At 34.4% G+C, this 72,089-nt stretch overlaps 3 protein-coding genes and 1 long non-coding RNA gene across 4 annotated transcripts in view; 2 read left to right on the top strand and 2 right to left on the bottom strand.

Moving 5' to 3' along the window:
• The first annotated feature begins 22,498 nt into the window (after window positions 1–22,498).
• LOC108463427 (coleoptile phototropism protein 1-like) lies at window positions 22,499–25,031 on the top strand. Its single transcript, XM_017763369.2, has 4 exons — window positions 22,499–22,846; window positions 22,950–23,019; window positions 23,430–24,536; window positions 24,622–25,031. The coding sequence occupies exons 1-4, from the start codon at window positions 22,704–22,706 to the stop codon at window positions 25,000–25,002; spliced, it is 1,701 nt and encodes a 566-aa protein (XP_017618858.1). The 5' UTR covers window positions 22,499–22,703; the 3' UTR covers window positions 25,003–25,031.
• Window positions 25,032–37,443: 12,412 nt separating this feature from the next.
• On the bottom strand, window positions 37,444–39,292 carry LOC108461576 (40S ribosomal protein S19-3). The gene is made up of 4 exons (XM_017761451.2): window positions 39,099–39,292; window positions 38,851–38,941; window positions 38,577–38,760; window positions 37,444–37,816 (listed from the first exon to the last, which is right to left on the bottom strand). The coding sequence occupies exons 1-4, from the start codon at window positions 39,180–39,182 to the stop codon at window positions 37,744–37,746; spliced, it is 432 nt and encodes a 143-aa protein (XP_017616940.1). The 5' UTR covers window positions 39,183–39,292; the 3' UTR covers window positions 37,444–37,743.
• Window positions 39,293–41,170: 1,878 nt separating this feature from the next.
• Window positions 41,171–42,554, top strand: LOC128290205 (uncharacterized). Its single transcript, XR_008279849.1, has 3 exons — window positions 41,171–41,236; window positions 41,332–41,374; window positions 42,359–42,554. It is a non-coding gene; the product is annotated as an uncharacterized LOC128290205 (long non-coding RNA).
• A 25,494-nt stretch (window positions 42,555–68,048) lies between these two features.
• Window positions 68,049–72,089, bottom strand: part of LOC108464029 (UPF0481 protein At3g47200-like) — an 8,752-nt gene continuing 4,711 nt past the window's right edge. Inside the window, exons 2-4 of the transcript XR_008284310.1 lie at window positions 71,796–72,089; window positions 71,202–71,257; window positions 68,049–68,351 (exon numbers count right to left, since the gene is read on the bottom strand). The exon at window positions 71,796–72,089 is cut by the window's right edge and continues 4,290 nt beyond it. The gene's annotated coding sequence lies outside the window, so the exon portion shown is untranslated. The remainder of the gene's footprint in view (window positions 68,352–71,201; window positions 71,258–71,795) is intronic.

Below are 72,089 nucleotides of genomic sequence, written 5' to 3'. Positions count from 1 at the left end.
GTAAGGTGAGAAAAATGAGAAAAAGATGCCCCAGATATCGCAGCACGAGTTTCACTATTCTAATTTCTTAGAGGTTCCTCTGAACCAAATGTGTATTCAAGAGATCCTGCGCATTTTGTTGATGCTCCAAGGTGTACTGTTCTTCTGTCTTGTTGATTTTGGAAGTACAAGACTACCATATGCCCCATATTCAAAATTTGAGTCGCCTGCTTGGGTTTTCAACTCAAAACCCTTTGGTTCCAAAGTGCCCTTTATGGGTTTTCACCTTGGCCTCTCCTTCTTCTCTCTTTTTTTTATTTTTTTTATTTTTTATTTTAGATTTCAGAGCGCCTTTATGGTTTTCACTCGCCTCTCTTTCTTCGTAAAACACTTTTGACCGAATCGAGTTTACAGGATTGGGCAAGTTTCGCAATCCATCTCCGCTTAGAATCAATGCTCCTCCGAGAAAGCTTTCTTCACCACGTAAGGCCCTTCCCAATTAGGCATCCATTTCCTCGAAAGTCCTTCTCAGATGGGAAGGATCTTTTCAAAACCAAGTCTCCTTCGTGGAATTCTCTAGGCGAACCTTTTGTCATAAGCCCGCATTATTCTCTTTTGGTACATCCGACCATGACGGATAGCTCTTAACCTCTTTTCCTCAATTAGGTTCAATTGATCATATCGAAACTGGATCCACTCGGCTTCTTCTAACTTTAACTCCGAAAACACTCGAAGAGACGGGATCTCGACTTCGATTGGCAACACTGCTTCCATTCCGTAGACCAGGGAGAAAGGGTTGCCCTGTTGAAGTTCGATCGACGCTCGATAAGCAAAGAGGGCAAATGGTAACTTCTCATGCCAGTCTCTGTAGGTTTCGGTCATCTTCCCCACAATCTTCTTAATGTTTCTATTGGCCGCTTCCACTGCCCCATTCATCTTCGGGCGATACGACGATGAGTTGTGATGTCTGATCTTCAATTGATTGCAGACTTTTGCTATCGTACTATTGTTCAAGTTCAATGCATTGTCAGATATAATCCTCTCCGGCATTCCATATCAACATATAATCTCCTTTTTCAGAAACTTGCTCACTACCGACTTGGTCACACTAGTATACGAAGTGGCTTCTACCCACTTGGTGAAGTAGTCGATAACCACGAAGATGAACCGATGCCCATTGGAAGCTTTCGGCGATATCGGTCCAATCACATCCATGCCCCACATAGAGAATGGCCATGGAGAAACCATGACATGCAGCGGTGAAGGAGGCACATGAATTTTGTCTCCGTAGATTTGGCACTTATGACATCTCTTAGCGTAATTGATACAGTCTCCTTCCATGATGGACCAATAGTACCCGAATCTCATAATTTGCCTAGCCATTGTAAAGCCGTTAGCATGTGTCTCACAGACACCTTCATGGACTTCTTCCAAGATTTTCTTAGCCTCTACAGCATCTACACATCTTAGTAGCACTTGATCCTTTCTTCTTTTGTATAATATATCCCCATCTAAGACATAGTCGATGGCCAGTCTTCTTAGTGTCCTTTTGTCATTCTCGCTCGCCTGGTCCGGGTATGCACGATTCTTCACGTATTGCAATATATCGTGATACCAAGGGTGATCATCTCTTTCTTCAACTTCTTCAATATTGTAACAGTGGGCCGGAATTTCATAAATGCTCATCCGGATGGGTTTGACATCTTCTTGTTTGTTTACCTTGATCATGGAGGCTAAAGTAGCCAAAGCATCAGCCATCTGATTTTCATCTCGTGGAAGGTAGTGGAAGGTGATGTCATCAAACTCTTTAATCAATTCAAGGACCAGTTTTCGATAGTCGATCAACTTGGGGTCTCTGGTTTCTCATTCTCCCTTGAGTTGATAAATCACTAGCGTGGAATCCCCATACACCTCTAGCACTCTAATCTTGCATTCTATGGCTGCGCGGATACCTATGATGCACGCTTCATATTCCGCCATATTGTTTGTACAATCAAAATCCAATTTACTAGTTAATGGATAATGATCTCCGTTTGGGGATACCAAGACGGCCCCAATTCTATTGTCCACAGCATTTGATGCCCCATCGAAGTTCAATTTCCAAGGAAGTTCTTCCAGAGCACCTTCTTCAGCTGTAGCAATACACATTAGGTCTTCATTTGGAAAGTCGAAGTTTAGCGGCTCGTAGTCTTCCAAAGCTCTACTGGCCAGAAAATCTGCTATTGCACTTCCTTTTACTTCTTTCTGGCTCACATAGACTATGTCGAATTCAGAAAGTAGAATCTGCCATCGGGCCATCCTTCCATTCAAGGCTGTTGACTCCATCATGTACTTTAAAGGGTCCAATTTTGATATGAGCCAAGTGGTGTGATACAACATATACTACCTCAGCCTTCGGGTTGTCCAAATTAGGGCACAACACAACTTCTCTATTGGCAGGTACCTTGTCTCACATTCTGTGAACTTTTTACTAAGATAGTAAATGGCTTTTTCTTTCCTTCCCGACTCGTCATACTGACCCAATATGCACCCCATGGAATTCTCAAATACTGCCAAGTACAGTATCAACGGCTTATCGGGATTAGGTGGCATCAGCACCGGGGCATTGGATAAGTACTGTTTGACCTTGTCGAAAGCCCTTTGGCATTCTTCATCCTATTCACCTGGGTTACGTTTCCTGAGAAGGCGGAAGACAGGGTCACATTTCTCAGTCAGTTGTGAAATGAACCAAGCAATGTAATTTAATCTTCCTAGAAAGCCTTGAACTTCTTTCTGAGTGCGCGATGGGGATAACTCTTGTATGGCTTTAACTTTGTCTGGATCGATCTCAATCCCTTTCTCACTAACCACGAATCCAAGCAACTTTCCAGGCTTAGCTCCGAAGGTACATTTGGCTGGGTTGAGTTTTAGCTGGAACTTCTTCAACCTCAAGAATAGTTTTCTCAGGACTTGTATGTGCTCCTTCTCTGTTCGGGACTTAGCTATCATGTCATCAACATATACCTCGATTTCTTTATGCATCATGTCGTGAAAAAGGGTTACCATGGCTCTTTGATAAGTTACCCCGCATTCTTCAGTCCAAATAGCATCACCTTGTAACAGAACGTGCCCCACATGGTTACAAACGTGGTTTTCTCCATATCTTCAAGATGCATCTTGATCTGGTTGTATCTCAAAAAATCGTTTATGAATGAAAACAGTGAATGTCCCGCCGTGTTGTCCACTAGGGTGTCGATATGAGATAGTGGGAAATTGTCTTTTGGGCTGGCTTTATTCAAATCTCTGTAGTCCACACACATTCGCACTTTTCCATCTTTCTTAGGGACAGGGACGATGTTGGCTACCCAATCTGAGTATTTTACCACCTTCAGAAATCCAACGTCAAACTGCTTTCGAACCTCTTCCTTTATTTTTAGCAAGACATCGAGCCTCATTCTTCGGAGTTTTTGCTGAACTGGCTTACACTCTTCTTTTATGAGAAGTCGATGCACCACGATGTCAGTGTCCAACCCGGACATATCTTGGTATGACCATGCGAAGACATCTTTGAATTCTTGAAGTAATTCAATGAGATCTCGCTTCATTTCCGCAGTGATACATGTTCCGATCTTCACCTCTTGTCCTTCTCCTAAGCTCGCAATTTCGATTGATTCTTTGTGAGGTAGGATTTGTTTCTCGTCTCGTTCTACCATCCTCAACAAATCAGTAGATAGGTTACAGCCTTGGTCATCTTCAAAATCCTGAGAATCATCCATACATACATCTTGTTCGAAAGGAAATTCTGAGTCGCTAGCAGTGTCACTCGTATCATTAATATCTGGGGACCTGTTATGAGGACTAAGGCAGATTTAAAGAATCAAAAGAATTCAAAACGTTTATTTGCATGATATGATTATGAATGACGAATGAAAGAGTATTTAAAAGAATGTTTCAAGAATAAAAGAATTTCAAAGTAATCATTTGTATGGTTATGTATGAAATTGAAAGGACGAGATAACATCTGCTCAAAAATGATAATAACCGTGCATTTTATTGAAATATCGTTTTTAAACATCAGTCTATTTCACAAAAGATTCTTATTACTCCTAGGCCTAGAGCAATAAGTGTGTTTTGGACATTACTCTGTATTCGTTCTAAAAACTACAAGGATCTCTTCCGCAGTCCAGTTGTCCAGAACACTTCCAGGTGTGTAAGAGCCAATGTCCGATAAACTTTCTCTTCCGGTCTTCTCTTCATACATGACGTTGATGTCCAAACTTTTCAGGCTTTTTTCTATAGCTCCCATCATTGATGTGTCTCTTTCAAGATAGATGATTCCCTCGGACACAAATGTTTTCGATATATGGGGGAATATCATTGGTTCCCATTTGATTTCCTTCTCCGTTAATCTAGCTCTCCTTCTTTCCTACTTCTTTTCCAGCTCCCTTCTCCTTTGTTTCGCATCCGGCTTAAATCCTAAGCCGAAGCGGTCTCTCTTGTCTTTCAGCATTGGAGTTTCAGTTTTTCCTTGTAGATGGCCCCTTTTCCAAATGTCAGCTGGAGGCTCGTCCTCGTGGTTTTGGACAATTTCGGCACCAGAATTTTGCTTCCCTCGGCGATGAACGTCGCGTTAACAAATTCCAAAGATCGAAATGAGCATTCGATTGCTTCGTCATCTGTCTCTAAATAGGGTGCATTATTGCTCACAGCTTGCAATAATATCTTCTTCAAATTTTAATCGTTATCAACCTTCCTCCGACACCACTTCAATTTTAATGCAACGAGGAAGGCATCGCCCAAATGAATGTATCCGTGGCCTCCCAATAAGCAATTATATGAGGGCTTGATGTCCATTACAAGGAAATCCACCTCATATGTGTTTGGCCCAATCTGAAGGGGTACCTCGATTCTGCCCATCACCTTTCTCTCTGTACCATCGAATGCCTTCACGATGTTCTGGCACTCCTTCATGTGAGAGCTGTCTATAGGTAATCTATTTAGCGTGGTCAATGGCAGGACGTTCAGGGTGGATCCATTGTCAATTAGTACGCCCGGTAGCGTATACCCTTTACAGCGTGTGGTGATATGTAGAGCTTTAGTCGACCCCATGCCCCCGGGTGGTATCTCATCGTCATTAAAGAAGATATAGTTATCGGCACTGATGTTGTTAACCAAGCGGTCAAACTTGTTAACAGAGATATCATTGGGAACATACGTTTCATTCAAGATCTTCATTAGCGCGCTGCGATGGACTTCCGAGCTTAGAAGCAAGGCCAGCACTGAAATGGGGGCTGGTTGTTTGCGTAGCTATTCCACCACACTGTATTTGCTATGCTTTAGGAATTTTAAAAACTCCTTGGCCTCTTCTTCGTTAACTGGCTCGTTAACAGGTTTGGTTGCTTTTCCTTTCATTTCCTCGACCATCTGGGCTTTTCCTTTTGTGGGTTCTACCTCCTCATTCGCCGTATCGTAACGTCTCCCGCTACGTATAGGATCCTTGTCCCGATCCCTCCTCGGCGCCAATCGGACTCTCCTTTCCCGGTGTCATCACACTGCAATCATAATTCCATGGGACCTTTTTACTGTCTTTGTAAGGGAAGACTGCAGGTCTTTGGATTATGAGCCCCGGTGGCATTTGTACTCCAGGTTTATTTTTTTTGGGTCTCGAAATGATCACTACAGAATAGTTAAATGTTTGGTTTTGTACCGTCGATTCTCCCTATCTCCCACTATGGGGTTTTTGGCTTCTTCATAAAATTCCATTTCTTTATTGTTCATCATGTTTTGTATTAGGGCCTTGAACTCCACGCAATCTTGGATTTCATGCCCCACTTCGTCGTGAAACTCACAGTAATTTCTCTCTTCTTCAGGTTCTTCCCTCGAATCCAACGCGATCAATCCTCTCTTGACCATCTCTATCCATACTCGCCTTAACGGAGTCCTGACTTCTGCAACCTCATACTTGGTCTTCTTATTCAAGCCTTCACATATCCCATTCACTCCTTGGTCGGTATGATCGGGGAGCGGGTTTCCCGCTATATTGGATGTGGCTGGGTCGTCAAATCTCACGATCCCCATCTTAATGAGTCTTTCAACTAATTTTTTAAATGCTGCGCAGTTTTCGATAGAGTGTCCAGCGATTCCTGCGTGGTACTCACATTGGGCGTTCGCGTCATACCATTTGGGATACGGGGGCTGCAGTAGCTTCAGGTAGAAAGGGGAGACCACATGAGCGTTGAACAGGTTCTGGTACAACTCCCTATACGTCATGGGTATAGGGGTGAATTGTGGTCTTTCTGTATTCTCCCTTGCATTGGATTCTTGTCTTACAGAGCTTTGCTGATTGGTGGTCACCGCCTTGGGTTGATTTATGGTGAATGACTTAGGCTAACCCTTGCTAGATGCGCTCGTGTTGTTCACTTCATTGTCTCTTTTCCTCGGGACCGACTTTCTGGTACTTTCTCTGGCTTCTATCTTGCTGTTCCTTACAGCATTTTCGATCATTTCTTCCGTCATTACTATATCATAGAAGCTCTTGGTGGCACTTCCCAGCTTATGAGTGATAAAAGGAGCCTTCAAGGTATTAATAAAGAGCATCGTTATCTCCTTTTCTAGAAGTGGTGGCTGAACTTGTATGGCCACCTCCCTCCATCTTTGTGCGTACTGCCTGAAGCTTTCATTCGATTTTTTTTCCATATTCTGGAGAGTGATTCTGTCAGGGGTCATGTCTGTCACGTGATTGTATTGCTGCATAAAGGCCTGGGCCAGGTCCTTCCACGAGTTAATCTTAGAGCGACTTAATTGGTTGTGCCACTTAGACGCCGCCCCGACCAGACTATCTTGAAAGCAATGGATTAATAACTAATCGTTGTTAACATATCCCGTCATTCGCCTGCAGAACATAGTGATGTGGGCTTCAGGGCAGCTCGTTCCATTGTATTTCTCAAATTCGGGCATTTTGAATTTGGGGGGAAGGACTAAATCTGGGACCAAGCTCAGGTCCTTGGCATCGATCCCTTGATGATGATCCGCGCTTTCCATGGCTTTGAATTTTTCCTCGAGCCATCTGCATCGTTCTTCCAATTGTTTTTGCAAATCCATCCTCGCATTTTCCTCTTCGGCAATTTCATCCAAGTTGGGAACGGGCGAATAGTTCGGGTTGTTGACAAAGTTAGAGCCAGAGCCGGTTTGGAAATTCATCGATCAAGCTCCACTTAAACTCTCTGGGCATGATCGTGATGATGGTTTCGATAATTAATCTCGGCTTCATCAAGACATGCGTCGGAGTGAAGCCGGGGTATTGAGGATCCTCGTTAGTTTCTTCAACTTTGTCCATAGGGCCCTTTCCTTATCCGCTCCTCCCAACAGCAGCTGGGATAACTGACTCATCATTTCCCTCTGGGACTCCATCATTTGCTCTTTCAACTCTCGCTGAATCTTGGCTAGTTGCTCTTGCATCTGAGACTGCATTTGTTCTTGTATTTCTTTTTGCATCTGCTCCAATTTCTTGAGTCTCTTATCCATTGATTTTTTTCTTGTACCGTAGGGGTGTGTAGTTGGTTGGTTTTCATTGGTTTCCAGGTTACTGAAATAATTTTTAATTAATTAATTAGAAAACTCTTATGGCCTTTAATGCATAATGATATGATGCAAAAGCAAATGCATGAATGCAAAGGAGGCATCAATTTTTTTTTATTCAATTGCCCTTAGAAAATTTTACTTGAAAATAAAATCTTTTACATAAAGTCGAGTTACAAATAGAATTTCGCTCTAACGCTCAAAGTCTTAATTTTTCTAAGCAATGAGGCCAGCTATTATCCGCGCTTCGACTCTAACTCATATTTCACGCTTAGTGTGTTCGCCTGAATAGCTAAAGTTTGCAAGTAGTCTGCTACTTCCCGAATCTGGGTTATGGCCTCCCCCATAAGGTAATCTCTGTTTCTAACTTGGTCTTGCGTATGGTGAAGCTGCTCCTTCCAACGATCCTCGTTTGCCTCGAAAAATTGGATCCTCATCTCACAGTTTTGCAGTGACGCTAACTCTTCTATTTTTCCTTTCATTTCTTCTATCTTGCTCAAGCTTGCCCTCAATTCCATCGCGGTGTTGCGTTTTCGGTATTGATGCAAAGACTTCTCAAGTTCTGACACTCTAGCCTTTAATTCCCCTCGCTCATTTCTGCTTTCCGACAGACTTTTCTCCAAATCTTCGTTTCGTGCCTGAGCTTCTCGGAATTTCCTTTCCCACCGGTCAGTATTAGCCTTTTCTTCTCGAATTTCATGGCACCATTGTTCGGAAGTCTTACCTAAGCCCGCAGTCCTTATAGATAGGCGTAACTTCTTGTAGTCGGTTTTCAAACTGTCTAGATCTTCTTCAGCCTTAGTTTTTCCTTTTCTCCACTTCTCAGCCTCTGACTTTTGGACATCAGCCTCTAACCTTAGGTGCATCTTCTCTTCCTCCAATTGTTCGATCTTCTTCTCAAGCTCTAAAATTTTCTTCTCGAAATCTTGTCTTATAATCTCTAATTCTGATGGGGCGATTTGTAATTGTTCCCCGACAGGTCGAGCACTCTCCAAGCTTGGCCTAGGAATATTATCATTAATTCTCTTCTTAAACCACTCGCTGTACTCAGGTGTTACCATAGAACCGATGGCTAACCTCTTCATCCAACAAGTTTGTTTCTAAGCATCTGATAATTCCTGAACTCTCTTCTTATAGTGAGCAGCTTTAAATGAGAATTCACTCTGAGCAAGTTCGTAGGTCGTGGGTACAAACTGCCTCGACTTGTATTGCCTCAAAGCTATCAACGGAGTATACCCGGTAGCTCCCCAAATTCCTAGCAATGGCACCCAATCGAAGTTACCACATTGGTACATGATCTCGTTGAGGACCATCCAATAAGCTCTCCACTCGATATCCCCCTCCTTGATGTTTTGAAGAATATTCATCCACTTCTCCTCCGAGATATCCTCTCTCCTCTGTAAAGCTCCCTCTTCTTTCAAAGGGGAATAACCTTCAGAAAAGACTCGATAGGAAACCTTGTATACCTTCCAAAAGTGCCCATGAAACCATACCATCAATAGTTGAGCACACCCAATAAATCGCCCCTCGCCTGTCTTTCGACATGAGCTCAAAGATCTGAACGTTTCTGCTAATATTGCCGGTACCGGTGTGATTCTCTTTTCAAGGCAATCAAACAAGTCAATGACCGCCTCGTCCACGTGCCTCAAAGCTTTAGGAAAGATCACTAATCTGTAGACGCTTAAGGCAAATATATCGACCCTCTTTCTTTCATCTGGATGCGTCAATATCAAATCTCGTAAAATTTCCCAAGCGATACATTTGCTATCTCTTTTTTGTTGGATCCGAGCGGTGACCCAAGGCTCGCTCATCCCAGAAATGCCCATCAGTTTCTTCACGAAAGCCTGATTACTAAAAACCCAGACATAAGTCTTCCGGACCTGAATCTTTGGACACCTAAGCAGCGTAGTGTATTCCTCCATAGTAGGTACCAAATCCACTTCTCCAAAAGTGAAACACTTGTATGCGGAATTCCAAAACTGCACCAAGGCTCGGAACAAATGCTTATCCACTCTAATGTCTAGCAGGTAGGATATGTCACCATAAATTTGGTAAAACAACTGCTTAATCCTTTCATCCCAACTAACCCAAATGTCTCTCAACTCTTGCAGCTCATTCTGTACTACATTGACGCGAGTGAAATCCTGTAGCTCCGATACATGCCCTTCTGCCAAGCTATCCCTTCTCTCTGATTGTAGACTCTCTGACCATACAAGAACGGCCGCATTATCCTCGACTTTACTAAGAAATTCATTCTCCATGTCAAATTTTCTAACTTAGTAATTGAATATGGATTAACGCCTCCTTTAGTATGCAATGTCATGCAAAAAAGACAATCAAAACAAAACACCGGTTAGTATCAAATAATAGCAATAGAATGCAAGCACATAAACGATAATTATAACGCATATACGGGTAAGTACTAAAGCTCGACGCAGCTTCACCCAATGACAGCTCCTAGGGTACACTATATGTGGTTTAGTTCTAGGAAAAGGGGTACCCGAACCAGCAGATTCCTCAATCCTCACCCATTATAGGCTCATATAGATCGAGTTCGGTTTGGGGGGATACATTTCCCTATGACCATGCGGAGATGAAAATCTCACGAAATCATAGGTACAGATGTACCCCGGAAGCAATCCACTAGCCCATGCAGAGGTGAAAACCTCACGAAAGCGTAGCTTCTTACTCCCACTTAGAAGGTGTGACCACAGTAGTCATGCAATGAAATACAGTGCTAATCTACAAAACCCGCACCAAAACAAACATACAATCAAATACAATCGAAAGATACATGATTTTTAAAATAAATTTTCGGTTTTTTAACAAAAGGACAGTAAATAATCGATTTTTATGGCTTGACTCTCAAGTTCCTTCCCCAGCGGAGTCGCCAAGCTGTCGAAACCACCCTTTTTATTCAAATATTTTAAATTTTAAAAAAAGAGGAAATCAACTATTTGGAAAATAGAAATATGGAGTCGCCACCGATCTTTTATTTTAGTGTGATCGGTTCACTTAAAAGATAAGGTTAGTTTAATAAAACATTTTTTTGGTTTATTCAAACGGGATTTTGGTCTTATGAAATGTGAGAAAATAGGTTCGGGAGTCGGTTACGCATGAGGAAGGATTAGCACCCTCATTACGCCCAAAATTGGTACCAAATCGATTAAATACTGTCCTTATGTCAAAGCTTAAATTTTCTTTTTTTGAAATATGGTTCTTATCAATAACGTTTAAATAACCCGAGTGGGTTACCAAAATCTTCTTGTTTCGACGTTCGAAAGTCTACAATTTGAAATTAACAAAAGGATGCCCAACTGTTTGGTCTAATGCAAAATCGAAACCCAGCACAGTAGGGCACGATTCCTCGAATTTCCAAACATTGTCCATTACCTTACCTTAGAAAATAAGGGTGAAATTCCGAAGGGATCCTTGATGGTTTTGAGCAAATGAAAAAGCGCAACCCAGCACGATAGGGCTCGATTCTCAAATTGCCAAACATCGAACATCACCTTCGTTTTGAAAGGTTTCTTTAATAATTATGAATAAAGACCTAAAGGAATACTCAATTGTTTTGAACAAACGAGAAATCACAACCCAGCACAATAAGGCATGATTCCTGAATTGTCAAACACCGAGTATTGCCCTCATTTTAAAGGATTTTTAGAAGAGCCGAGTGAAATTTTGAAGGGATATTTGATTATTTTAAACAATCGAGAAATTGCTACCCAACACGTTAGGGCACGATCCCATGAATTGTCAAATACCAGATATCGCCTTCGTTTTAGGGGCTTTAAAAGACACGAGCGAAATTTTAAAGTGATATTCGATTATTTCGAGCAAATGCAAAATTGCAACCCAACACGTTAGGGCACGACTCCGCGAATTGCCAAACATCAAATCTCATCTTCGTTTAAGGGATTTTAAAAGATATGAATGGAATTTCGAAGGGAAATTCGATTATTTTGAGCAAATGCGAAATTGCAACCCAACACGTTAGGGCACGATTCTGTGAATTGCCGAACATCAAATTTCGTCTTCGTTTTGAAGAATTTTTGGATGAATACTTAAAAACATATTAATTCGATTTGAAATAAGATGACATTAATCGTAAAAAATTGGGTTTTATAAAACCGCATTTCAAAAGTCAAGTAAAAAATGATGAAAGGGGTAATGGACATGTATGAGATACGATCAACTAACAAACTGATAATTAAATATAGCTAACCTAAAAAATGCAACCCGATTACAATAATGCATGGTGAGTAATTGATATAATAATACAATGATGAAAATGATAACAATCACACAAGCAAAACAATACATACAATAATATGCCACGATAATGTACATAGCATGATATAGAATAACAAATGCAAGATATAAAAACAACATAGTAATTAGAAGCCAATGTGCTATAAAACGGTTTTAAAATAACAACGAATAAATGGACCCATATATATAGGTTGACAAATTTGCATGAAAACTAGGGATAGCTATATGATTTTTAGAATAGATATTATTATAGAATAAAAATTTGAATCAAATTATGTAAAATGTTCTAGACACAAATGCATTTAAAATTGACAATGTACATATTAATATAAATAATGTATATAATATGAAAGAATGATAAAGGTATATGACAAGATATAATGCACTAAATAGATTTACAAAACATGTATACATAAATAACTTTTAAAAATAATTATTTGTAAAGACATAGAAATACCTACAAGCTTAAATTAATTTTATAACAAATTGTATAATGGACTTAAGAACATGCTTATATATATACAAAGAAGACTATATGTATGAAACACATGGATTTAATAATATATATAGATCAAATGTAGGTATCAATAAATATACATACATAAATAATGGTTACTTAGAAGATATATTACGAGGACTATATAATGAAATTCAAGAAAAATTTGAGAAATCATGTGTATAAAATAATATAAGGTTAATAATATATATACGAAATAAGTTAACTTTAATATATAAAAAATATGCTCATATGTACAAAGTATGTTTTTTTTTAAGAGTATCTAGTTAAAATGACCATATACATAAAAAATAATAATTTAAATGACATATACACCATATATATATAAAAGGATCGAATATGAGGATAAAATATAAATATGTATATAAAATATATGAATTTTTTTTAAATGAATGATAAAACGATTTTAAGGATACATCAAGTTTTAAAATGGGAAAATATGTAACAACACAAAACAAGTAGTATGTATCTAAAATAAATAATATATGAAAACCTTAGATTAATAATAAAATAATTTAAAAGCGAAGGATACGACAAATTTTAAATTAATATGGAAAAATGGCTAGAACTTAAATATGTACATAAAAATATAAAATAAATAATACACAAAATAATTTAAAATTAATTTATATGATTTTAAAATAAGTAACAAACATGAAAGTTTGAGATAAACAAAAGATGAAATAGCTAAAACAAACAGTATACAAGTTAGTAATGTAAAAAATAATTTTAAAATAAATATCAAAAGAAGAAGATTAAAGTAAGCATACATGAAATAATATACATTAGTTTAAATAAATAATGCATATAAATTAAAAAATAGTTTAACGTAAATAATATATATAAGAATACTAATGCATAAGAGTATTTAGATGAATAACATGAAAATTTTAACAAAGGAAAGTGGAAGAGAATTTTAGAATAAATAGACATATAATAAAACAAATAAAGCATATATCCAAATGCAAGCATAAAAATTACATACGAATATAAAGTAAATTTGATAACATAATTCAAAACCATATGTTCAAACAGTTTAAGAAAAAAAAGAAAAAATAAAATTAAAAAAATGAAGAATTACATGACTAAAATAAGCAAGCTCAAGTGGGCTAAATACTGAACTAAAAGGTTAATTAATAAATAAAACAAACTGTTGAAAACGAAACAGGGACTAAAGTGCAAGGTTTCATGAATGTGGGATGATTAAAAATGTAAATAAACCCAATCTGAAATGAGACTGAAATGAAATTGACACAAAATCCTTAGGCCAAATTTAAAAAAGAAAACAAAATGAACAGGGCCTAATCAAACAAAGAAGCAAGAAAAGGGAAGGACTGGCCATGCAAATAACCCATTTTAGGCGGAAATGTGCAGACCCTTACCCCTTTACCCAAACAAAGCTGTTTCATTTATCATTAAAACTAAAAGAAACCCATGAATGGCAATCTGCCATTTTCTTCAAATAATTGAAACAACACCCTAATCCCCCCCTTTCTTTAGCCGATCCTCAAAGACCAAGCCTTAGCCACCATGCAACCACCACAAACGGTGGTCGACAGATGGTAGATTACCCCATTCAAACTCGTTTGAAGCCACGTTTGAAGTTCTAGCACTTCCAACCGCAAGGAATCAAAAGAAGGGAGTCCCCACCTCCGTTGGATTTAGGCTTTAACGGAGAAGAAAACTCCGACAGTGTCCCAACGGTTCAGGTAAGGCTTTCCTCTTTATCCTTTTCCCTTCTTCTATTTTCTTCTTTGTAAACGATGCGAGAAATGAATAAATAGTAAATAAATAAAGAAGAAACAGAGGAACAGTAAAGAAGAAAAAAAACGAAAATGCTATCAGATTTCCAGAAAAACCACCTTTCAATAATCTCTTTTGTATTCAATCCCTTTGATTTTTTTTTCCTTTTTTTATTTTGATGTGAAGAACGAAAAGGAAAATAAAAGATCAAGAAAAAGAACGTAATAAACCCGAGATTCAAAGCAGAAATCACCTTGCTCTCTTTTTGCTTTCTATTACTTCAGATGCGTGTGTTCGTAACCCTTACAAGGATCAAAAGCTTGGCTTTTTATAGCCGAAGAAAAGAAAAAAAGAAAAATAAATGAAAAATGCCCTTTTTCAATTGCTGTTCTGCTATTTTTTGTTTTTGTTTGCTGCCGTGTGGTTTGTCATTTTTGCAGGTAAAGTACGGACGTGTGTTGGCCCTTGGCGTGAGGCGTAGGGGCTGTGTTGGCGCGGTTGCTGGAGACTGGGGCGTACGGAGGCGATGTGGTTGCTGCTCGTGAAGGCTGCGGCGCGAGGACCCTTCTGCCCTAGGGTTTGTTGAAGTTTGGCTTGGCTTTCGGGCTATGGGTCATGTAACTGGACTAATGGGGTATTGGGTCCTCTGTAACCTTAGCGTTTTGGGCCTGTTCTTGTAGTTGGGCCACAGGTCTTGGTAATTGGACTGTAAAATTGGACCGTGATTATTTATATTTTATTTTTATTTATTTATTTTTGGGTTTCAAGGAGGCTGGGCAAATTGGTCTATTTACAGCTGCCCCACTTTGCTCATTGTCGTGTAACGAGAATAGAGCAAAGACTATAAAAAAGGACCAAATTTGCCCGGTCTGGCTAAGTCTCAAAATCTTGATCCTCTTCTTCCCCAAAAGTACTCTAATGTCTTCAGGAGTGGCAAATTGGCTATCCTCAACTTGCTTCTTGAAAACTCAGGAACACCAAATCTGCTATCTTCGATCTACTCTCCGCCAATACAGAGACGCCAAATCTGCTATCTTCGATCTGCTCTCCGCCAATACGGAGATGCCAAATCTGCTATCTTCGATCTACTCTCTGCTGATACAGAGACGCCAAATCTGCTATCTTCAATCTGCTTTCCGCCAATACAGAGACGCCAAATTTGCTATCTTCGATCTGCTCTCCGCCAATACAGAGACGCCAAATCTGCTATCTTCAATCTGCTCTCTGCCAATACAGAGACGCCAAATCTGCTATCTTCGATCTGCTCTCTGCCAATACAAAGATGCCAAATTTGCTATCTTTGATCTACTCTCTTCCAATACAGAGACGCCAAATCTGCTACCTTTGATCTGCTCTCTGCCAATACAGAGACGCCAAATCTGCTATCTTCGATCAGCTCTCCGCCAATACAGAGACGCCAAATTTGCTATCTTTGATCTGCTCTCCGCCAATACAAAGAAGCCAAATCTGCAGGATTTACCAATGTCGCCATACTGTTTTCTAAAGACATGACGTGTAAAATGGGTTTCAAGGGGGCCGGGCAAATTGGCCTATTTACAGAAGCCACCTGCCTTATCTCCCCGAAGTAGCAATAGAGCAGATTGAATTTGAAGATCTTATCTCTCTTAAGTAGCAGTGGAGCAGTGGAGCAGATTGAAGTTGAAGATCTTATCTCCTTGAAGTTGCAGTGGAGTAGATCAGATATGACGAATCTTATCTTCTTGAAGTTGCAGCGAAGCAGATTGAAGCCACCGGCCTTATCTCCCTAAAGTTGCAGCGGAGTAGACGGAAGTCACAAGTCTTATCTCCCTGAAGATGCAGCGAAGCAAATTATAGATAGCGAATCTTATTTCCCTAAAGTTGTAGTGGAATAGGTTAAAGCTACAAGTCACAAATCTTATACTTCTGAAGTTGCACTAGATTAGAGCGAGGCTACTTGAAAAAGAAGAAAAGAAGCGTCGAGACTCAGCAGGTCCAAAAAAAATTAGCCCTTTTATAATCTTTGCTCCATTCTCGTTACACGACAATGAGCAAAGAGGGGCAGCTGTAATGGGCCTATTTTGCCCGGGACCCAAAATTGAAACAATAAACCAAAATAGTCCAAAGTCCATTTACATCAAAAGCCGAAACAGCCCAAATTACATTTAACCCATGTTACAAAAAAAACTAAAATCCTTAACCCAATTCCTATTGACCCAATAGGCCCAAGAGACTAAACCAACTCAGAAGCCCTAGGGTTTCTAAACCATCCTAGCGCCGCACCCCTACATGCCTCGTCGACACGTCCAACGCCCGAAGCTCAGCTTCTCTTGTCCCATTGCACCAAAATGAAAGCCCTCCATCATTGACCTTCCCTCTTAACCTGCAAACACACTAAAAAAGAATGGAAACAACAACACACAAAGACAGACAGAAAAGAAACGAACAAAAAAGAACTACCATGTAATCGGCTATAAAAAGCCCCAAGTATTATCAATGTAATTTTTTTACAGACATTCGAATTCAAAAAATATCAATTGAAACAGAAGAAAAAATTGATAAAGGTGATATTTTATTTTTCTTCCTTTTCATTTTAAGATTTTTTTAAAAAAACAACAAAAAATAAAAAAGGGAAAGGGGTTTACCTGAGTCGATCGGCTTCCCTCCGACGACCATCGCCAGTTCCTGGACTCCTCGGAACCCGTTGGGTTCCCGATGAGGGTAAAAAAGGGGAAAATAACCAGAAACCTCATTTTTATTTTTATTTTTTCATTTTCGTCGTTCTCTTCGGTTCGAAAACACCCAAAATCAGGTTTGCAAAAAGAAGGGAAGTCTAAAGGGCCAGTTTGGTGCACCTCTGGCCACCATCAACGGCAGGGCCGCGATGGTGCTACGACTGACCGCCGACGACCTCTCAGGTTGATTTCAGGGTTTAGCCCAAAGAGAGAGGATGAAAGTAAATTTCTTTTTTTTAAAAGGGGCTGAAGAAATGAATTTTTTGTTGAAATTTTAGTATTTATAAAGGGACCATACGACGTCGTTTTGGGCCCTGGTTTCAGGTGTCAAAACAGTGACGTTTAAAGGAAGCCGACCTGACCCAACCTATGATCCACTAGGATCCACGCGTTCTGGGAAAAATAGGGTATTTATGCGCTTGGCCCTTCTGCTTTTCCTACTTGTTTTAATTATATCCTTTTTGTTTTCTTTATTGTTAATTTGACCCAATAATTTTATTTTCATTTCATTTTAGTCCTTACTAAAGCTGCGCGTTTTGAAGGACTGGGGATATTTTCCCATCTCGTCCTCATTTTATTGCGCGTGTTTAATTTTAGTCCCTATTTCGGTTTTTATTATTTAGCTTATTACGATTTATACTCAAGTTTTGTTTAAATGTTCAATTTAATCCCTTTTATGGTTATTCATTCATTTACTATTATTTAAGACTTTAAATTTCATTTAAATTTCAGTTCACCTTTTTTACTTTATTTAGGTTTCAATTAAGCTATTTTTATTTTAATCAATTTATTTATTTATTTATCTATTTACTTGTTTACATGTTTATTATTCCTTTATTTTATTTGTTTGTTCATTTACTAACTTATATATATACATTATTCATTTGTATTTTACTTTAATTCTTGTGTCTATCTATTTATTGTTCTTTCATTTATTTTACTTCCTCATTAATCATTTATTTTATTCATACCTTTACTATTATTACTATTTTATTATCTATCATTATTATTTTATCTTTATTTATTCATTTATTTATTTGTTCCTTTTATATATTCTTTTAAAATCGGATTATTTATGTTTTACTATATGTATTATTATTATTATTATTATTATTATTATTATTATTATTATTATTATTATTATTATTATTATTATTATTATTATTATTATTATTATTATTATTATTATTATTCACAGATCTATTTTTTATCCTTTTATATTTGTATGTACATCTTAAAATTTAGATTATTTGTGTTTCTTTGCTATATGTATTATTCTTATTATTACTATTATTACTCATTGTCATCATCGTTTACATACCTTATTATAAATTGTACTCTTAATTTTATTCATATCTTAATTTGGTCTTTGTATTCTTGATATTCTTTACTTATTTTCTTTAACATTTATTTATCATGACTATTTATTTATCCCTTTACCCTTACATTTTATTATTATCATTATTATTTTTACAAAAAAAATCTAAACTTGATAGTATGTACCTATTTTACGTACTCATTCGTTTTTTATTCCATGCATTTTAAGTATTTCTATGTTATGATTGCTCGTCTTTATATCATGCATTTCTATCTTATCGCTTCACTTATTCATCGAGACTAGTCCACTATTATTGTATTCATCTTTATAATTGCATCATTGTTATTGTAATATTTTTTCGCATGTTGTATATCACTTCAAACATTGCATTAATTTTCACCAAGATTCATAAAAAAAATGGATTCTTTAACAAATGCAATATTCTGTGTTTTAGAAATTCAAGAGATCGTGCCCTAACGTACTGAGTTTCGATTTTTTTTTCGTTTGATCCAAATAACCGAATAACCTTTTAAAATTAAAGTGCATGAGTTTTAAAAATCCAAAGACCAGCTTATTCTCAAGGGTTTAAAGCGTCGTGTCCTAATGTACTGGATATGACATTTTATTACTTCAGGACAAGAAGGTCTTTAATATCTGTTTCAATTTATCTAAACATTTTGGCAAAATTAACATTAATAAAAAGAAAGGGTCGTATTTTTAAATTCTTTACGGATTTTCAAATTTCGATATTAAGACATTAATTAATCAATTAGGTACCAATTTTGGGCATTACGAAGGTGCTAATCCTTTCTCGTACATAACCGACTCCTGAACCCATTTTCTCGAATTTCGTAAACCAAAATCGCTATTTTAGTAAAACAAAACATTTTATTAAAACGATCAAATTACGAGGTAGTCCAATCACACTTAAACAAAAAAGATTGGTGACGATTCCCTATTTTCATTTTTTAAAATCAAGCCGACCCGTTTTTCACGAAACAAAAAATGGTTTCGACAATATTAATTAGATATGAAATTGGTGTGGAATGCCTTAAGTAAGCTTGTTAACTTGAGTATCTGAAATGGTGACATTATATAGGCAGAATTAGTCTTGATTAGGAATGAATGATCGTCAAAATGTGACATGTATGCCATGAAATATGTCTAAGTATGTGAGTATCTAAGGGTGGCAAAAAGGCTTGGAAAATAGAATTACAGTTGTCCACACAGGTAGACACACGAGCATGTGTCTAGGCCGTGTGTGACACACGATCTGCCCCATGGGCGTATGATCAGACCGTGTGTCCCCTGCACCCTAATAAATGCATAACATAATGCTTAGTAGTAAACATACGGGTAGAGATACGACCGTATGTCTCAGCCGTGTGAAGGACACGACCTCAAGACATGGGCGTGTGCCCTGGCTGTGTGAAGTCTGCACTTGATTTTTGGAATTTAATTTGCCACATGGCCTAAGCACACGAGCGTATGACTTGGCCGTGTGACCCTAGTTAGTTGATGACGTCATAAACCGAGAGTTACATGGGCTGATTACACAGGCATGTCCCAAGTGAAACGGGCGTGTGTGACCATATGGCCTACCCACACCGGCGTATGACTCCTGTTTTGATGAAAAATTTTCTAAGTGATATTAAAGTTCCAAAAGTTCTCGGTTCAGTCCCGAACCACACTCAATGTATATTTTGGGCCTCGAGGGCCATATAAGGGACGACATGCATGTGAATGAAAAGTTTTAAATTTGGACGGAAATTTCTGTCTCGATTTTGTATGATGGTGTGAGTTTATGTCCGGTAATGCCTCGTACCCTGTTCCGGCATCGAATACGGGTAAGGGCTGTTACAAATAGTGATTTATACAAGCTAAATCTTCTAATTAATAGGGACAAATAAAATTATTTTTTATGCATGCCATTTTTATCACTTCGATTGAAAGAATATTTAATTTTGCAATTCTCATATATAGTTACGAGATAAAATATAATTCCCTTCACAACATAAAAGCTACTTAACTATTTTTTGGTGCAATGAGAATGCAATATGTAAAGCATAAGATGAACACAAACACAAGATGCAAAAAATCACACTAGCAACAATAATTTTAAACAGATATGCTAATTTTTAATCTTTATTCAATAAATACAAGATTATATAGAGAACCAATCCTAATTTCTTCTAAGATTTGTATTAATGTTTTCTAAAAATATTTCAAGGATTTGTATTAATGTTCTCTTAAAATATAAATCAATCAAGATATTAGTAATCTCATACAAAGTCAATATGCCAAAATCATTTCATCAATAAAAACTTAGTCTCGCATAAAAATCCTAATTTATCACAAGTAAAATCACAATTTTAATTTTTTAGATACTAATTAACAAAGCTCGAATAGAAAAAAGAATTACTATCAAACTATTAGGAAAATATACTTAAAAGTCTTTAAAGATTGATACTCTACCATGTAAAACTTATGGAGAGAGTGAAAAATAATAAAATTTTGAGGAAAAAATTATGAATGTTGAAAGAAAATAAAAAAAATTAAAGATTTTAGATTTTAGTAGATGTTTTTCAAATATTTTTGTGAGGGTCAAAACTCAATTTACTACTTATATTATTCTTTTATAAGGTATTTTTTTTAAAATTATTTTTTTAGGATCAATTAACCCCACAATACTATATGTGGTTTAGTTATTGCTAATAACCAAGTGACATAATTTTTGGACGACTTGTAACTTTTCAATTGAAACTATTAGAACATTATATATATTTTAAAAATGTTCCATATTGCACGTGGATTTGGATATGATGGGAGGAGTTTTAAATAAATCTTGATTTGCTCTGATAACAGTCAAAGGACTATTTAAATTGGATGTCATTGAGATTTTCACGAATTTATGGAAATATAATCACAATTCACATCTTTAAAATTCGAATTTTGGTATTCATATCTTTTAAAATTTAATTTTCTAATTCTATTTATTACTTGTTAAGTACTTGATTGCTCCCTATATGCCCAATTTATGTGGATCGTCCATAGTTTGTGGTTGAAGATTATAGGTTAAAAGGTTGAAGAGTTAGTATTCCGAAACACAAATAAGTTTTTCGTATTTTTGTTTTACTCTTTTTACAAAGTCCAATAGAGAAACATCTTGAAAGTGAGAGTATAAGAGCAAGAAGCTCAGTAGTTGACACTTCATGCAGCTCTTTTCCATACTTGCTATTAATTACTCTACTCCTCCTTCAGGACTAGGCCACAACCTCTTATACACTGGATTGCCACCTGAGCTTTTGCTTCAAAGGAACTTTCAATAATTTGTGTGGCCTTTCGAATTATAGAGGTCTTTCTCTTAGCTGACATTCGGTCCTAACCATCATAAATACCTTCTCTTATATGGGTCCATAGCATAGACTATCCACAAATTCTTGGATCATCATCATTCTGCCTTTCCAGGTATTTTCAGCCATGAAATTGTAATATTTCGTCACCCAACTACACTTTTTTTCCACTATGATTATGTATTTAAAGTATTAAAAATACATATGTGCAATATGATTTATGAATTTTAATTTTATATAAGTTTTATTTTGAGTTAATTTTTATAAATTATTAATAATATTATCGTCATAGTATCATTTTGCAATTATATATTGTATATACAAGCAATTAGTATATATATTTTTTTAAATTGTACAATTGAATTAAACTTAAAGTTCTATTTATATATATAAATCACAATAAAAGTTTCACATGTATAATTACACTAAATCAAAATTCATGAATCATAAATTTCTTCAATTGATTTTACATTTTATATAACTTATTTATTTTAATAGCTTGAAAATATAAATGAGATTATTCTCTATATTACTATTAATTTGTTCATTGAAATAAAATTGAGAAATGGTTAAAAATAAAAATAATTATAAAACCAGTAACTTGTATTATAATGGTAATTTTACTTTTGAATTTTTTAAAACTAATTCTTTAAAAACTACTGGAATTTTATAATGTAATTTGAAAATAAATAATTGCTTTCATTAAGAAAGAAAAAATTAGTTTCTACTTCATCATTCTTTCACCCATATAATAAATATCATTTTATCTAAATTCTTTTCTTATTTTTCATGTCCGTTTTAAATATCATGTTTGATATTCATAACTATACCTTTCAACAATACCGTCTCTAATGTTTGAATTTTACAACTTTTTCCTCCCAAAAGATTATGATACTTTTCTTGATAATACATGGATCAATCATAAAAAAAGAGCACTATACATGTATGTATATATATACTATCGACACTGACGTAAAAGGGTGATTGGTGTAATGATATATATGGATGAGAATGAAGAACATAAATTGTCAATGTGTTGGCTATAAGCTGTCCATCCATATATTCTTTCTGTGGCAGACAGGCAATGGGTACCAAACCATCTTCATGGCTTTAACCACTTTGGAATAATTAAATGCAATAAATAACCCCCCACCCATCTCTGCCCACGTACACTGCTAATTCATTGTGTATAAATAACACTATAGCCCAAAGATGATGGTTCAAGGACTTATAGCTATAGAGGAAAAATGAGATCTAAGATGATGGGTTGTAGAGAGGAACATCAGAGTACTCATGGTTCAGTGCTGGGTGGGAAGCCTAACCATTGTGTTATTTATCCACCAAAGTCTAGCATTGTTGCTGAGGAATTGGAAAGAAGAAACAATGACTGGTTAAATTCTTCTTCTTCTTCTTCTGGTACATATAGGTATATATGGTGGTGTTTATGTAGAGATGATATTAATAAGCTCCTGTTTTGATTTCGTCTGACGCAGGTTTGTTAGGACCAAAGTTGCAAGTGATTTAATGGTGCAGGTTGGAGATTTTAGCTTTTACTTACACAAGGTCAGCAACAACTATATACTTGTCTTTATTAGTGAAGCATGGGATTATTATTAATTTTGCCAGATGGAAATAAACTTATTTTTGTAAATTATTATAAATTTGGGGAGGGGATGGCTTACATAAAAATATTTTTCATATATTATGTAGGGAATCGTTTTACCAAATATTATGCCTTTTGTTTCTGATGGGATATATGTGGACAGATTTGTCATTATCATGTTCAAATTGTGCCCAACACAAAGGCCAACTGTATTTTCGTATTATGTTTTAATTTTTTTATAATTTACCATATTAATTCAATTTTAACTTTACAATCATTTATGTGAAATTAGTAATTCATTGCATTTATCATATCTTAAGATAATTTGCTATTACAATTTATAAATAAGTGATCATGTTGTGATCCTCAGCTTGCTATGGTTTCGAAAAGTGGATATTTGAATAGACTTGTATTTGCAAAAAGAAGTGAGGGACATGGACAAAATGGAGGCAACCTCAAGATTGTGTTGGATGACCTTCCTGGTGGAACCAACACCTTTGAATCAATTGTCAACTTCTGCTATGGATTTAAGGTGGATGTAACAGCTACCACCATTGCTCCACTCTATTGTGCTGCAAATTTCTTGGAAATGAGTGATGATCTTCACCAAGGTAATCTCATTTCCAAAACAGAGGCGTTTTTGAGCTTTGCAATTTTCTCATCTTGGAAAGACACTTTTAAGGTACTCAAAAGCTGTGAATCTGTGTCACCTTGGTCCAAAGATTTGCTTATTGTGAAACAATGCTCTGATGCCATTGCTTGGAAGGCCTCAACTGACCCCAAAGCTTTTACTTTAGGACAAAATAGTAATGGGAACTTGAATATTGGAGAATCAAGTGATACCTGGTGGTTTCAAGATGTTTCGACCCTTCGAATTGATCATTTTATCCAAGTGATCGAATCAATTAAACGAAAAGGGGTGAAACCGGAGCTTGTTGGATCATGTATAGCTCATTGGACAGCAAAATGGTTTTCGAGTACCACATTTGTATTTGATGACCCGACAATACCCAAGCATTTGACTCAAAAGCTACAAAGAATTACCATTGAAAGTTTAATTAATATGCTTCCAGTGGAGAAAAACTCAGTTTCTTGCAACTTTATACTTTACCTTGTCAAGTTGGGGTTGAAAATGCAAGTAAATTTTGAGTTGTTGAGCAAACTAGAAACAAGAATAGCTTCCATGTTAGAGCAATGTTGTGCTCAAGATCTCTTGGTTAAGAACTATGGAGATAAGGATACTACATATGATGTTGGAATTGTGATTAGGGTGGTCAACGCTTATGTTTTATTGGCCATGAAAAACTCTAGGGCAAGACTATGCATTGTTGGAAGGTTGATTGATGGTTACCTTACTCTAATTGCAAGGGATATTAACCTTAAACTCATTGATTTCAAATTACTTGTGGACGCATTACCGACAAATGCTCGATCGTGCGATAACAACCTTTATAGAGCCATAGACATGTACCTCAAGGTATGTACTTCACCCCTGAATAACTTACTTTCTTTCTAAGTAATAGTAGTTTACCTAATTCAAAGTTTGTGCAACAATTGTGTAGGCACATCCAAGTCTAATGGAGGAAGAAAGAGCTAGTGTGTGCAAAGCAATGGAGTATCATAGATTATCAGAAGATGCACGCCAACATGCAATGAGGAACAGTCGATTGCCGTTGAAAATCGTAACGGAATTCATGCTTCTTGAGCAAGTAAAAATGGCTAGATCGATATCAGCTACTAAGTCAAATATTAATCCAAGAACGACGACTCAAACAATAATGAAAATGAATAATAAGAAATGTTTAGAGAAGGGATTCATAGCACCTCAAAAGGAGATTATGTTGATAAGAAAAGAGGTGGAGAATATGAAGATGCAACTCAATCAATTGCAAATGTGTAAACTAAAGCTTCAAAAACAAGTTCAAAGATCATGCATCAAGTAGAACATAAAAGCTTCCTTTTCATCAACAAATTTTATATCTCTCCCCGTGGTTTTACATGGTCACTAGGCCATAACTATGTGTGCTTAAGCATATCAACTCATTGAACTTTGAAAAACTAACGTAACATACGTCAATATTTTAACCTAATTAACAAGATTCAATAATCCCTTTCCTTACAAAAAAAATCAATAAAAATTATATATATAATAAAAAATATATATTTTTTGAATATATAATGTAACACATATAATATAAAATAAAGTATTCAATATAATAATATGCAATAAGAAGAAGAAGAAAAAAAAAACCTTAAAATTTTGGGCCCAAAAAATGGACAACTTAACCTGCTCCAATTGCATTGAACCTGGGCCATTAGACTCTTTGGATATGGACCATTAAAACCATACTTTGAACTTTAAAATTAGGCCCATAAAATTGAGTTTGAATCTAAACTCTAGACCTGACAAAATTAAACTGAAATCAAATTCAACCTTTAAACATCGGCAGAATATTGAGTTTGTACTTTAACAAATATAAAATTTAGGGTAACATATTTTTCGTAAAATATTTTCATTATTTTACCGTGTTTATTTGGTAAAAAATAAATTACCAAATGAAATCATTCTTCAAAAAAAAAGATAAAATCAAGACTTTTTAAAAAAAAAAAATGTTTTACCAAAATTTTTCAGTAAAGTTGAGCTTTATAGGAACTTACTAAATTAAAATAGTCTTGAGTGTATAACCATAAACTCAACATCTATCACATCATCTACCACAAATAAGTCGTCTTGGGACAACCTCAATGAATAACATATATGATTAGTTGTCCTCTATAAAAAGGAAAACTTCTTCAATGAATTCTATATTATGACAACCCTCATCGTTGGCCACTGCCAATCGCCACCAACTTTCGTCGGTCAGTCAACTGTTGATCTTTTGTCAGTTGTTTGTCAGGTTTGCGTTGTTTTGACCGATTTTAGATGCATCTTAGTTTTCGAGATTCATCGAATAATAGGTTACAAAAATCTTAAGTAGGAAATCGTATGTATATAAATCAATTTGTTCAGAAAATAAAATATTTAAACTTTTAGGAACTATAAAAAATAAATAATAACTAAAAATACATATAAAAATAAAATTTTAAAAATTATGGAATTTGAAACTTTCAACTAAAAATTTAGAAAACTTAAAAAAAGAAAAGAAAAGAAAACAGCCATTTTTTAACTTATAAAATAAAATAAAATTATCGAATATGACTGTCTTTAACTAGCATTGACCAATGTCAAAATTCGTTTTTGATGAATGACTATCGAAATACTGAATTTTTTAGTCAAATTGGTTTAAAAAAATTGATCGGCATTGACTTGCAAAATATTTTGATGGTAGATCAAAGTAATTATTTTTAAATTCTGAATTTTTTTAAGTTTCAATTAGAGGTGTGCATGGTCGGCGGCCTGCCCCACCAAGGCCCGCCTGAAAAATAGGAGGGTTTGGGTAAAAATATAGGTCCGAAAAACGGGCTTGGACAAAAAACGAGGCTCGTTTAGAAAACAGGCCGGCCTCGGGTAATTTTTGGCCGGGCCTGCCCGCCCAATTTTAATATTAAATTATTTTAAAAATTTTTATTTTAATTTTAAATAACTTTAGTACTTTTACTTTACTTTTTTGTTGTTTTGATGTTATTTTGATATTATAAAACTTTTGTTATTAATATAATTTAATTCTTAATTTAGTTTTAATTTGTTTCAATTTTTCAATTTTAATATAATTACTTTTTATTATATTTTTAATTTATGTATTATTTTAATAATTATTTTAGTCTCATTATTTATTTATTTATTGTTTTAATATTTATTTTATGTTTTAAATGTATTTGATTTATTAAATTTTAAAGTTTTTATTTAATAAAAAAGCAAAAAAAAATTAATATGACCGGGCCGGGCTCGGGCCTACCATTTTTTTCTCGGGCCAGGCTTGGACAAATTTTCAGGCCCATATTTCGGGCCGGGCTGGGCCCAGGCCTTGAAAACGGGCTGAAATTTTTTATGGGCTCGGCCTGAACCCGGCCCGGCCCATGCACACCTCTAGTTTCAATACAACATTTACCTCCTTTTTAACTTTTTTTAAGTTTTAGCTAAAATTTTGAATTTTTATATATTTTTTAGAGCTGATCATGGCCAGGCGGCCCGGCCCGGCCCGAAGGCCCGCCCAAAAAATGGGAGGGTTTGGGTAAAAATATAAGCCCGAAAAATAGGCTTGGACAAAAAAATGAGGCCCGTTTAGAAAAAAGACCAGGCCTCAGATAAGAGTTTTTTAGCCCTAGCCCTACCAAATAAGTGACCAATAATTATATATTAATATATATTTTTATTTTATTTTTAATTATTTTAAATTTTAATATAACCATTTTTATTATATTGTTTATTTGTGTATTGTTTTAAGAATTGTTTTAGTATTATTTTTATTTGTTTTAATATTTTTTTATGTTTTTAAATATATTTAATTTTTATATTTTTAAATTTTTATTTAATGAAATAAGAAAAAATTTAATATGGGTCGGGCCGGGCCGGATCGGGCTTAGTAATTTTATTTCGGGCGGGATTGGACAAAATTTTAAGCCCATATTTCGGGCCGGACCGAGATCTGGCCTAGTAAACGGGCCAAAATTTTGTCTGGCCCATCCAACTGGCCCGCCCATGATCACCTCTAATATTTTTGTATTTTATGAAATTAAATATTTATTATAATGTTATATATTTTCCTAAATTTATTATTATTTTGAAATTTTCTAAAATTTTAATTTTTGATTTTATGAAATCTTTTTTATACGTAATATTTTAAAAATATTTTTTTATTTTTTAATGTGCCAGGCACATTAAACTAATGACATGATAATGTGTGCCGAGTTAAATTTAATTATCAATTTAAATAAAAAAATCCTGAAGTACTAATTTAAATATTAAAACTAAATTAGCAAAAACTAGTTTTTTTCCTTCTTCCCTTTCTTTCTTCCCTAAGTTAAAGTTGATAAACTAAACTAAATATTTCCACAATTAAAGTTTTCAGAATATGAAAGTATCTACCAAGCCTTCTTTTTTTTTTTTTAATAAATCTGGCATGCATTTATTATAGTCAAAGAAAACAAAAAAAAACAACCTAGGGGAATTCGCCCCATAATGTGCATCATACACCACTAAAAACTACAAAAAAAAAAGTAAAACAAAAACAAAAATAAAATAAATGAAAACACAAGCCTAAAGCAGCCGAAAAGGTGCAAATGTTCATCACAGCCAGAAATGCATGCCCGGAAAAGCTCCAAAACCCTAAGATCCAGCCACCGACAACGTACAAGGTTAAAGCCAAAACAAAAATTGCTAGAAATGAGTCAGAACTTATAACACCCTTTAACCCTAAACTGTTATCAGAACAGAGTTACGGAGCATTACTGGACATATTAGACAATTTACTAATAATTCACAAATCAATAACATACATAATATAATTTAATTATTAAGTCCGTATAATGGACTTTTGAGATCCAAAATACGTATTAAAAGTGGAATGGGTCTAGTTCGAGTACTCCGAAAATTTTTCGTAATTTTTTTTCTTTGAACTAAATATAACCCCTTTATAAGCATCTAACATTCCCTGCAATTTTCAAACCGTAACCAATTTACAAGCAAATAACAAACCATACATTTCCACACTCAAACATATCTAATTATGCCTACAACATTAATTTAACAATTTATCTACTTGATCACTCATAAGTAACTTTTTAATTGAATTAAAATTGCATTCATTTCCCATTTTAGTTTCATGCCACATTTTACCAAATATGCCATACTAATTCATTTCTTATTTATAACCCATATTAGACATCATTTTACAACCAAATTTTCAAGACTTAATGTAGCACCCCAAACCCGGCCCAGAAGTTATGGCCGGATCCGGCATGCCACATCAAAAACGTAAAAAAAATTTCCATTCTAAGTCCAGAAAATCGTACTTGATGTTCAAAAGATTAATTCATTAAAGGTTAAAGTGAATGGAAGTCGTGCACCGGTAGGAAACCGGAAAAGAGGTGGTGAGTCCATCGGATCGCTAAGTATCAAGCTCCTTCGGATCCAATCCTGACATGCATACCGCCATTGCCACACCTTAACGTCATGGATATTTCTAGGAAACTGATTTGATTAAGTCATTTTAGGAAAAGTGATTAATTTTGGAAAATACTTTCATTGCGGAAGCTTTGCTTGTTGTCGTGTTATTTTGAAATCAATTGTTGTTTTTGAAAACGCGCCTAAAGCTATCCAATTTCAACAGCTTAAAATAAATATTACCTATCTTAGTAATACATATTAAAACCATCAAAATAATTAAGCGACCTTATTACATTTAAAAGCCCAAAACTTCAAACGTAAATAAAAGGATGTCCAGTTCACCGAAGAAAATCAAACTTTCGAGCGGGTGGCCACTCAATTCCTCACGACTCCAAGCCCACTATGGTTGGGGATTTCTGCGTGGATGAAAATAAAAGGGGTGAGTTTGGGAAACTCAGTGTGTAAGGAAAACCCATTCAAAGCCCAAGTCACTCAAGCCCATTGGGCCTAAGCCCATTCAGTAATGATGATATTGGGCGAGCCCTTTTCAGATTACAATAAACTAGGCCTTAGCCCTTATTCAGATAATGATATGGCCCATAGGCCCATTTCAAAATACATGCAACATCAATAAACATATGCAAGCCCATTTGGGAGACTACTCAACCCACCAACCACTACACTCCACCCGTATTCAGCCATACACTCCATGTGGGGAATAGCTCAACCCACCCAAATTTCAACACTCCACATTCTTGACCTTGTTTGCTCGATTATCATAATTTGAGGCAAAGCCTCCAAGACGTGGACAAGCCACTTTCAGTACTTCCTCCGTCAATATCCCAATCCCATGCGTCAGATAATAACAACATGGCATGCAGTAAATAACAACAGTCAAACATGCATTTAGGTTAATTTAACCCTAGGGGTATTTCGGTAATTTACCTACTAGGGGTAAAACTGTAAATTTCCACTTTTAAAGGTATTTCAGTAATTTATCTATTTTAGGGTTTTTCATGCATATTCCTACTTTTCACGTACTAACAAAATCACGTACCGAGGGTTCTTACCGAATTGGGCCCATTGGCCCATCATTCCAATTTTGACCCATTAAGCCCATAAATATCAAGGGCACAAAAATCATGCACTTTGTAGTCCAAATTTTGCAGCTTACCAAAAACATTAATCGATTTACCTCACGAGCATTCGCACACTCGCAAATCTACAAAATACCGATTTTCAGCATTTCGGCTTTTCGACTTTTGCCGATCCAGACTAAGAAAGAGGGTGTTAGTTACACACCTGTTTGCGATGATATGCTGACGAGATCCACACACAAACCGCCTACAATTGGATTACTAACACGTTAATCTAACTATTCAAATACAAACTACGTATTAACCCCTTACAATGTTCGGCCAACCACACCTACAGGTCATAATAAGCTTATAAGAAATCAATAAGCAACTCATTAACAAATTTTTGTCAATGTTTACCACATAATCATAATTTCACTGCAAGCTGTCTTCCTAAGCAACAGTCACTAAATCATTTATAACTGGAGCTACGAAACTCCAAATCAAGTTCCGTTAATTTTCCCTGAAAATAGACTCATATATCTTCTATCCATAAAATTTTCAGAATTTTTTGGTTTAGCCAATCAATACCAGATTTTTCTCAAAGTTTCCCATGTTTCACTGTTTGACTAATCTGACCACTCTTCATTACGAATCAAATTTCTCATTGTACAGAATTCAAAATATGTTCTTGTTTATTTCATTAGAAACTAGACTCAATAAGCTTTAATTACATAATTTATTCAGCTTCTAATTCTTCTCCCAAAATTTATGGTGATTTTCCAAAGTCAAGTTACTGCTGCTGTCCCAAGCAGATTTATTACCAGATCACTCTTTCACACATACCTTGCATACATGTTATTTAAACATGTATATCACCAATCAATCATCACATATCTATGATTTTACTTAAGTATAATCTCCATTTCATCATTTTAAAGCACAACATGTTAGCTGATTTTTCCCTTTAACATCTAAGGCACATGCATGCTCATTTGTTTGGCTCAACTTCACTTATCTTCCATTTTTCATCAAAAGAACATGAAACAACAACCATTTCCTTCATTTTAATTCATGACTAAATGCTCACAACACAACTAAAAATCAAAATATACTTCAAGAGTTAAGGTAGAATCAAGAAGAACTCATGAACCTCAAAATAGAAACAAGGTACCAAGAACTTACCTTCAATTTTCCTCCTCCTAATGACCGAATACTCAAGAGCTTTCTCCTCTCCTTTCTTTTCTCTAACTTTCAGCTATGATGAACAAAGATGGACAAAACTTTATTCTTTTCACCCCTTTTTCTTTTAATAAAACTTCATATTTCATCCATTTAATTCTTTAATACAAAAGACATGAAATTCTTATCATGAAACATTTACCTAACCCATTATCATGAAACATTTACCTAACCCATTATCATGGAACATTTACCTAACCTATTATCATGGAACATTTACCTAACCTATTATCAATTTGTATCAATTTGTACCATAAATTATGGATATCAAGTGCACATTTTGTCTACAACAACATGATGGCTGGCCACTTCATGTAAAATGGGAGGTTTGTCATGCAAATCCTCCTATTTTGCACTCCTATTTATTTGGTCACTTCAATTTAGCCTATAGCATTTTCAAACATTTTCACATAGGTCCTATTTCATAATTTCACTCACAAATGACAAAATTAAAGCATGAAATTTTGCCAACATTCACAGAATTCCCGAAAATTGGGGCGTTACACTTAAGTACATAATTTATACAATACCTAAGTACATGCCACTTTTACCAAAAGAGGGATTACATTACCAAATTGTCTCTGAAGCTGGGATTGATCTGGATGATGGACCGAGACCTTTGACTTCTACTAACCTATGCATGGAAACAACCGTACGTTGAGTATGCCTATACTCAATGGTATTACCATAATTCAAACTATAATAGCAAATAATAATGTATAAACATATAAATATCAAACATATAAAAATTTATTAATATATATTAATTCATACTTTAACTTTCAAATTTTCAACAATAACAATTAATCAAATTGATATCACATATCATCAAACTAAATTTGATCATCTCATGAACCTTTGGTTGATGTCTTTCATTTTCAGTCTCCATTCAATTCATAATTTCAACTTTCTCATTTCTTCAATAAATCAATCAATCAATTTCATTCGTTTTATCATTTCATTTGCTTACCCCTATTAACAAGACTCAGACCTTGGCGGATACACAGATTCCAACCAAACACACCGAAATAATCCACCCAAATACACCAGAATAATCCACCCAAACACACCAGAACAGCAATCAGTGCCTCTTCAGATAGTCGGAAGAAATATAGTGACTTCAATGTTTCCTTGGCTAAGCCGAAAAATTTCCAAATTCTTTCTATCCTATGGCATGCCAACTATATCTAACTCAGCCCGACTAATTAATAAGGTATTAAATTTTCATATTTCAATTCAATCACTTTCTCATATTTTCCATTTAAATCATTGTCAATTTAATCACAATTCAATTCAATACAATTTTCCACTTTCCAATCAATATACTATCAAATATCTATACATAATCATACTTCATCTCAATTTCATTCATTTCAATATTGATACTTACCTTAAAATTTTACTTACCATATACATAAATTTAAATATAACATTTAATAAATAGTAGTTTAAATTATAGTAATACAAACTATGATTTTCTCGTGTCTACTCCTCGATAACTTTTTCTTTTCCTTTTAAAGTCAATGCCTCTGGTTCTTTGCTAGCTACGAAAATTAAAGTAATTTACACTATTAAAACAGTACTAATTTATATTAAATAATTTAATTTTCTATTCAACTTCAACTTTAATTTCAATTTGGTCCTAACTAAATTCACTTACTTTTCCATCTCAATCCATACTTTATTTCTACTCAATTTCCTACCAAATCCAACTTAACTATCTAATATTCATGAATATACCCTAATTTCAAATTTCTTTCAGTTTAGTTCCTCTAACACAAAACTTATAACTTACTTTACAATTTAATCCTTTTATCAATTCTAACTAGAAATTCTATCAATCAAACCCCTAATTCAACAATTTGTCCAACATGAATCATGTTCAAAAATCTAAGAACATTCGAACTTTCAACTCAATTTCAACAAAACTTTGTTTTTGTTCTAAGGCTTCAAAAAAATCAAAATTAAAAGAAAATGACTTAATTGACTTACCAAAATAAGCTCCAAGCTTTAAAACCCTAGTTTTTCCTTTTTCTTTTCTTTTTCTCCCTTCCTTTCTCTGTTTCATTTGACTCTCTCTTTCTTTTTATGCTTTGTTTCTTTTATTGCTTTTATGTTTTATTTACTTTATTAGTTTTATAATAATATAATTATTATTTAATTAATAAATATCTTTATACTTAAATTATAAATAATTATTTATTATTTTACAAGTGTATAGATATATGCATTACACATGTATAATTTAATCACCATACACTTGTCCTTATTTTAATTTATTTATAATATAAAAATCTTATAATATAACTAATATACAAATATATTTTACTTATTATTTAAGAAAATATATAAATATTTTTCAAGTGTATAAATACAAACATTACACATGTATTTTATCATCACCATACATTTGGCATAATTTGGTTTATTTTCATAAAATAATATTTATAATAACTTAATTTAATAATATATTTTATAAATCATATATAATTATATAATTAAAATCTAAAGTATCTAAGATTTTTAGCATGGTTTGCCGCCTCATTTATGAGGATTGGCCTAATTGTCCTTTTAGCCCTTTTTATTTTCTTTTAATCTACGATTTAACTTTTACCCTTTATTCACTTTAGTCCCTTATTTTTTTCTTAATTACTCTTAATCAAGCTAAATTCACTTAATAAAAACCTAATTAGGCACACAACTAGGCTCATAATTATTTCTAAAAAATATTTACTAATTCGGTTTGCTAAGACGAAGGCCCGAAAATGCACTTTTTCGATGCCCGTGAATTTTGGGTCATTACAGAACTTGCAAAAATCGCAAGGTCCATAATCATATCTGCAAAATCAGACCCTCCCCATCCAATCACTATCCACCGCTGCCTAAATCGATGTTGGTCCCTCCTCCACCCAACAAACATCTTACCGCCGAAGGAAACCTTCATTGGCTAACAAGTGCGCTATTGTATTACCTTCCCGTTTTATGTGATGAAACTTGAAATGCTCGAAACCTAACATTAATCGTTTCACATCCCAAATAATGGAACTTATCATTGATCTGTCAATAACAACAACATTGAGCTTGAAGATGAGCACCATTAAATCACCCTCCAGTATAACTTTTTGAAACCCTAAATCTTGAGCAAAACAAATAGCCCAAAAGTAAGCAAAGGCCTTCGATGTTAGCAAACAGGAGACGTTGTCCTGCAAGAAACAAGCTGAGCCCAAAATCAACCCAGCAGAATCCCGAACAATAACCCCAGTGCTGGCAACTTACAGATTCGCAAAGAACCCCGTAGCAAAATTAACACAAACTTAAGGACCAACAAGAGGCTTCCAAAGCATGGGCTCCATAGCCAAAACCCCACCCCTATTCGACGGAAGAAAGTTTAATTCGCATAGATACTCCAAAATAATTATAAGTAGCGTCTGAACCGATTGATAAATTCCCTCATGAATGATTTTATTTCGAGAGATCCAGACAGTCCATATGGTGAGAATAAAGAGCTATACATGGCGAGTGCCCTAAACAAATAATTGCCCAACCCAATTAATGGGTGTATCATCAGCCGCTGGAACAAGATCCCAACTAATGCCCAAATTGTGCCAAATGTGCAGGATTCTAGGGCAATCCCGACAGACATGGAGGATGGTCTCGGGGCCACAACCACAACGAGGAAACATACGATTCGACCCAAGTTTGCGCTGATACAAGTTGACCTTTGTAGGTAGAAAATTATTAATGTAACGCTAACGTGTAATTCTCGTTATCTCGGGCACCTAAGACCCCCATAGATGTTTATAAAGTAGGCGTGTATGTTGTGTAATATTAATGTAACAGTCATCATTTGTCCCCGAAAAGCCTCGCAACAACAGCTTGTAGCCACTCTGGACCAAGTATTCACCATTATCCTCCAAGAACCGGCGCCAACGATCTAATAAATCATGCCCAGCCAACGGGAAACGCAGTATGGACCAGCCAAGTGGTTCAGAAAATGAAGTTCGTATTTACTCACTCTGCCACTTGCTCCTAGCCATATCAATCAAATTTACAACTTTGTCAATTCTACTAACACAATCAATATTGATCTTACAGGGTTATGGACCAGGAAGCCAAGCATCATCCCATTCCGAGATGGAGCGCCCATTCTCCACTTGCCAACCACTTCCCATTTGGAGGGGACCTTTAGCAGCCTAGATACTACGCCAAACAAATAAAGGTTATTTCCCTAACCTTGCTTCCATAAAACTACAGCTAGGAAAGTATTTAGCTTTAAGCACACGCGACATTAAAGAATCCAGATTAGTCAGTAAGCGCCAGCCTTGCTTAGCCAATAACGCAATATTAACCTTCGAGAGATCCTAAAACTCGAGCCCGTTGACCTCTTTCAAAGCACACATGCCCTCCCAAGAACACTAATGAATCCCCTTCCTCGAGGCTAAATGAATCCCCTTCCTCGAGGCTAACTTTCCCTACCAATATCGACACATTAAGGCCTCCAAATCTTTGCAAAAAGAACTGGGAAGTAAAAAACAGGACATCGAATATAGCGAAATAGCTTGTAGGATTGATTTAATGAATACAACCTTACCACCTTACGAGAGGCACCAATTATACCAACTTCTAATTTTGCCAAAAAAAAGATATCTTTAATAGCCTGAAACGCATACTTTTGTTATTCCCAACAACCACAGGCAACCCCAAATAATTCCCAGGATCCATAATACTAACACCCAACACTCCCTCAACAATAGCACATATACCATGGTCAACGTTTGAACTAAAATAAATAAAGGATTTGCCAAAATTGACTTGCTGCCTGAAACACCGCTTATATTCCCATAAGATGGCCACTACGTTTTTTGCCCCCTCGGTAGAAACCATGCCATCCTTAACAAAGTCGAAAAGCACTCACCACAAAATAAAAAAAAATAAGGGACTTAAAAGGTCTCCCTGACGAAGGCCACAATAGGGGATAATGGATCCTCTAGCCTCACCATTCACAACAACCGAATATCTGACAATCCGAACACATCACATAATCAACTCAACCCAATGCTCTTTGAAACCCAACCTGATCATAACTACCTGCACTAAATGCCGCTCCACTCTATCATAAGCCTTAATCATATAACATCACAATAAAATTACCTCGAAGGCCCCAATGTTTCTTTTTGAAGGAATGCAATAATTCAAAAGCAACAATGACATTATTAGTGATCAATCTACCAAACCCTTCAAAGTTAATATTTGTTGTTTAAAATATGACAGAAAAATTATTTTTTTCTTTTTGCAATTTAAATGTAGATAAAAATTTCATTCTTTCAAAATACAAAATTTACTACACAATGAATGATTTATCTAAACAATAAATATTAACTCTATTAAAATTAACTTGACTAAACTTTTAATTCATTTTAATAGTATAAAAATTAATTTGATATAATTAATATAATAAAGGGACCAACTAAGATGAGGGTTGTAAGGATGAAAAAATATCCTCAAAATTTATTAATTGATTTTTATTTATAAATAATACAAAAAACAACAAATTAACATAACATAATTATGTTTGACCCATCAAATTTTAAAATAACAAAATTTAATATATTTAATACTTATTATTTGACCAAGACTAAAATTTTCAAATTCTAAAAACACAAAGATTAAAAATAACAAATATTTCTATCCACAACTCACAAAATTTGACCATTTTTATTTTTCTCGAAGCCGAATCTTGTTACCTTTTCCCAAAAATAATTTTGGCAGTAATAAAAGATTAAACTCTGGATTTTCGGCTGGTAAACTTTCATAGAGATGGTTTCTAAGGCATTTCTTCAAGGAAAACACTACTCATTTTGCTCTCCAATATGTCTTGAAGTGCATTTGACCATTTGGCACTTACCATTCCTTGTAGAAAATAGAAGGAACAAAAGCATGAACTTAGAATTTAAAGAACATTTCAACTCATCACTCCACACTAATTCCGACATTTACTATTACCAATAAAACAACCAATATTTGTCGAAAAAGCTAAATTCTTACTAATTAAACGACCTAGATTACTTTAAAACACAAAACTGAATCAGAACTAAGTGTTCAGTGCTGGACAATCCAGTGAGAATGAAAACTGTAAACATGCAGAAGGGCAACTTCACCATACAATCTTCCATTAGAATTCAAAATTCATGGTCATAGTTAAACACCAACCACATTGGATTCTAAAATTAAAATTTAAAAAAAAAAAATTCCCACGTAGCGGATATACCAACACGAAAATTGATTAACACAGCCTTCGACAACAGCTCTCTTAAAATTTCTCAGATGGCAACCGCAATCCTTCCAGCTACTTGGTCCAGATCACGCTGACCGTTTGATGTGATTCTCCTTCCACTGATAACACCACATAAAGATTAGTTTATCTTAATAGATAACAGAACTTGCTATCACAATATGATAAATGCCAAACAACTGTTCTGTTTACATAGTTTCTGAAACTTTATAATGAAACCCCTTTATATCATTATAACATTTTGAAATCTAACTTCCAAATCATTATGACAATTTCTTGTTTTTATCCTAAGAAATTAATATAAAGTTTCTTAAACAGATGAGTGCTTATGTACATGTTAAACGTTACCTTCAGATGAATTTAAATCAGTGCATTTGTTTCTTGTTTTAGAAAAGAAGATATATGCTTCAACATTCTACATTTCACAATCCATTGTCATAAACCACATAACTACGCTACTCGTACTCGAGTGAATCCATCATGGATATTTGCAACATTTTTAAGTTAAATATATTCAAACAATACATCTCTCTACCCAGTCCGCATGTCACAAATATTGAGCAAATGTAGACAAATAAAGTATTTAAGAGTAACACTGGCTTAGATTATTACGGGGATTTCAAGTATACACCTACATGCTTCAAAAAAAACACATACTATAAGTAATTTTTTGAAACAATGGGTTAGAGAAGAATTGTCTATCTAACTTTCTGAATAAGGAATGATACAATCATGAATAGTTTCCTCGTTTACATTCGTTGTTAGGGGTGAACTATAATAATACCAAAAAACGAATAATTCCAGTAGCAATCATATTATTGAAAATAAAAAAAAACAACAATGGTAGTAAAGAAAACTCACCCTTTAGGATCAATATCAATGATGTTCACATTCTGCAATTGCTGAAGAATGTGACGGGCAACAGATCCACTACTCTTGCAGAAATGGCGTGGGCGACTTCCATTTCTCTTAGCCCCTCCATAAATCCTCCTAAAGGCACCAACACCTAGACCTCCCCTCAAGTATATCTTCCTTGCCATGGAAGCTACAAAAACAAGAGATAACGATGATTAGAGCATAAATATGCATACAATGCCGTATCAGTGTTGGCCTGACAAAGCTATAAAACACATACCAGCTCTGATATAGTACCAATCTGGATCGTAGGGAGGAAGTTCCTTGAGTTTACCAGTCTTCACAATATCAGTCCATGAAGGAAGCTCGATCTATTTTTTTTTAAAAAAATAAGTCAGATTAAGGAAAATTAATCCTTTTTAAGTAAGAAAACAATCAAAGATATCCAAATTTGCAGGTAGAGCCCTTATACATGAAAATATTATATCCCTAAGAAATAAAATGAAGAAAGCGAGAAAAGCAGAGCACCTTGCCGGAACGCTTGAGATGGGCGGCGTAAGCCTTGACGAAGTCATGAGGGGAAACGTCCTTAACAGTTCTGGCTGCCTCCATTTTCTCTGCTTATCTGACTGTCTGCTCCGTTTGCTGTTTGCGAAATAGGCTTGCAGCGGCACCAGACGGAGATAATATATATATAAGATTTCAAAGGAACTAGGGTTTATGCTATATTTATAGTGCCTCTCTTTCGTCAATTACCAAAATAGCCCCCTCATGGGTCTGACTCAGATCCAAACCAAACCCATACATACCATACACATCCAAATTAGTAGTGTCCAATCCATGTATACACCCAAATCCCACCCAAACCAATATATTACTTCTAAATTCTTTCATTTATATCAACTATATTACCTCAATTATACCTAAATATATATATATATATATATATAATTTAGTTATTAATATTTTGAGATTATATTTTAGTCACTTTATTATTAAATGGCTAACGAAGGCACTTTTTAATTGGAATAAAAAAATTAGTCCTTAATTTTTATATTTTTTGCTAATTTGATATTGATTCTATAAAAAATAATATAATATTTGAAATTCTTTTAAAAATTTAAAATTTATAAAATATATAAAATAAATCATTAAATAATAAAGTTAGGAAAATTATTTTTGAACCCTTCAAATTTCTCTCTTTGTATTATCTGTATAGAAATATTCAATATTTATTCTTTAAAAACATAAAACTATATTATAAAAATATTCAATACCCATTCTTTAAAAACATGAAAAATAGAAACATTAAGTAAAATTAATGGTCTTTGTTTTTACCTCTTCTATTTTTTACAAAACTTTTCATTATAAGAAAAGGAAAAAATTGAAATATAGTTTGCTTTTACTATTTCGATTTTGAAAATGATTTAAATGAATTGAAATTTTGAATTGAGTTCGAAAAAGAAATTTTTGTAATATATTTTATATTTTTCGCTAAAAATAGCATCAGAGTCGATTTCACAAGTATCCGAGATATCAATTCTAGAATTTAAGGCTTATTCTACATCACCCAATTCATCATTTTCTTATTCTCCGACGTATTAATTCTTCAGCAACAATACTTTTGAGATTTTGATATTTTTAGAATTTTTATATTGACTTTTTTAATTTTTATTGAACAATTTTGTTTTTTATATAAATTTATATAGAATCAAAGTCAACTTGACAAAAAGAGTAAAATGTGAAGACTAAAATTATTATTATACCAACTAAAAAGCTGTCATCATTAGTCACTTAATAGTCAAGTGACAAAAAAATAATTTTGAAAACTTTAGTAACTGAATTGTAACTTTTTTTTAATTAAGTGACCAAAACAAAAATTTACCCATAATTAAGTGACTAATGTTGTGGCTTACCATAAATTCTTTAACTAAACAAATGTAACGCCTCAAAATTCTTATTCTTGTTTTTGCTAAGATGTTATATAATTGTGTATTTCCTTCAGTAGTTAAGTGTTTTAGATGTGTGTGAGAGGTCCCAAGTTCAAGCCTGGTAATGGGCAAATTTTGTTATTTTTGGAATTAAGCCCTATCTCTGTTTAGCGGGTTTATATTTAGTTATTTGTAATTTTATAACAGAATGGGCCTATTGGTTTGGTGGTTAAAATGTGTGTTGGTCGACTATAGGTCTTGTGTTTGAATCCTTATATAGGCAATATTTTTGCTCTACACGTGTGGTGTAGTAGAGTCTAGTTGAAATTGAAATGCTGGAGTGTTTGAGTTGTGGGGTAGTGGGTGGTTGAGAGTATCAAATCAGTTTTGATTCTTTTTCCAAATTTTCCCTATTTGACGTTTTTCTCTGTTACTCTCCCTCTTCACATTTTTTTCCCATTTCTTTTTCGGTTTTCTTTTCATTCTCGTTTGTCGCCACCCCTTCCATTCCCTTGCTATTATTTTTCTTGTTTTGATCTCTTATTTACTTCCAAGTTTCTATGGATCGTTATACGGCTTTTGGGCTCGTTATTGGTAATTTTGGATTTTAGCTATTATAAACGTTCTGTGTTCTTTCTAAGAGGGTTTCCTTTTTGGTGTTAGGAGGTAATCAAGGAACGATAAAACGATCCCAAGTGACGAATTAAGCGCGAGGATTGCTCGTTTCGCTCGAAGGTAAGGGTTCTATTAAATTATTAGAAGTATGCCTTTCGACTGGATGTTGAATATTGATTTAAGAATTTTAATTTGGTGTTATTGGTCATTTTTAGGTGCTAAGGGCTTAGGAGTGCTTACGCATCGAAAACGTTATAGGTGTGTACTCGATTACATAGAAAACGAGGTTTTGGCGAAAGCTGAAAACCTCACTATCGACGCCGCACGGACGTGTGACATAACACGGGCTTGTTATCGATGAGGCCAGGCCGTGCGTACATGACATGGCTGTGTGATGGCCAGGTAGGCCATGTACGACACACGGGATAGACTGATTTGGGCCGTGTGGGCCACACAAGCGTGTGGGCCCACATAGGTAAACCACACAAGCGTGTGGGATTTTAGATCAGGTCGTGTGATCCACACGACCAAGGCCAATTTGGGCCTTGTGGGCCATACCGGCGTGTGAACCCATACGGGCAAGCCACATAGGCATGTGAGCCCATTTTTACTGAATTGATTGCTAAGGTTGCACGGGTCGCCCAAGTCGACTGTGAACCTACTGTAGGGTTGGTAAGCGTCACTTAGACCCCTAATTGTGTGAACTGACTGTTTGATTTATATATATTGAGCATGATGATAATATGCATGTATATTGAACTGGTTATATGTACTGATATCATGAGATGACATGTCATGAATTGCATGTTGCATTGTATGGGGTTGGGTTGATTATATTTGGAGGAAGTGTGCTGAAAGGCTCTTAACCCTAATATACTGGCAACTCAGCTGCAAATTACTGTTTTGTGCCGCATACGATACTACCTGGAGTGTAAGGATGGGTGGGTTGATTTAATCCCCATATGGAATGTAGGGTTGGATGGAGATGATGTGTACAAGCTGGTTGGGTAGGACTTTGTTACTAAATACTGCATGACTGCCACTGATATTGTGATGGGCTAAGCCCTACTGCATATTTGATACTGTACTGAGGTGGGCTAAGGCCCAAACTGTTATTAATACTGAAAAAGAGTTTAGGCCCGGGACTATTTTAACTGTGCACTATGATTTATTGTTGTTGTTTTCTATGGGATTACACACTGAGTTTATGTAAACTCACCCCTCTCTATTTAATGTGCACAGGTAATCCCCAGACTTGATGGATTAGTGCAGCGGAGGACTCGACGGTGGCCACATGTATTTTTAAACCGATTAATTTCAGTTATGGTATTTATTTCTTAATTATTTTCTGGGATATTTTTATGTAAATTAGACTTTTAGACTGTTTGTTTTTATTTCGAACTTTTAAGCTACAAACTCAACATAAACCTGATTTTATTAAAAATGAAGATTTTACTAAACGCGATTAGTTTTCCTCAAATGTCATGATTTTAAAAGCTTCCGCTACAAAGTCGGTTTTGTACGAGTCAAATTAACGAGAAAATAAGTTTGCAACTGTCGAAAGATAAATAAAGTCCAATAAATGAAAACGATTTTTAACTTGGATAATTCAATTTTCAAATTCCATTCCATGTGACATTGTTAGATTCGGCCATAACGTCTAGGCCAGGTTTAGGGTGTTACAAAAAATTAATCAGTCAACTAGCTCAAATAAAAAATGACTAAAAAGTCTTTTTTTTTACAAGGTAAATTATATTATTATTAGGGTATTATTATCTTTTTATTTTTTATATAAATTAATAAAAGTCCACATATGATTGGACTTAAACCAAGGAAACATGGTTTTAAACATTCAATTTTACCATTGATTCTTCATGTCGAGATTGGCCAAGAACAACAACAACAACAACAAGAGATAGACTAACAGAAACAAAAAGATCTTGTTTTATTGAATGATTTTTAACATCGGTAAGAGCTGAGTGTTTTCTATTTATACAAGAGCAGCTAGCAAGTTAGCCGATTCAATAGCTAAATAACAAAATTACCTAATTGAACTAACAACTTACTTCTTAACAAACTAACTACCAACTACCTAACTGCAACTGTTAGCTTATTTCTTAACATTCACCCATCATTTTCTGCTCTGGATATGTTCATTTCTGTTGAGAATTTTGAGTTCTGTCCTGAACATGGTAAAACATCCAGTTGAGAGATGCTTTGTGCGTAACGGCCTAATAGTTACGGGTATCAGAAAGTGAGTTTTTAGGTCTCCTTTTTTCGTAAAATGGACTCGTAAATATTTATAGAGTAATTAGGTAAAAGGACTAAATTGTTTATAGAGTGAAAGTTAAATTATAGATTAAAGAAAGTTAAAGAACTAAATAAATAATTATGCCAATTGTATAAAATGAGGCGGCATAAGTATTTATTTATCTAAAATTTAAAATTAAAATATATATTATAATATTATAATAGTAAAACTTAAAAGTTAAGTAAATATATATGTATATTATATGTATATGTATATGTATATGTATATGTATATGTATATGTATATGTATATGTATATGTATATGTATATGTATATGTATATGTATATGTATATGTATATGTATATGTATATGTATATGTATATGTATATGTATATGTATATGTATATGTATATGTATATGTATATGTATATGTATATGTATATGTATATGTATATGTATATGTATATGTATATGTATATGTATATTATATTATATTATAATAACTAAATAAATAAAAGAAATGAAATAGAAAAGAAACAAACAATAGGAACCAAACAAAGAAGGAAGAAAGAAAAAGAGAAAGAAGGAGAATTAGGGTTTCAAGTGTTCAAAGCTCAATTGGTTAGTCAATTTAGTCTCGTTTCTTGTAATTTTTATGTTTTTAGAATCCTAGTATTAAATACTACCCGACCCATGTCAAAATTTTAGAAATTATTGAGTTTTTAAATGTTGTCTATATTGAATAATTTTAGTATTAGGGATTAAATTGATAGATTTTTAAGTTAGAAATAAAGAAGAATTGAATTGTAAAATAAATTGTAAATTTTGAGTACTAGGGACTAAATTGTAAAAATTTTGAAATTTAGGATTTAAGTGAAATTAGAGAGTTAAATCTAGTTTAAAATGGAAATTGAATGAAAATATAAAATTAATTAAAAATAAATAAAGTTAGTCTCGGTTTAGGGACTAAATTAGAATTTAGGCAAATATTGAGTAAAAATTGAAATATTAAATATGATATTGAATTGTGTTGTAGTAATGAATTTTAATTGTTTTAATTCAGTAGCTAACGTCGTATCGGAACCCTCGACTAAAAAAGAGAAAGATAAAGTCGACGAAGAATAGTTCAGAATTTCTGGTTTGTATTTCTATAATCCGAATTTAATTATTAATTGTTGTATTTTGATTAAATGTTTATGGTAAGTGATTGAGGTGAGTATTAAACATTTTGATATTGAATTGAAATTATATGAATATGTGAATAATATGAAATTTGAATATTTGATATTATTGCATTTGAATTGTGAATTGAAACCCTATTAACTATATCAGACTGGGTCGAATATAGATGACATGCCATAGGATTGGAAGAGTTCAGGGTGTAATAGCCCTCACCCATATTCAACCTCGGAACAAGGTTCGAGGGATTACTAGACATATAACACCAATAATCATACATTCCGAGTCATAAATTTCCATTCAAATTAAAATTATTCACATTCAATTGTAATGTCCCTAACACAAGCCTACGAGGCCCAAAACATGCATTGGAAGTGGTTCGGGAATAAACTGAGAACTTTAGAAACTTTTAGAAAACTTAGGAAAATTCTCCATTATACAGGGGTCACACGCTCGTGTGGATTTGGAACACGCCCATGTGGGCAGGCCATGTAGTCACACACGTCTGTGCCCCGACCCCGTGTAACTCTCTAACTTGCAACCCATGAATAAATTGAAATTACACGGCCAAGTCACAAGCTCGTGTGCTAGGCCGTGTGGAAAATAAATTCAATAAAATATGTGCAGACTTCACACAGCCAGGGCACATGCCTGTGTTCGAGGCCGTACCATCCACACGGTTGAGACACACGCCCGTGTCTCTGCCCGTGTGCTAAATTTTGAGCATTATGTTTCTCATTTTTAAGGTGTAGGGGACACACGGCCAAAACACATGCCCATGGAACAGGCTGTGTGTGACACACGGCCTGGACACACAAGTGTGTCTACTCGTGTAGACGAAAATAGGCTATTTTAAGGTTATTTTTCTCACTCTTACACAATCAACTTACACAAAACACTTTCCAATACTAGTACACTCTCAACCAAGCAATCAATTCAAGCCAAAATCAAGTTTAATTATTATCATTGGCAATCACAAGATTCAATTTGAATAAATTTACTATTTTAACTTCATCCATTAACTATTATGAACTACTAGTACTTATGTGTATAAAACATATACTTACGTATCATTCATAACTATGTTTCAAAACTTAACTCTTCAATTCCTATACATGCCATATAAACCTTTGGATACACAACAAGGTCTTCTGGAGATGATCTGGATAGTGTGTCTCATTGTGATGATCCAAAAATCTTCTAACTTCACTTCAATTTACAAAAGACATTAACATACATAAGTAAGCTTATAGAAACTTAGTAAGTTCATAGGTTTTAAAGTAAATCTTACCAAACATGATATTTTCAAAACAATAATAGAACATTTCACTAATACTCCCTGCCAATCACAGTCTAAGATGATTAATTCACTTGATTGAGCTCAATATTAGAAATAATCAATAGTTGTAACGGCCTAAATTTTAGTGGTGTCGAGAATAATGATTCGAGATCACTAAATTCGATGAGTAGATTTGAAAATTTAGTAAATTGATATTAATGAGTCAAGTGTGAATTTAGAAATATTTTTTGAATTAGAGAATTATGTGAACTAAAAGAATTTGTTAGGTCAAATGGGTCAAAAACGAGGTATCGAGACCTCAAATTTATTGATCGAGCCATAAATATTTTTAGAAATATTTATGGAGTGTCATTGAGTTACTATTAAAGTTTGTTAGAAAATTTTAACGTTTTGATAGTTAATTTATTAAAAAGGACTGAATTGTAAAAGGTGTAAACTTGTTAAAGTGATAAAATAACTTAAGTGTTAAATAAGGGAGGACTTAAAGGGAAAATAAGCCTAAAGGTATATAGGCTGGACGGCAAGGGCTAGAAAAATCAGCAAAGAAACAATGTGAACAAGGGGCAAAATTGGAAAATAAATAAAATTTATTAGATAAAAAGGATTTAATTGAAAAATATAGAGATTTCTTCATAATTTATCAGCTAAAACACCATAGGAGGTCTGAAAGAAGCTGGTTTTTCATATTTTTGCACCATATCAAGAATCCAAAGACTAATGTGGAAAGGAGAAAATTGTTGATTAGTCTCTGAATTGCTATAACTTCAACGATATTAGCCAGGTAAGTTCATATGGTTGAACTCTCATGATTAGTTGTTAATGTAGGAATGATATAATGTTTTATTTATATAAATTTGTTATTGGATTATGAAAATTGTGATAATGTGAAAAATCGAAGTGGAAATTCAAATTAAGGGAAACGCAGAATTGAGTACGTTCAATTAATTGATTAGTGACGAATTGATGGATAAGACCATGTTCAATTAATTGATCAGTGATGAATTGAGGGATAAAACCATGGTTAAATCATGGCAAAGTGTGAAATGTAAGACCATAGTGGAGCTATGGCATAGTGTGAAAGACTATAACTGAGTTATGGCATAGTGAAAGTAAATGTAAGACCATGATCAAATCATGACAGTTATATAAGAGTGTGCAAGTGTAAGACCATAGCTAAGCTTTAGCAAAGCGATAAAGTGTGCAATCATGGTAAGGCCATGATAGAAAGTGTGCAAGATCAAAATGAAATGTGGCATCAAGTGAACAATGTACTGAATTCCGTAAGACGTTTCCTAATTTGATAAGAAATGGTAAGTGATAAATGAACTAAAGTAATAGAAATTGATTATTTCTGATATTGAGCTCAATCAAGTGAATTAATCATCTTAGATTGTGATTGGCAGGGAGTATTAGTGAAATGTTCTATTAGTTTTTCGAAAATATCATGTTTGGTAATATTTACTTTAAAACCTATGAACTTACTAAGTTTCTATAAGCTTACTTGTGTGTGTTAATGTCTTTTGTAGATTGAAGTGAAGTTGGAAGATTTTTGGATCATCACAGCGAGGCACACTATCCAGAACACCTCTGGTAGACCTTGTTGTGTATCTAAAGGTTTATATGGCATGTATAGGAATTGAATAGCTAAGTTTTGAAACATAGTTATGAATGATACGTAAGTATATGTTTTATACATATAAGTACTAATAGTTTATAATGGTTAATGAATGAAGTTAAAATAGTAAATTTATTCAAATTGAATCTTGTGATTGCCTATGATAACAATTAAACTTGATTTTGGCCTGAATTGGTTGCTTGGTTGAGAGTACACTAGTATTGGAAAGTGTTTTGTACAAGTTGCTTGTGTAAGGGTGAGAAAAATGGCCTATTTTCGTCTACATAGGAGTGTGTCTAGGCCATGTGTGACACACGGATGTGTTTTGTAACGGCCCTTACCCGTATTCAACACCGAAACAGGGTATGAGGTATTACCAGAACATAACACATACCATTAAATAAAATCGAAACAAAAATATGGCATCCAATTAGATCATGAATCATTATAACATATGCTTTTAACAATATTAGCCAACTTCAATGGCTTTGTACAAAATAATCGGTCAAATACTATAACCAATATTTTAAACCTAGGCAATTATACCACGTAACAAAATAACTAAGCCTATTATACATACCATAATTCAAAATGTTTAGTTCAAATACCAAAAGTATTGATAGTGCGGGCAGATCTTCAACGATCTCTAACTCCTGTGCTAGCTGGATGACACTATAAGACAAAAGAGAGAAAAGAAAGTAAGCTTATAGCTTAGTAAGTAAGTATATAAATAATAAATAAGGAATCTAATATGTTTACAAAATAACTCAATTATATCTATTTTTAATTTCACTATTTACTCCAATTTGATCAAGTTGTCCCTACTGCGTCATGTTAACTGAATAAATCATAACTCGAGTTACGAAACTAAAAATTCAAATCCGTAAAATTTTTATGAAACTAGACTCATATTATTTCTTACTAAAATTTTTCTAGAATTTTTGGTCAAGCCAATTAGTACAGTTTATTACTTAAAGTTTCCCCTGTTATATAGCTCGACTGATCTAACCTCTGCTCACTACGAATTGACTTTCTCCCTGTAAAAAATTCAAATAGCCATGAAATTGGTTTCATTTAAGACTAGACTCAATAAGGAATCTAGGCATATAAACTATATTTCTTAATTTTTTTTGTACAAATCTTAATGATTTTTCAAAGTCAGAACAGGGGATCACGTAGTCATTCTGAACAAGTCTCACAGAAATATAAATATCTCAAAATATAGGATTACCTTACTTGCTCTGTTTCTTTTACATGAAAATAGACTCATTAAGATTTAATCTTATATCTGATTCAGCTTCTAATTAAATTCCTACTATTTTTGGTGATTTTTCAAATTCACGTCACTGTGATTGTCCAAACAGTTTTATTATCAATTTTGATCTTTCACACTTTGGTTGCATTCTTTGCTTATCCTTAACAAGTTTTCCAACTTCCGGTCATATATCGAGCTTATTACTCATACGTTACACATGTGTATTCTTACACTTATCATTACAAGGTCATACGTAATTTCATTTAGTCGATTTTCCCGTTGAACACTTCGGATCGAGTCTCCGATACTTGGTGGTTTCAGCGCATAGTTCCACCCATCACATAGTTTGGCTCTCTTGTACACACGGTGAACATGAACACTTAGTACCACCCATGTGACCTAGCCATTTTATCTCGTAGCTCTCTTGTCTACATGGTGTCCTTCACCTGGAACCACACATGCGACCTAGCTACATTTATCCCGTAGCTCTCTTGTCTACATGGTATACATCCTGTATCACACATGTGACCTAGCTACCACATAGTATCTCGTAGCTCTCTTGTACACATGATGTGCACTTAGCACTATACATGTGACCTAGCTACATACCATCTATATCTTTCGATTCCGAAGGTTTAACCAGGAAGTATTTCACTTTCTAATACTTATTTCTATTCTTCCAATAGTCGATTATGATTCAAAATCAGCTACAATATATAAAATATGCTGAAATATAAAAACATAAATAAAGATAATGTATTATTTACATACAAACTTACCTCAGTGCAAAATATAGAAATTTTGCAATTTAGTCCAAAATCTTTTCCTTCCCCCGTTCGAGGTCGATTCCACGCCTTTCTTGATCTATAACAACACATTTAGCTTATTTAACACTCATACTATCTATTTCAATCCAAAAATCACATTATGGAAAAATTACGTTTTTGCCCCCTAACTTTTACAAAATTATGATTTTGCCCCTAGACTCGAAAATTTAATTTCATCCCTTATTCTTATGTTTTATGACATGCTGAACATTTTTCTCTTCTATGAAAACATCAAATTCTCACTCTAACATGTACTTATGAACATTAGGTATTATTACCGATTATGCTGTTTTGCTCGTTTTTGCTAAAAATCGCTTAGAAAAGATCATTCTCCTAACTTAAAACATTCATATTCTACCATCAAACATCAAAATACATGCATATCATTCATGGGTAAATTTTTAAACATAAACCCTAACTCGAAATAATGGTAGATATAGGTAGATCAAGCTACTAGGATTTCAAAAATGTAAAGAACATTAAAAACGGGGCTTGAATGCACTTACTATTGAGCTTGAAAGCTTGGAAAAAAACCCTAGCTATGGTGTTTATGAGATTTTCAGCCAAGCTTGGTGAATATGATACCAATTTTGGCTTTGTTTTCCCATTTTATTATTTTATTTACCAAATGACTAAATTACCCTTCATTAAAAAACTATGGTGTTTTACCTTCCTTTAGGTATTTTTGTCCAAACTAGTATAATGGTCTAATTGCTATCCAAGGACCTCTACTTAAAACCCCCATTTCAATCAAGTACTTTATGAACTAGAACACACATTTTTCACCTATTTCAATTTAGTCCTAAACATCAAATTAAACACCCAGTCATGAAATTTTCAACCTTGGATTCGTGGTTTCGAAACCACTATTCCATTTTGGCCCTAAATCGGGCTATTACAACTCTCCTCCCTTTAGGGATTTTCTTCCCTGAAAATCTTACCGATAAAGAGGTTTGGGTACTGTTTTCTCATGGCTTCCTCCGATTCCCACGTAGCTTCTTCTACTCCATGTCTTTGCCATAACACTTTCACTAAAACTATGATTTTCTTTCTCAACTGTTTCACTTCTCGAGCCAAAATCTTAATGAGTTCCTCATCATAGGTCAAGTCCGATCGAATCTCAATTTATTTTGGAGAAATCACATGTGAAGGATCAGAACGATAACGTCGCAACATTGATACATGAAACACGTTATGAATTCTTTCTAACTCTGCTGGTAAAGCCAACCGATATGCCACTGGTCCAATCCTTTCAATAATCTCGTACGGCCCAATAAAACGCAGACTCAACTTGCCTTTTCGACCAAATCTCAGAATTTTCTTCCATGGTGACACCTTCAAGAACACTTTATCACCCACCTGAAATTCAATCTCTTTTCTTTTTAAATCTGCATATGACTTTTGTCGATCTGAAGCAGCTTTCAAGCAATCACGAATTACTTTTACTTTCTCTTCTGTTTCTTTAACTAGATCAACTCCGTGAATTTGTTTCTCACTAAGTTCGGTCCAATATAAAAGAGTCCGACACTTGCGACCATACAAGGCTTCATATGGTGCCATCTGTATACTCGACTAAAAACTGTTATTGTAGGCAAATTCAACCAAAGGTAGATATTTCTCCCAACTGCCTTCAAATTCTAAAACACAGCATCTAAGCATATCTTCGAGTACCTGGATTACTCTTTCTATGTAACACCCCCTACCCGTATCCATTGCCGGGATAGGGTACGAGGCATTACTGGAGTTTACTGAACATTTTCAGATAATTCTAAGTCATTTATTATTCATATTTTGAAAATAATCATAACGTCTCTCTATTGGGCCCTCAAAGCCCCAAACATACATTAGAAACCAACCGGAATTAAATCGGGATCATAGAAAATTTTTTTGCAAAATCTTAAATTTTATTTTCATCTAAGTACTTACTATTTCAATGCTCCTTATAGTTAAACATGTTACCATTCAATCAATAGCTTGGCACTTGTCTAAGCGTCAAACAACATCATTGTTAGTATACTTGCACATATTTCATCTAAATTCAACATTGATACACTTATTTTCTCGACATATCGCACTTGAGTTTTATAATAGTCTCAACTTACATAATTTCCTTGTATCAACATATCAAAGATAATCATATATGTACATGTCATGAAACATATCATGCTCTTACCGTTTCTTCATAAGCATATATCATTCATTTCATTATATCAATATTTCATGCTCCATCATTTCCATATATTTTATGTATATTTATTCCGGTAATAGTTTATATCAAACTTAACATAAATTATATTCCATGTACTTATACTTATTTTGTTTATCTATCTTCATAATCATTTCATACAACTATTTTGTACATATATTTCCATATGACCAGTTTTTGTAAACATTTCACACAACCATTTCATATAGCCATTCGTCATCTGATACGTATTACTTGAATATCAATTGTTCAATAGATGTCATAGCGTCTCCCATCCACGGTCTTATTTATCTTTGACATGATGCCATAGTGTCTTTCAACTATGGTCTTACTCATTTTCTGTCATGTTGCCATGGTGTCTTTTAACCATGGTCTTATTCTTTTCATGTCACATTGCCATGGTATCTTTCAACCATGGTCCTATTCATTTCATATCACGTTGCCATGGTATCTTTCAACCATGGTCTTACACATTTCATATCAGGTTGCCATGGTATCTTTCAACCATGGTCTTACACATTTCATATCAGAGAGCACACTCCTCTGAACCTCATCCTTACGGTGGGATTACCACCCGAGCTAAATCCTCGCAACAACAATTGCTCTAATGAGCTTGGTCCAATTACCACCAAAGCTAAATTCAGACCTAATTCGGATTACCCGTCCGGCTAAATCCATTTTACACGTATTCTTCGGAGGGCTATATCGAATAGGATCACCCGTCCGGTTAGATCCTTTTTACCGTCAATTCCTTTTCGTAGATCCATCGAATTTTCCTTTCATTCAACCGGATTTATTTTCAATTTATATCGGTATTAGCAATATTTCATCAATTATCATGAATTGAACATTCAAATCATATTTTCATCACATAACCACATATTTCAAGTATTTAAAATACAATTCAAGTTACACAAACTTACCTCATTGCTTGTTTGTGTTTATAATTTCATTAATCCGATATCTTTTCTTTTCCACGATCAAGTCTCATATTTAAGTCTTTTGGATCTTTATAAATAAATTTGATCATCATTTTCATTCATTTCATATTCTAATGTATTTAATTAATGCTCTAGGAAAAATTATCATTTTGCCTCTAAATTTTAATTAATGACGATTTCATCCTTCGGGTCAAGAAAATAAAATTCTTAAAATTTAATCCTTATTTCCAGCTATTATTCTCATACATATTGATAACAATCCATGAATTCTATAAAATATCAGAATTTTCCATAATTTCAACACTTTTCAATTTAATCCCTAAAACATGTTTTCCCCCTATCTTGAACTAAATTAATAATTTCATTCAATTTTGTAATTTAAATAATAAAATTAATCCATTTCATGCAATTTGGTCATTTTTGACATTTTTACAAAATTTCCCATAAAGTTTTACTTCTATTCAAGTTAGTCCATAAGCCTAAAATATGCAAATTAGCCATGCTAAATGAATATTTATATATGTTTTCCTCCTCCTCCACTCCATTCCACATCCTTAATGTATATAACACACTTGTAAGTAATATTATCTATATTTTTAATATTATTTACTTTTATGAATATTCAAGCTGTCCATCTGTATCATAGTCACTAAATTATTCATATCTGGAGCTATAGAACTCCAAATTAAGATCCACTAATTTTACCTAAAACTAGACTCATATATATTCTTACCATAAAATTTTCAGAATTTTTGGTTTAGCCAATAAGTACAGTTTATTCTTTAAAGTTACCTCTATTCTGCTGTCTAACAGTTCTAACCCTACTTCACTAAAAATTAATTATCTCCTCATACAGAATTCAAATGATGTTATTGTTTATCTATATTAAAAATATACTCATTAAGGATTCTAAAAATATAAATTTAAGCTCATAATTATTTTCCTTCAATGTTTGATGATTTTCCAAATTCAGAATAGGGGAACCCGAAATCATCCTGACCTTGTCTCACAGAATTTATTATATCTCATGATTTACAATTCCATTGCTTACATAATTTCTTCTATAAGAAACTAGACTCAATAATTTTTAATTTCATATTTTATTCATCCTATAATTCGATTTATAAAATATTTGGTGATTTTTCAAAAATTAGACTACTGCTACTGTCCAAAACTGTTTTAGTGTAAGATATTATTTACCATATTTATAACGCCCTTATTTTCTTTCTCTACACTATTTCTCATCACTTTCTCTTGTTTTCTCTTCACTAACATATCAAGAAAATAGGACCATATGTAAGGAAACTCTACATTAACATTAATTCCATGCTTTTTCAATAATATCAAACTTAAAAATATATTGAAATCATGATGTTCTTACCTTGTTCTATTGATTTCAACCTTCATCTTGATTTTCTCTCTCCTTCAGCTTCCATTTCTTGAATCCAACTTGATATTCTAACTTCCCATAGTCTCCTTAACATTTTTCTCTCTTGGTAGCTATGGAAATTCTTTTGATTTTTGGGTGAAAATGGTGAATTTTTGGTAAAAGGGCCAAATTGTAAAGAAAGTAAAATTTTCTTTCTTTCTCTCTTTCTCACACGTTAGTGCATGGGAAATATGGATGAGAATTTCTCATCTTTCTTTCTTTATATACTAATATACAAATAAAATAATAATAAAATAATAATAAAATATCTTATTAAAATATTAATAAAATAATATTTATCTAATTTAATAATTATAAAATATCAAAATATCTCTAGCATCATTATTACTTTCTAGATTTCTCTCTCTTCCAATTGACCATTTTGCCCTTCATTATCTTTTAAAATTTTATCCTTGAGTCATCATTTAATTTGGTAAAATTGTAATTTAGTCCCTCATAGTTCTTCATCTATTCAATTTGGTCCTAATTCATCCATTTTCCTTAGTTTCTAGATAATTCCACCCTTAAAATATTTACACTATTAGTCCTTCAACTTTTTCATATTTACACTTTAACCCCTCAAATTTTGAGTATTTACTCTTGTGCAACAAAACTTTTCTCACTTTTACAATTTAGTCCTTTCTTGAATTAATATATCATAATATACTTCCCAATATTGATATAACTCAAAATTTCCCTTTTTGTCACTTTATTTCCTTATTTTACTATATCACGGATAATATTTTACTGTAAAAATTTTCGAGATATTACATTCTGACTGACCATCTGTTTGTGGATGAAACACGGTACTAAAATTCAATTTTGTACCTAAAGCTTCTTGTAACTTTTTCCAGAATCTTGAGGTAAACCTCGGATCTCTATCTGATATTATAGTTATAGGTACCCCATGCAACTTCACAATTTTAGCAATATATAATTAAGCTAATTTATCTAGTGAGTAATCGGTACGTACCGGTATAAAGTGAGCCGACTTTTTTGGTACACATATCCTGTAACGCCTCATACCCGAGACTGTCGCCGGAGTCAAACACGAGGTGTTAACGGACTTAATTCATTACTTAAATAGCTCAAACAATTTATTTTTAAAACTTCTAGACAAGCTGGCAATCTGCGTCACAGTCACTTAAAAATTCATATCTCGAGTTCTAAAACTTGAAATCCAATTCTGTAAATTTTTTCTGAAACTAGACTCATATATCTATTTACTAATTTTTTCTAGAATTTTTGGTCGAGCCAATTAGTACAGTTTATTAGTTAAAGTCTCCCCTATTTTAGGGTTTGACTACTCTAACCTCTGTGTATTACAAATCAGATATCTCTCTGTACAGAGTTTCAATGACTATACCGTTTGTTTATCTTAAAACTAGACTCCATAAGGAATCTTTACATATAAAGCATGACTTCTAATTATTTTTGTACAATTTATGGTGAATTTCCAAAGTCCGAACAGGGGATCCAAAAATCGCTCTGGCCCTGTTTCACAAAAATTTAAATATCTCATAAAATATAACTCATATACCTGTTTTGTTTCATCCATATGAAAATAGACTCATCAGGCTTCGATTTCATAACTTATTCATCATTTAATTCTATTTCTACTATTTTTAGTGATTTTTCAAATTCACGTCACTGCTGCTATCTGATTCTATTTTGTGACCAATTTTACCTTTCCAAGGATTTTCATGGTTTAGTTAAGACATAAAGCATACATGTTATCATATATAAACTTGATTAGCCATTCCAATAGCTAATCATTTACATACTCTTTTCTCACCAAACCATAACCATATCATAAGATCATTTATACAAAGTGAGTATTTTGCCATACATGTCACATTCAAGATACACAAGCCATTTTACCAATTTAGGCCTTCGGATAGTGTGAACGAGTCTTCGACCTATCCCGATTCTCAAGCCGGCTTGTCAACAACTACAATGAATAAAAAGGAGGGAGTAAGCATAAATGCTTAGTAAGTTCACATGCAAATAGCAAGTAACATAATCATGCAATTGAACATAAAACTTCATTTGCATAAACAACACCAAGACATTTATGTTTCATTTGCATTTAATATCTTACTACGATTTCATCTTACCAAGTTCTCAACCCAAGGGTTTAAACGCATACCTGTCAAATTTTCTCATTTACTACACTTACCAACATGTCACCTTCATTTTAGGCATTCTCCTTATTCCATTAGAGTTCTCCCGTTGAACACATCAGAATATGATTTCGGATACGCGGATAATATGCACGTAAGTGCTATACTCATAGGTAAACAAGCTCATTAGCTTTTGAAATCTATGTAGCCAAGCTACCATGTAACCCGACCATAAGTGAACTCAGACTCAACTCAACGAGCTTGGGCATTCGCATCCATAAGTGAACCCGGACTCAACTCAACGAGCTCAGATGCCTAGTTACATCTCACGAACTCAGACTCAACTCGACGAGTTCGGAACTCAACCATCCTAGTGACATATCACTTGTACCCTAATCTATTCCTAAGGTTCAAATGGGATTCTTCTCAATTACACATTTTGATCACCTTCTTCGAAATGTAGAAACCGAAATTTGCTAGCATCTCATAATTATTAAGTGGTTCACACAATTTGCATATTTCCAAATAATAATTCACAAGACATAATATTTCATGATAATAAGTATTATGTCATATAAATAACATTAAATCACTTAAAATAAAAATTATGTTACCTTATTTACACATGAACTTACCTCAATACAAAATATTAGCAATCGAGCCTATTCATCGTAAACTTTGTTTTTCCCTCGATCGCGACTTGAATCTCGTTTCTCTTAATCTATAATACCAATTTAATTTATTTAATACATACATTCATCAAAACAGTACCTAATACGAACTTTGGAAAAATTACCATTTTGCCCCTAAACTTTTGCATAATTACACTTTTGCCCCTAGGCTCGGGAATTAAACTTCATCCCTTATTCTTATGTTTTATGACACGCTGACCATTTTTCCCTTATATGGCAACATCAAATTCTCACTCTAACATGTACTTATGACTATTAGATATTTTTACCGATTAAGCCCTTTTACTCGTTTTCACTCAAAACCGAGTAGTACAAGTTGTCTAACATAATTTAAAACCTCATATTATATCATAAAACACCAAAATACACAAATTTCACCTATGGGTATTTTTCCAAATATGAACCCTAGGTTGAATTATTGCTAGCATAAGCTAATTCGAGCTACCGGGATTCCAAAAACGTAAAGAACATTAAAAACGGGGCTTGGAATCACTTACTATGGAGCTTGGAAGCTTGAAACAAACCCTAGCTATGGAGAACCCTTGAAATTTCGGCCTAATGAAGAAGATAAACAAAAATTGGCTTTTAATTTTGTTTTTAATTCATTTTAATAACTAAATGACCAAAATGCCCTTAATTAAAAACTATGGTGTTTTATCTTTCTTTAGGTATTTTTGTCCAAACTAGTATAATGGTCTACTTACTATCCAAAGACCTCCACTTTAAAAACCCCTTACTCACAAGTACTTAATACCTTTGTGAACTAGAACACACATTTTACAACTTTTGCAATTTAGTCCTAAATATCAAATTGAACCATATATCAATAAAATTTCTAAACGAAATTTTCACACAATCATGCAATCATGCCATAGACCTTAAAATGATAATAAAATAAATTTTTCTACCTCGGATTTGTGGTCACGAAACCACTATTCCGATTAGGCCCTAATTCGGGATATTACATATCCTGTCATCAAACAGTCATCTGGTCCAACTAAAAAATCTGAGTCATAACCTGATTCGCACTGAGTTCTCTTGGTTAGCAACTCACTATCATTCGTTTGAGCATCACAAATCAGCTGGAGAAATAACAATTTAGCCCTCATCTCTGCCAAGATTGACCCATCATCAGACAATGCTAACTTCGTATTCATGGCTTTCAAAGTAAAAAAGAGATTTCCTGCTCAAGGCGTCAGCAACTACATTCGCTTTCCCCGGATGATAATCAATCACTAGCTCATAATCTTTCAATAATTCAACCCATCTCCGCTGTCGCAGATTCAAATCCTTTTGATCCATCAAATACTTCAAACTTTTGTGAATAGTAAAAATTCGACATTTTTCACCATACAAATAGTGTTGCCAGATCTTCAAGGCAAAGACAATAGCGGTTAATTCCAAATCATGTGTAGGATAGTTTTTCTCATGTGGTTTTAACTGTCTCGAAGCATAAGTTACCACTTTACCCTCTTGCATCAGCACACATCCAAGGCCTGTCAATGATGCATTACTATAAATTATGAACTCCTTCCCTGGCTCGGGCTGTACTAAAATCGTTGCTTCAGTCAATCGTACTTTTAGATTTTCAGAATTCTGCTGACATTTATCAGTCCATTCAAACTTAAAATTCTTTTGCAGCAACTTAGTCATAGGAGAGGTAATCATCGAAAATCCCTCGAAAAAATGTCTATAATACTCGGCCAAGCCTAAAAAACTTTTAACCTCGGATACATTCTTTGGCGGTTTCCAATCAACGATCGTAGAAATTTTGCTTAGATCCACCCGAATACCATCACCTGAGACTATATGTCCCAAAAATCTAACTTCACGAAGCCAGAACTCACTTTTGCTAAACTTAGCAAACAATTTCTTTTCTCTCAAGATCTGCAATATGGTTCTAAAGTGTTCGGCGTGCTCAGACTCATCCCGAGAATAAATTAGGATGTCATCTATGAATACTACCACAAACTTATCCAAATATGGTCGAAAAATTCGGTTCATCGAGTCCATAAATATAGCTGGAGCATTTGTTAAGCCGAAAGGCATCACAAGGAACTCATAATGTCCATACCTTGTCCTAAAGGCAGTTTTCGGCACATCTGACTCCTTAACTCTCAACTGGTAGTAACCGGACCTCAAATCGAACTTTGAAAACACTATTGCCCCTTTTAACTGATCAAATAAATTGTCAATCCTCGGTAACAGGTACTTGTTCTTTATAGTCACCTTATTGAGCTGACGGTAATCAATGCAAAGCCTCATTGAGCCATCTTTCTTCTTTACGAACAATACAGGAGCACCCCAGGGAGAGAAACTCGGTCTCACAAATCCTTTGTCTGTTAACTCTTGTAACTGAGCCTTCAATTCTTTTAATTCAGTCGGAGCCATTCTATATAGAGCAATCGAGATCGGTGCAGTCCTCGGCAACAAATCAATGGCAAACTCTATCTCTCTGTCCAAAGGCAACCTAGGCAATTCCTCCGGAAATACATCTGGAAATTCACAGACTATCGGCACTGATTCAAGCTTCAATTCAAACATTTCAGTATTCATTACATAGGCAAGATAAGCTTCACATCCTTTCCTTATGTATTTCTGTGCAGACATGTGTGAAATCACCATAGGCAATTTATTTGATTCATCTGTTTCAACCCACAGAATTTCACCATTTTCACATTTCAACTCTAGTGTTTTCTGTTTACAATTTACCTTGGCATCATTCAATGTCAACCAGTCCATTCCCAAGATAACGTCAAACTCATCAAACGATAACAGCATCATATTAGCCGGAAAACAGTGACCTTGAATCATTAATGGGCAATTCTTGCAAACCTTATCAACTAGCACATATTGGCCTAAGGGGCTCGACACTTTAATCGTAAAATCAGCAAACTCAACAGACAACTTCTTATTAGATACTAAATTCACACAAATATAGGAATGAGTAGACCCGGGATCAATCAATGCAATAAAAATAGTATCATAGAGAAAAAATGTACCAGTAATCACATCGGGAGATGATGCATCCTCTCGAGCACGTATGGTATAAGCTCTAGCAGGCGCTCTAGCTTCTAATCTCACCGCTGAATCTTTCATCACAGTTTTACTGCTAGCTCCACTTCCAGTATTTCTCGGTGGTCTACCTCTGCTAATAGTAGTACTCTTTCTAGCACTCTGAAATTTTTCTTCTTTAATTTTCTCCGAACAGTCTTTGATGAAATGCTCGCGAGAACCACACCTGAAACAAGCTCGCTCGTTTCCCCAACACTCACCAAAATGTTGCCTGCCACATTGTTGACATTCAAGCTTTCTAGACTGCACATTACCCACACTTGCCACTGAAGTAGCTTGAGCTTTAGACCCCAAATATGCCTTACCACGATCTCTGTATGAATCCCCAGCTGAAACTATCATTCGAGGGTTTGTCTCTTTGGACCTCTTTGATTGAGATTGAAATGACTTGCTTATCGGCCTCTTTTTGGCATCTCGGGACTTAATAGCAACTTTTCTTCTTTCTTTGTTCAATTCTTCGGCTTTAAGAGCTCGGTCAACTAATACTACAAATTCTTTCAGCTCCAGAATTCCTATAAGCACTTTAATGTCCTCATTAAGCCCATCCTAAAATCTTTTACACATAATAGCCACGGTGGACACACATTCCTGGGCATACTTGCTGAGTCTTACAAATTCGCGTTCATACTCTGCCACTGACATCTTGCCCTACTTCAATTCAAGGAACTCCTTTTGTTTTTGATCAATAAATCGCTGACTTATGTATTTCTTTCTGAATTCTTCCTGGAAGAAATCCCAAGTAACCCTTTCTTTTGGCACCACTACTACCAAAGTCTTCCACCAATGGTAGGCCGAATCTCTCAAAAGTGATACAACACACTTTAAACACCCTTTGGGTGTACATGAGACCTCATCAAATACACGGGTAGAATTTTCAAACCAGAACTCTGCATTCTCGAGATCATCATCGATCTTTTCTCTAAACTCTTCGGCCGCTTGTTTTAGAATCTTGTCAACTGGAGGCTTGTTAATTCTTACCAAATCTATGCATTAAGCAGCTACAGGAACCGTCTGAGGTATGGGAGGGGGTGGAGGAGGTTGAGCATTTGGGTTTGCTCGAATAAACTCAGTATATCATTTGGAGAAAGGCATCCCAAGCCTCATCTCCCTGTCTCAATGTCTCAGGTCTACCTTTTACAGGTGGGTCCCTTGTGCAGAAGCCGGCGCATTACTAGCAGCATCATCAGCATCAGTTCCGTCGGGATCCATTACTATATTAACACAAAACACCATTTAGAATAATCATGAGTTACCACACTATCACAGTATATTTATGGCATGTATAGCTAGACTTTTACACACACTATATTAGTCCGAGAACTGACTAAACCATAGCTCTAATACCACTAAATGTAACGCATCTAACCCGCATTCAACACAGAAATAGGGTACGAGGTATTACCAGAACATAACACATACCATTAAATAAAATCGAAACAAAAATATGGCATCTAATTAGATCATGAATCATTATAACATATGCCTTTAACAATATTAGCCAACTTCAATGGCTTTGTACAAAATAATAGGTCAAATACTATAACCAATATTTTAAACCTAGGCAATTATGACAGGTAACAAAATAACTAAGCCTACTATACATGCCATAATTCAAAATGTTTAGTTCAAATACCAAAAGTATTGATAGTGCGGGCAGATCTTCAATGATCTCTAACTCCTGTGCTAGTTGGATGACACTATAAGACAAAAGAGAGAAAAGAAAGTAAGCTTATATCTTAGTAAGTAAGTATATAAATAATAAATAAGGAATCTAATATGTTTACAAAATAACTCAATTATATCTATTTTTAATTTCACTATTTACTCCAATTTGATCAAGCTGTCCCTCCTGCGTCATGTTCACTGAATAAATCATAACTCGAGTTACAAAAATAAAAATTCAAATCTGTAAAATTTTCCTAAAACTAGACTCATATTATTTCTTACTAAAATTTTTCTAGAATTTTTGGTCCAGCCAATTAGTACAGTTTATTAGTTAAAGTTTCCCCTATTATACAGCTCGACTAATCTGAACTCTGTTCACTACAAGTTGATTTTCTCCCTATAAAAAAGTCAAATAGCCATAAAATTTGTTTCATTTAAGACTAGAAAAGAATCTAGGCATATAAACTATATTTCTTAATTATTTTTGTATAAATCTTAATGATTTTTCAAATTCAGAACAGGGGATCACGTAGTTATTCTGAACAAGTCTCACAAAAATATAAATATCTCAAAATATAGGATTCCCTTACTGCTCTGTTTCTTTTACATCAAAATAGACTCATTAAGCTTTAATTTCATATCTCATTCAGCCTCTAATTAAATTCCTACTATTTTTGGTGATTTTTCAAATTCACGTCACTGCGATTGTCCAAACAGTTTTATTATCAATTTTGATCTTTCACACTTTGGTTGCATTCTTTGCTTATCCTTAACAATTTTTCCAACTTCCGGTCACATATCGAGCTTATTACTCATACGTTACACATGTGTATTCTAATACTTATTTTCATTCTTTCAATAGTCGATTATGATTCAAAATCAGCTACAATATATAAAATATGCTAAAATATAAAAACGTAAATAAAGATAATGTATTATTTACATACAAACTTACCTCGGTGTAAAATATGGAAATTTTGCAATTTAGTCCAAAATCTTTTCCTTCCCCCGTTCGAGGTCGATTCCACGCCTTTCTTAATCTATAACAACACATTTAGCTCATTTAACACTCATACTATCTATTTCAATCCAAAAATCACATTATGGAAAAATTACGCTTTTGCCCCCTAACTTTTACAAAATTACGATTTTTCCCCTAGACTCGGAAATTTAATTTCAGCCCTTATTCTTATGTTTTATGACATGCTGAACATTTTTCTCTTCTATGACAATATCAAATTCTCACTCTAACATGTACTTATGAACATTAGGTATTTTTATCGATTATGTTGTTTTGCTCGTTTTCGCTAAAAATCGCTTAGAAAAGATCGTTATCCTAACTTCAAACATTCATATTCTACCATAAAAAATTAAAATACATGCATATAATTCATGGGTAAATTTTTAAACATAAACCCTAACTCGAAATAATGGTAGAAATAGGTAGACCGAGCTACGAGGATTTCAAAAATATAAAGAACATTAAAAACAGGGCTTGAATGCACTTACTATTGAGCTTGAAAGCTTGGAAAAAAACCCTATCTATGGTGTTTATGAGAGTTTCGGCCAAGCCTGGTGAAGATGATACCAATTTTGGTTTTGTTTTCCCATTTTATTATTTTATTTACCAAATGACTAAATTTCCCTTCATTAAAAAACTATGGTGTTTTATCTTCCTTTAGGTATTTTTGTTCAAACTAGTATAATGGTCTAATTGCTATCCAAGGACCTCTACTTAAAACCCCTATTTCAATCAAGTACTTTATGAACTAGAACACACATTTTTCACCTATTTCAATTTAGTCCTAAACATCAAATTAAATACACAGTCATAAAATTTTCAACCTCAGATTTGTGGTTTCAAAACCACTATTCCGTTTTAGCCCTAAATCGGGCTGTTACATGTTTTGGCCATGTGTCCCCTGCACCTTAAAAATGAGAAACATAATGCTCAGAATTTAGCACACGGGCAGAGACACGGGCGTGTGTCTCAGCCGTATGGATGGCACGACCTTGAACATGGGCATGTGCCTTGGCCGTGTGAAGTCTGCACCTATTTTATTGAAAATTTATTTTCTACATGGCCTAACACACGAGCGTGTGACTTAGCCATGTGATTTCAATTTATTCATGGGTTACAAATCAGAGAGTTACACGGGGTCAGGACACGGGCGTGTGTAACCACACGGCCTGCCTACACAGGTGTGTCCCAAATCCACACGAGCGTGTGGTCCCTGTATAATTGAAAATTTTTCTAAGTTTTCTAAAAGTTTCTAAAGTTCTCGGTTCAGTCCCGAACCACTTCCAATGCATGTTTTGGGCCTCGTAGGCTCGTGTTAGGGACATTACAATTGAGTGTGAATAATTTTAATTTGAATGGAAATTTATGACTCGAAATGTACAATTATTTGTGTTATATGTCCGGTAATGCCTCGAACCCTGTTCCAACGTTGAATACAGATAAGAGGTGTTACACAGAGATTCTTCGACCTCGAGTCGATGAGACACTAGGTGTCAATTTATTACTTCAGATATATTCGATGAGGCATTTGGTGCCAATTTACTTTGGTTTAGCCAATGAGACACTGGGTGTCAACTTATTACTTCGAATTATCTGATGAGGCACTGGGTGCCAAACTGGTGTGTTTTGGTTGCATTTGTATATCCGTCCGAGTTTAGTCGTGTTAATAGGGGTAATTAAATGAAATGATTCTATGATTGGTATTAGGAAACATTGAATGTGAAATGAAAATATAATACCCCCAAACTCGGCCTAGATGTTAGGGCCGAATCTGGCGGCATCACATGAGAGTGCCCTTTTTAAAAAGAAACCTTTCAAGTGAAAAATCGTTCAGTTTATTATCTTTACTTAAGTCGGGAAATCTCTATTCTAATTATTACATGAAAACATTTCATTAACGTGGAATCTAAAGCATCATTAATTCATAAATCAATAATTTAACAATTTAAAATCCAAAAATAAACCCAAGAATAGTTCGAGTCCAAAAACATATTAATCCCAAAACATATATTCATTTAAAGCAAATAAAATAAAGTGTTACTCAAAAATCCGTAAATGTCTACCAGTGGTCACCATCGAGCCCTCTGTCATACTGATCCATCTACTGCTGAGGATTACCTGGCAAACAAAATAACAAAGGGGTGAGTTTTCGCAAACTCAGTGTGTACATCTTCACGACAACATTATACAAACAGATAACAGAATACAGATATTTCGGCCTTAGCCATACAGATATCACATGCATGACAGATTAGATATCAGAAAACATGCCCACCAACCCTGCACACCATTTCCGTCCAACCCAACACACTATGTGGGGATAGAATCGACCCACCCAACCCTACACACCAAGTATGAGGATCTAATCAACCCATCCAACCCTACACGCCAACTAGTACCGTAAAACAGTACATAGCAGATATATATGTATATACGGCATCACTGCCAGATAACAGGCTAAACGCCTCTTAGACTTCCTTCTCTTTACAACAATCCCAACCCAATGCAATGCATCATAAATATCATGGCATGCTATTATGCAGATAGCAGATCATATCAACATCATGTCAGAGCAAATATACAGAATCAGGCAGATACACATGCTTATATTAACATACTTTTCAGGAACCAATCAGAGTATGGGGACTAAGTAACGCTTACTGCCCCTACAGTCAGGTCACAATCGACTCAGGCGACCTGTGCAACCTTATAGAACATTTCAACAAAATTGGGTTCACACGCCCGTGTGGCCCACACAGCCCAAATTGGCTTTGTCCGTGTAGACCACACGGCCTAGCCCAGAATACCACACACCCATGTAGTTCACTCGTGTGACACACACACCCGTGTGGCCTACACGACCCTAATGGTCGAGCCCGTGCCTTGCACACGGCCTCGCTAGCTCACACGCCTATGTCCGTCGTGCCCGTATGGTGCGCACACGGCCTGACTCGTTAATGACACGCCCGTGTCTCATGATGCAGGCTACCACACGGGCAATCCACACGCTCGTGTGGCGTCGATAGGCCACTTTTCAGCTTTCGTTGAAACTCTTTTTCTGCGCAATTGGAGTACACACCTAGTTTGTTTCCACTGCTAATCCAACCACGAGCACTCTAAAGCCTAAAATCGATCATATCGAACCCAAAATCAGTCTCTTAAGTCAGATTATTAAGAATAGGTAAATCCCGAAACGAGAGATCTACTTACCTTCAACGAATAGCGGTGATTCCTCGCTGTTAAGAACCCGGATTAGTGACCCACAGAACCTTGAATATCCCCTAATTAGCAAACAAAAGCCCTCTTAAACGATCTCTAAAGAATATCATGCAATTTAATTAAGCGATAGTTATCGAATCGACAGAACCGCTAGCAACACACCACAACTAATCGAAGGAGCAAAAAAACGGAAAAGAAGGGAAAAGAAGAAGAGAATTCCAGCAGCTAGGGTTTGGAAGAAGAAGAACGGCAGAGAGAAATATTTTTCCAAAAAAAATAAATAAGAAAACCCCTCATTTTTCCCCAAACCCTCAACTCAGAATTTTAATAAAACCCACACTTAACTAAAACTTGCAGCAAAATAATAATCCCATCGCTACTGCAGGGAATCGAACTCTAGATCTCCAACACACCAACACACATCTTAACCACTAGACCAACAGGCCTATTCTATTAGGTTTTTACCATCAATTCCTCATAAGCCCACTGACCTAAAGTCAGGTTTTCCTCACATAAAAATTAAAATTTAGCCCAAGTTAAAACTCGAGCTTGGGACCTTCCAAACACACCCCAAAGCACATAACCTCTTAAACCACATATATTTATGCCAAAAAGAATCAAAACAACAGTTTCGATATTTCCATGCTCAACAATCACAAATGCCAAATTTACAGAAATTTGGGGCGTTATAGAAAATGAGACACATGGATCGTGTATCATATTGTGAAAAGCTATTGAGATAGCAAATGATGAGAATTGAACATGTTATGAATGATTCATTTATGAATTGATTAATTCATTGGCTATTGTTATTGTATGATTAAATGAGTATGTTGTGTTAAATTTTTTTAAAAATATTCAGATTATAAAAATACCATTGAGTTTATACTCAGCATACGGTTTTGTTTTCCCTGCGCATGTTAGGAACTTAAGTGTGATCACCGACTCAACATCCACCAACGATCCCAATCTCAAACGTGGTGAAATATGTCTCTTTTATGTCGGCATGTACCTAGGGCATCTAAATGTTAATTATTTTGTAGATTGACCGTAAATAAGATTATAAGTTAATTTTGGTTAGTTATATTTATATGAGTATGAGTTATGTTAAGACTATAATATGGTATGTTTAGATTAATGTCTAAATAAATATGGTATAGGTAAATTTGGATTGAAATTGGTATGTTTATAAATTGATTTAAAAAAATGTTTAAATTATTAGGTTTTGATGATAAGATTGTGGTACCTATGAGGGTATATTGGTTAGACACTTAGGATGATTGTTTTGATATGTTTTGAATGTGTTTGATCATGTTTCAAACTAGTTAAATGAATGATTTTTGAGTTGTTTATGTAACACCCCTAACAAGTAACCTTCGCCAGAATAGGTTAAGAGGCATTACCGGACTTGTAACTCAATTCAGAATAATCATTTATCCAGAACATCATAATTCAGTCAATATCATTCATTCACATTCAACATGTACTTAAATCAAGCATACAAAGCTTAAATCATGCATTTGAGACTAAATCGAGAACATATAAAAATTTTAGGAACTTAAAAAAATTTCAACTTTTCAAGTGTCACACGCTCGTGTGAACAAGCCATGTGCCTCTCACGGTTACCAGACACACCCGTGTCACAGGCCGTGGGAAAACAGGGCATACATACTGACTTGCACCACACGGCTGAGGACACGTCCATTTGCCAGGTCGTGGGAAAATTAGGGAGGTTACTGGCTTGGGTCACACGGCAGGCCACACGCCGATGTACCAGCCCGTGTACGACACACGGCCAGTAGACATGTCCATGTGTCTAGGCCATGTCAAACCTGTAGGGTATACTGACTTTAATTCGAAAGGGTACCCCAGGGGACACATGGCCGTGCAGCGTGACCGTGTGTCGTACACGGTTGAGACATACGCCCGTATCTTTACCCGTGTGGACAAAAATAGGCCATTTGTAAAGCTATTTTTCCACCCTAAACTACAAACATTCACAAGCATAAATAACCACATTTTTATAACTCAATAAGCAGCCAAGATAACCATTTCAATACACATTATTAGCCATATAAAAACCTAACAATTACATGCCCAAATATTTATTTAACATCATGCATAATCCATTCATTTAACAACTACACATCAAAACTTCACTTGCATAATTTCATTCCATCATTACCTTGCCAAAGCATACCGTAATAGAACACTTAATTCAAGCAAAACATAGTACCCAAAATAAGCCAAATCACATGGCTTAACACATATACAAAATATACCAAAACTATGATATCAAGTAACATAGATAACATCTTTTAAACTAGCCTATACATGCCATATTTACAAATATCCACAAGTTCAAAAATACCAATCGGAATTTGGATAGTGTGATGTGCAACTCCGATTGTCTGAAACGAGCAAGCTATCAAGCCTCTATAAAACATGGAAAAAGAAACATAGTAAGCTTTATAGTTTAGTAAGCCCGTATAATGCAAAATTAAACTTACAATTTATACATAATCAAAGCAACATTAAAAATGCCAACAATTTAATTAACCAACACCTAATCACCAATATCCATCACATGTTAGTCATTTGGAAAATACATAAAACCATCCATTAACATAATATTTTGCATCATTCCAAAATTCACATGTCATATTTATAACATTAGTAACATTTATAATCTGAAATTTTATCCATATAAACATTATTTAGGCCCGTTGAATCTATTATAACTTCAAAGGATACTCGAGTGAACAATGTCAGTAATCCGTTAATTCATTATCATATATGCTTTTTCGAACTATGATCAGTAAGCTCCTCCTGAGCTGATTAATAATAAGCTCTAATGAGCTGGAACGGTAAGCTCTATCAAGCTAAACAGTAAGCTATATTGAGCTGAACAGTAAGCTCATACGAGCTGAAACAGTAAGCTCCAATGAGCTAAAAATAGTAAGTTCTTACGAGCTGATATATCGGTAAGCTCATACGAGCTGTGGTGAGTCTGCAACAAATGCAAGAGCTTGACTAAAACTGTAATCCCAGTAACACATCACTCGTATCCAATGAATCTATACAGTTTAAACGGGGCCCAGTAACAAATACATTATATCAATAAGGCATCTATACTTCAAATATTTCCACTATACACATTCATTTCAATAATTACAAGTATATAAAAGTTCGATTCTAATTATACGAACTTACCTCGTAACCTCAGATAAAACTATCAGCTATTAGTCCACTTTTTGTTTTCCCCAATCTAGTTTCAGTATTTGCTTATCTTGATCTATATGATATCAAATTAACTCATTCAAACTTTTTCATTCAATTCAATTTAGCCTAAAACATTTATTTTGGATAAATTACAAATTTACCCCTAGACTTTTGACTACTGTACAATTTAGTCCTTAACACATAAAATTGCAAATTCATGCAATTTAATACCAACCCATGTCTAGCCGAATTTATTAAATACTACTAGCAGCCCATATATTTCATTATTTCACACTTTTAACTACCACAATTTACATTTTCACAATTTAATCCCTATTTGATATTTTTGTCAAAAATTACTTTATAAAACTTGTAAAACTATCATCAAGCTTCCATAATCTATCATTAAACATAAAATAACTCAAGTATTCAACAATTACATCATTCAAAATCTATAACAATTTCAAAAATGAAGTTACGGGCTAGCTAGATTAAGCTGCAACGAGCTCAAAAGCGTAGAAATCTTTAAAAACCGAGTCAAAACCATACCTTAATTGACAAAGGAAGATTGGCCGAATGTCTAGCCCTAAAAATGACTGTTTTTCTTTCTAAATTTTTGGCAAGAAGATGAATGGAAAGAAAATTTTGGTTTTTGTTTTATTAATTTTAACTTTAATTACCAATTTACTAATTTAACCTTTAAAAATATTTAAAACAACACCATTTGCCATGCTATCATCATCCACTAACCATAATTGGCCTAATTATCACTTAAGGACCTTTACTATAAAGTTCCATAGCTATTTGAAACTTTTAGCTAATAGAACACAAGTTTTACGCTTTATGCGATTTAGTCCTTTTTATCGAATTAAGCATTTAACCAGTAAAATTCTTTAACGAAACTTTCACATAATAATTCTATCATGTTGTAAACCTTATTAAAATAAAAAAATAAATATTTTGACTTCGGATTTATTATCCCGAAATCACTGTTCCGATTTGACCTAAAAATGGGCTATTACAGCTTATTGTCTAAGCCTGCAGAGAATGGTAAACTTGTTTTTAAAGGTACATTTTGAGTCCACACGGCCAGACACATGGACGTGTGCCTAGACTATGTGAGACACACGGCCTAACCACATGGGCGTGTGAACCCTACAGCTTTGAAAATTTTTATTATTTTTCGAAAAATTCTCTAAGTTTCTGAATTAGTCCCAACTTGTTTCTAACATGTAATTTGAGCCTCGAGAGCTCGAATAAAGGACAATATGTATGAGTTTGATTGGTTTTGACTTGAATATTATATGATAAGAAATGCATTAAAATTATATGTTTGTTTGATCGGTAATGCTCCAAAACCCTATTCCGACGACGGATGTAGGTTAAGGGTATTACATTGTGAGCACATTTTCCACCTAGTCCTGAGCTGAGACATGGCCAATGACCAATTTACCAGCTGGTACATTCTCTAATGACTAATTTGCCAGCTGGTACATTCTCTCGAACGAAAAATAAATCAAGTTTCACATGCTTAAACTTATAATGAAGAATTAGATTGGCTAATACTGCAACAACATCTAAGTTATCACACCATATAGTTACCTTGCTTATAGCCTGAACATGTAATTCAACTAACAAAGATTCTAGCCAGATGATTTCAGCAGTGGCAAGTGCTAGACTCCTGTATTCTACTTTTGTAGTGGACCGAGACACCAATTGTTGTTTTTTTGATCCCCAAGAAACAGGATTGCCTTCTAGAAAAATACAAAGCCTATTATTGAGCACTTATCATCTGGATCAGTGCCTCAATTGGCATTTGAGTAGCTTACAAGAGACAGGTGAGAGGATGTAGTAAGAAATATGCCATAGTCTAAGGTGGCCTGCAAGTACCTTAGAATCCGTTTGGCAGCCTCGAAATGTTGATCAAGAGGCTTTTGCATGAACTGACACATCCTATTGACAACATTGTCTAACAGTTTTGCAAATTGGTGCACAAACTAACTAAATCAAGCTCTCAGAACCTCAAAAACATATAATTTATAAGAAAAGGACTTGTATACTTACCAAACTGTTGGCCGAAAGTTTGAATGTTGTAAAACTCAATTTCCTTCCTTTTTAAACTGTAGAGAAGAAGATGATGAGAAAATGGTTTTCATTTTCATTTTTTTTGGTGAATGGTTTTCATTTTCTTTTGATTTTTCCTTTTGTACCTAAGTTAAAATTAATAAGTCTTAATTAATTAAACTAAACCTTAATTAAATTAATAATAAGCTTAATTAACATAAATTTAGTGGAATTATACATCATCCTCCACCAATCAACAATATTAAATGGTCTAGTAGCAGTTAATTTTTACCATTGTTACAATTTAATCCTTATACCTTAATTACCTATTTGATTGAAAAAAATTAAAGGACCAATCGTGAATTAAAATTATACTAACCTCGTAAAAATTAAATAATAATATTTACGGACTCACTCGTAAAAAATGAGGTCTCAAGACAACCATTTTCGATACTAATGAAAAACGGACTGTTATAGTTAGAATATGAAGAACATGTTTAAGGTATAAAAGTCTATTACCAATGACAATAAAGAAAGATCCTACATGTGAGATAGAAACAAAAGTACCATTTCCCATCAAAAGTTTGCTCGTACCTGTGTATTCAGTAGCATGATTGAGATTTGAAACATCATTAGTGATGTGGTTTGTGGCTCCTGAACCTGAATACTATATCTAATCAGCATTGTTGTTTGAGGATGCTGCAAAATGACACCCTAGTTGACCAAGGCTTGCTTGAGGAAAACTGCTTGGAGATTGCCACCACTAAGTCGATGGACCAAGAGCTCTACTACATTATTAATGCATGCCGCAACTTTGTGAAGAATGTGTTCACTGTCTTTAATCAGAAAACTAATGAAAATTCACAGACATTATTTGGCTCTTATCAG

This window comes from Gossypium arboreum, chromosome 1 (assembly GCF_025698485.1).
Source record: "Gossypium arboreum isolate Shixiya-1 chromosome 1, ASM2569848v2, whole genome shotgun sequence".
Taxonomy (NCBI): domain Eukaryota; kingdom Viridiplantae; phylum Streptophyta; class Magnoliopsida; order Malvales; family Malvaceae; genus Gossypium; species Gossypium arboreum.
The sequence above is the reverse complement of the archived record's forward strand: the minus strand, read 5'-3'. Positions and strand labels throughout refer to the sequence as shown.

Excerpts from the sequence above, each read along its gene's own strand:
- LOC108463427 (XM_017763369.2), top strand. The coding sequence starts at position 22,704 with ATGAGATCTAAGATGATGGGTTGTAGAGAGGAACATCAGAGTACTCAT. Across the intron at positions 23,020-23,429 it reads TTAGCTTTTACTTACACAAG|CTTGCTATGGTTTCGAAAAG; the intron begins GTCAGCAACAAC and ends TGTGATCCTCAG. Across the intron at positions 24,537-24,621 it reads CCATAGACATGTACCTCAAG|GCACATCCAAGTCTAATGGA; the intron begins GTATGTACTTCA and ends ACAATTGTGTAG.
- LOC108461576 (XM_017761451.2), bottom strand. The coding sequence starts at position 39,182 with ATGGAGGCAGCCAGAACTGTTAAGGACGTTTCCCCTCATGACTTCGTC. Across the intron at positions 38,942-39,098 it reads ATCTCAAGCGTTCCGGCAAG|ATCGAGCTTCCTTCATGGAC; the intron begins GTGCTCTGCTTT and ends AAAAAAAAATAG. Across the intron at positions 38,761-38,850 it reads TTGGTACTATATCAGAGCTG|CTTCCATGGCAAGGAAGATA; the intron begins GTATGTGTTTTA and ends TTGTTTTTGTAG.